This window comes from Brassica napus, chromosome C3 (genome assembly GCF_020379485.1).
Source record: "Brassica napus cultivar Da-Ae chromosome C3, Da-Ae, whole genome shotgun sequence".
Classification (NCBI taxonomy): domain Eukaryota; kingdom Viridiplantae; phylum Streptophyta; class Magnoliopsida; order Brassicales; family Brassicaceae; genus Brassica; species Brassica napus.
The window spans coordinates 52,865,613-52,937,701 of record NC_063446.1 but is presented as its reverse complement, the minus strand read 5'-3'; the positions used below and the strand labels follow the sequence as shown (position 1 = coordinate 52,937,701).

Genomic DNA, 72,089 nt, shown 5'->3' with positions numbered 1-72,089 from the left:
GAACTACAGCCGATAAGTCTATGCAATGTGGGTTACAAGATTATATCGAAGGTTCTGTGTCAAAGACTGAAAATTTGTCTTCCCCGATTAATTTCGGAGACACAATCGGCTTTTGTGCCAGGAAGGTTAATATCAGATAATATTCTTATAGCGAAAGAAATGTTTCATAGTCTGAGAACAAATAAGTCATGTCAAAATAAGTTTATGGCCATTAAAACGGAAATGAGCAAGGCGTATGATAGGATAGAGTGGAGTTTTATTGAGGCCCTTCTTAACAAAATGGGTTTTGATCCTCGCTGGATCCTCTAATGGTGGAATGTATTTCTTCGGTTCAATATAGGGTCCTCCTAAACGGCCAGCCGCTAGGCCTTATAATTTCCCAGCGAGGTATACGTCAAGGGGATCCATTGTCTCCTTATTTATTTATTATGTGTACATAGGCTTTAATTGTGTATATTAAAAAGGCGGAGAGGGTGAAACAATTAACCGGTATGAAGGTAACGAGAGTTTGTCCGGCAATCTCTCATTTGTTATTTGCCGACGATAGCCTTTTCCTTTGTAAGGCAAATAGAAAAGAATGTCAAACTATTCTCAGGATTTTAAAAGAGTACGATGCTGTTTCAGGGCAACAAATTAATTTTCAGAAATCCTCAATTCAATTTGGACACAGGATTGAAGAGTCCAGTCGGCAAGAGTTGAGAGATATTCTGGGTATTCAGAATTTAGGAGGAATGGGATCTTATCTAGGGTTACCCGAAAGCCTTGGGGGATCTAAGGTCCAAGTGTTTGGATTTGTTCAAGAACGCTTGAACAATAGGGTAAATGGATGGACTTTTAGATTTTTTACTAAAGGTGGGAAGGAGGTGATCATTAAGTCGGTGGTTACGGCTCTGCCAAATCATGTCATGTTTGTTTATCGATTACCAAAAGCTACAGTTCAAAAATTAACGAGTGCAGTAGCTCAATTTTGGTGGAGTCCAGGAGGGAGCACAAAAGGCATGCATTGGAAATCATGAGATAAGTTATGTCTCCCTAAAGATAATGGTGGTTTAGGTTTTAAGGATCCTATAGATTTTAACACGGCGATGCTTGGAAAGCAACTGTGGAGGCTGATTGAGAAGCCAAACACTTTTTTCTCGAGAGTCTTTAAAGGACGGTACTATAGGAATGCTTCACCCCTTGAACTGATCCGATCTTACTCCCCGTCATATGGCTGGAGAAGTATGATCTCTGCTAGATCTCTGGTTTGTAAAGGACTAATTAAAAGGGTGGGAACAGGTTCATCTATCTCGGTATGGAATGATCCTTGGATCCCAGCCACTCGCCCGAGACCAGCAAACAAAAATATTCACAACAGTTACCCGGATCTCACAGTGGATTCCCTCATTAATTTGGAATCCCGAACTTGGAATCTTGAGGCAATTAGGGCTTTGGTGGATCCTCATGATGCACAAATTATTGAAAGTATTCCATTAAGTAGACATCAGATGGAAGATAGGTATGAATGGCATTTCACTAATAATGGGAAATATTCAGTCAAATCAGGGTATCAAGTGGAACGGGTCTATCCTGATAAGGAAAAACCACCAGATTTTTATGGACCCACAGTGGATACGTTAAAAGCTTTCTGTTGGGATTTGCGGTGCCCGTCGAAGTTAAAGCATTTTCTATGGCAACTCCTTTCAGGTTGTATAGTGGTAATGAAGAATCTTTGGGGGAGATGAGTACAAGGAGCTATTTGTTGTGCTCGATGTGGAGACCCGTAGGAATCAATAAATCATGTGTTTTTTGAATGCCCTCCAGCACGTCAAGTGTGGGCATTATCTAAGATACCATCGAATCCGAACTATTTTCCTACTTGTTCGTTTTTTGGTAACATGGATCATCTCTTTTGGAGAGTTACTCCAAAGATGGATGACCACCAATTCGCATGGATATTATGGTATATATGGAAAAGTCAGAATAATAAAGTGTTTAGTAATCTGGATATTGATCCAAGGGAAACACTTAGATTAGCAGAACTGGAATCGACACTTTGGGCTGAAGCACAGGTAATCACTGATCAAAGAAGGGAGAGGCAAGTACAGACCAGACATACATTAGAAACTACAGGACGATGGTGTTTCATAGATGGTTCGTGGAAAGAGAAGGAACTATTTTCGGGACAAGGATGGTATAGTACCATGCCTGGTTTTGATGGTTTATTAGGAGCAAGGAATGTAAGGGCGTGTCTATCACCTCTTCACTCGGAGGTGGAGGCGTTGATTTGGGCAATGGAATGTATGAAGAACTTACGACAGTTTCAGGTTACGTTTGCAACGGATTGTTCCCAATTGGTGAAGATGGTTTCGGAACCAGAAGAATGGCCAGCATTTGAAAGCTACCTGGAAGATATCAAGCTTTTACGAAGAAGCTTCCTCAACTCAGACATCATCCATGTACCCCGAACGGAGAACCTAAGGGCGGATAGCTTGGCACGTAGTGCTAGGAAACAACCGTCTTTCGTCGTTCATATGGATGCGGAGTTGCCGATTTGGTTTACAGAGTCAATATGAGTCTGTGAATGTCTTGTTGTTAAAAAGAAAAAAAACTTAAAATTGTTGTCTAATTTGAAAAAATATATAGAGCTCAACATAACATACATGAACCGATCCAAATTATTGTACATGAAATCACATAGATAATTAAGATAAAACATAATGGAGCCTAATAGAACATTATTTTTTATAATATAAATTAAAATCACTTAAAACTTATAAGCAAACATGTAGTATTTTTTTATCTACGCATAAAAATATAATGGTACTTAATATTATTTCATTTATTTATCAAAAATATAACTTATAAAATTACTTAAATCATAAACAAAGAAAGTGAATATTTAACAATTACTATGATTTTATTATTTTGTAAATATTTGTTTCCGCGCATGAACATGGGAGAATTACCTAGTATACAAATAAAATAAAGTAAAAGATTAAATTTTCAGTTATATATTAATGTTCAAAGATATATATAGATATTATTGTAGATGGATAAAATGCAACCAAAATACATAGAACAATAGAAAATCTTTACACAGATTGACACAATAATTTATCATTTGAATTTTGTCCAAAAAATTCATTTATTCTATGATGTGTTCCACAAATCTCAATTAAAAAAATTGGTGTAAATCGTTACACCACTATATGAAGATTTAATAATAGATTCATTAGCTAATTTCATTCTCTGTTTGGGTTTTTAATTTTTGTAAACCCTGATGTCATTATGTAACAATGCCCATTGAGCGTAGTTTAATGAAGTCTCCCGTTGACAAAATAAATAAATAATAGATTCATTAGCTTAAAACTACTTTTTCTTGTGCTAAGGTAGGGGTTGGCGTTCGGACACCCATTCGGGTTTGATTCGGATCTATTCGGGTTTTGGGTTTTCGGGTTTTCGGGTTCAAAGATTTCAGCCCCATTCGGGTATTTCTAAATTTCGGTTCGGGTTCGGTTCGGGTTCGGATAACCCATTTAAATTATTTTAAAAATTTTAAAATTCATTATATACTTTAAATTTTTCAAAATCTATAAACAAAACAATATATTACATATAAATTTGAATAGCATATGTCAAAGTACTTAAAATTAACATATAAATTGGTTTGGTTTGAATATTTGGATTGAGAATATTTTAATTTTATTTGAAATATTATAACTATAAATCATATTTTACATTTGGGTTTGGGTTTAGGGATTGGAGTTTAGGGTTAAGTATTTAGGGATTGGAATAATGTTTATTATTTAGGGATTATTCTTATGGTTATAATACTATATACTATTCTCATATTTTAATTGTATTTAAAATATTCTAACTATATATTATATTTAACATTTTGGTTTGGATTTAGGGATTCAAGTTTAGGGTTTAGTATGTAGGGGTTGCAGTTGGGTTGGAGCTGGGATAATGTTTATTATTTAGGGGCTATGTTTATGGTTATAATACTACCATTTTGGCGAAATGGAATAGAAAATTTCGGGTGGGTTTAGTATTTAAAACTTGGGGTGGGGTTTAGTATTAAGGGGTTGTGGGTGGTGTTAAACATTATATATTATAGTTTTATATTTGGATTTGGGTTTAGGATTTAGTATTTAAAAGTTAGAGTTGGGTTTAGTATTTTTTGGTTGTGAGTGGAGTAAGAGTTTTATATAATTCAGTGATATAGAATACATTTTTTATTTTCTATGTTATCTATTCATTTTACTATTTATAGTGACTAATTATGTGTGGTAAATAATGTTGTTACGTTGGCTTTTTATGTGATGTGCTATTAAATAGTACACATTCACTTATGTCCATAACAAAATGCATTGACGTCATTCACTCTACCCATATATAACCTACTACTCACTACTACTAAGGATATAACCGGATCAAAGAGGTACTAAATGTTAATTTTTACATTACGTCAAAATCAGTGACATTTACTTAATTTCTTCTCCAAATATGGCTAGTTCACAAATAAGCCCTAAATAAGACCCTAGATCTATGATAAAAAGACCTTTAATTATAACTAAACTAATGGTTGGACCGAGCGCGGCAAAATTATATTTATTTAGTTTAATTTTTCATATATTTTTAAGTTTTTTTTATTTACTATTATAAATGTGTTATTTAGTTTTATTTGCATATATTCTGTTGTTTTTATTTATTTGATGAAAGCACTTCTTCATCGTATGTGTGACCATTGATTTTCACACAGTAGTTAAAACAACAAATATTGTATCCGGTTTATTTTATTATACATGTAATAATATGAAATATTGTAATGTTTTCGAATTTGTTTGTTTCCATTTTATTTAACTTGTACTCTTCTTCTTTTCTTTTCTAGTGGTTTTATAATGTCCATCTCATTTCTAATGTGTTATTATAAATATATGTGTAGTATGGGTGGGTTAGAAAGTTAGTGAGTAACATAAAAACATTTTAAAACTTGATGAGCACTTGAAAAAGTGTTTAATTTACTCTTAGTTGAAAACAATGTTAACTTTTGCTATTTATATTTTCTATTCTTATTAGAAATGTTTGTCATACCTTTAAGAAACTTTTCATGTATATATAAACATATTCAATGTTTGTTCTACTTTTACTGTGATAATAAGTAAAATGAAGTATCTTAGAATATAAATTATGGATTATTTTGGGTCTTAAACATTTGTTTTTCAAATTTATTGGTACTTTCTATATACTTATACATATTCTTTTAAAATATGATCTATGCATCCATAGTATATATTTTCAAAATACTATTTGTATTATCAAATTTAATATATGTATATATGGTAATTTTAAAATTTATATATGTAAGAATATGTTGTGTACATCACGATGTCGTGCTGCACTTATGTAGCGTTCAAGATTGTTGCCGGAAATTAACTGATTCTTGATAATTAGCCTTTGTTCACAAAAATATACACTATATGTCAAAAGATAAACATATTTCTCCAGCTGATGTCGCAGAGAACTTGATGGCCATGAACCATAAAATTGACGTCGTTGGATCCTTGAAAAATATGATCGAAGCTCTGGAAGAAAAAAAAAACAGTCGGAGATGAAGACAAGAAGAGAAGCAACAAATTTCAGATTATATGGCGATGATCACTGATTACTGTATTTTAACTGATTACTATAGTATATATTCTACTAATTTTGAAATGTTTTTGTTAAAGGATCTTTTTGTTTACCAAAAAAATCATAAAAGATAGAATTCAATGGAACGGAGAGAGATCTCTTTGTGGTGGTTTTATAAACTACTAAGAGGTGTCCGCGCTTCGTGCGGAATATTGTTTATCGTTCTTGAATATGATTTTCTGATGATGTGATTAGGTGGTTGGTATTTATTTGTGAAGAGCATTATTTGATGTTTTATTATGTTATGTAGTAGTAGGTAATAAGTTAATATATTATGTGTTTGTCTTTTTAATAATGTATTGTTGTATGTATAATACTACTTGTTAGTGTCGAAGTGAGTTTCTGATGTAAAACATATTGACTTTCAAGACCTTTGTCTTTAGACATTTGTTGATTCTAAAATTAACGGCGTCAAAATTGTATTTTAATTTTTCACATTTTTTTCACATTACTTTTAGGTGTTTTTTGCACTATCCCCCATATTTTGACCTTGAGCCATCACCATCTATGTATTCCGTTTACCTCTCCGGTGTGCAGTGCTTCTCACCATCACTGGGAAAAGACTCACCTCCGTGTTCTTGTTTTTCCTCACCTTCTTTTTTTGTGAGATTATATGGTATTTGTTATAGATCAGACATATTACTTCCACGTTGCACAGTTGTTTCTTATAGCGTTGTATGTTATTTCGGTCAATATTGGTCCTCTTTTTCCTTAGGTTTTGGCTAAAGTTAAAAACTACATCTCGTTGGGTTGGGTCAGAGTTTAGTTGTCATTTATGTTGTTTTCCTCGTCGTTGGTTTTTCTCATTTTGCGTTTTCTCTCTAACTGTGAAAGTTTTATGTTTAGATTATGTATTGCACTCTAATTTCTTCTTATAAGTTTGGTCATTTTATATTTTTAATAGTTAAACAAATATATAATTTGTAAATTAAATAATAGAAAATAGTAAAAAATAATAAAATAACAAAAAATTATGTTATTTTTATTTTTGAATAAATTAAATATGTAAAATATATTTTTATTATTTTATTTATTTCTTTATTCATCTTGAATTTTACTGAACAATAAAATAAATTATCAAACTTCATACGTTAATAGTTAGTGCAAAAATGATTAGATAATTCATGATTAGAAAGTACTTGGCCAAATTGGATTAATCTAAAAAAAAGAAAGACCTAAAATGTAATAAAAAATACAAGGATGACATGTGTTGCAAAAGCCTCCTGCCACTTGTCAGAGGAAGGGAAAAAGACAACTTTATATATATAGATAGATGTGGGTTACAAATATGTAGCTTAGGTTTCAATATACACAAAGTTTACAAAAAGTTCCAAGCTACTATCTACAAAATGTATTTTTTGGAAATTGTATAAATTTAATTAAAACTAAATCAAGTTTAAAAACAACTATTAGTAAATTAACCAAAAATAACTAAAAAACGAATCAAATTTTTATAGAGTTTGCATGAATCTTGTTTATAAGAGATCATCATCAAGTTGTTTCCTATTTGCATATGTAACTCTAACAGCAAGTTAGTGTGAAAAGCGTCTCAAGCCAAGCGAATATTCAGATACACGGTCAAAAATCTCAAAAGTCCAAGGCCAAAGATAAAGGTGATAATCCAGATTCAAGGGTAGCACACCCATAAAGGAGAGCTATATGGCCACATCATGACTGCTCCTATGCAGCCACAAAACTTTTCCATGTCGTTTACCTCTTCTTCAAGTGGTTCTGCTCCTGTAAATTTGAATTCCTCTTCCAAAGACTACCAGTTCGTATCTACAGCTCCCATGGTTTACCAGAAAAAAACATCAGGCAAAAGACTCAAAGACAGGAGATGGAAGCTGTTCAGCTCATGTTGAGGACCCCATCAATGAATGGTATTTTTACAATCCATCCTGAGACCGCAACTTTGTTTCTAGTACTTGGACTCCTACTGTACCAATGATGGATGGAGACCCCTCAGTGTTTTCTCATCATCTTACACAGATCTGCGGCAAACTTGTCGGAGTTAAATGATGACTAGCTCATTCTCAGCCTCATTCTGTTACTGCCACATCATCCCAGTGGAATAACCTGCAGCCTCATTACTGAGGTCTTACAACAATTCCTCAAAGCTCAAGCAGTTTTTTTGGCAGCACCATCAGAACCACAACTGGAAATATCTGGTGGTAGCTCTTCTTCTTTAGTGACAGGGACTGCTCCACATGGAAAAGCAGAAAGACACCATAACATAGAATAAGAGTGTGGCATCGCCTCCAAGCCCATACAGTAAGACATTTTTCGGTAGCTTCTTCAGTTCCATATAATAAGAGTGTCTCATTCATGTCGTCCTAGCCCCTGCAGTAAAAAAGTTTGTAAATCCTTTTATAATGAGTTTGTCACTACGACTAACCAGTATATGGAAAAGACATACTTGAAGTCTGCCATTCCCATCACTGAGTGCACTCCTGCTTTAAGCACACAAATTGTTGTAGGGATGTTCCATGTGATTTCTATGCACCATTTCAATGTTTCTTTCTCTAAATCCTCTAGCTGGGACAAAATCACGTCATCAACATATTTTTGGTTTTCACGCCATTGCATCATACGAAAAAAGAAACATGATCGAGTCTTTGTTTTCAAGTGTTTGACTGGTTATAAGTGAATTGTACTCTACGTGTGAATTTTTTGAAATATGATCTAAATAGCGTACCAAAAATCTTCTGCGCATACAATTCTTTTCTGCCCTATGCGATAGATTTCATGATTGCTTCCTTTTTCATAGCCGGAGTCTACCATAAATCCTAAGTGTTTCAAGAACACAAAGAAGATATCATAACCATCACCATTTCTTCATAATCGATCAGAATTTAACTGCAAGCTTGAAGAAACATAGTACCATTAAGAAGATGCTTGAAGCTGCGGTTAGATTCAGACCAACTCCTCCAGCTTTCAAAGACATAAGCAGAACCTGTAGAAGCATACAAACTTTTGAGCTCTCTGTTCCAATAAAAAGCGTTTGAAGTTTTAATAGAAATGATTCATCAACTTACTATTTTCGGTTTGGTTTTATTGAAATCTTGTAAGACCTTTTCTCTCGCCTTCGGAGCCAGCTTTCCATCAAATCTAAGAAATTCAATTCCTATTCTTCTCAGCTAATTAAACTCAATTCCTGTGGAGCTCAGACAGAAGCAGTTGAGGATTCACCGTTACTGTAGAGAGGCTTACAAAGAGAAAAAAAAATATGAAAGCCGAAAGAGATTCAGAGAGAAGCTTGTTTGGGTTCATATATATAGTGCAATAATTTGGTTACACAGGAGGGACGCTGGACGGATTAGAAGGCGTTGGATGGGTTTTCTTGAATGCCACCATTAAAAACAATTAATTAATCACCGTAGTGGAGGCTGGGAGTAAAATCTACGGTCTATTTCAACTTTCAAGAACTCGAGACGATAGTGACGGAAGAGCGGAGGGTGTTTGTGATCGCAGCAGAGTTAAACCCTAGTAGAAAATATTTTCTAAAATAGCCCAACAAATAAGTAAAGATTAAGAGTCGAAGTAGAAACAAAACCCAAATAAAAAGAAATAAGTGAAATTGTTACACGGAAAAATAGAGAACACATGGCGGAAAACACCCCACCCTCTGTGGTGACGTAGACGCATGAGAAGGGAGAAAGGTCTCCTTTATTGTAACAGATTATTTTCAAAACAAGCTCTGGACATATGCACCTAGTGCAGATGTGAAGAGCCGCTTATGTATATATGTATATTGTGAAGTAAATTAATTTCTTTTTTTTCTAAGACGAAATATTTATTTGGAAGTTATAAGAACAAATAAAGTGGAGAAACAATTGACAAAAGAATATGCAGTAAAATAAAATAAAAAGTTCAATTTCTAGTAATATTTTAATGTTCAAAGATATTATTTCTGTAGATATAGATAAAATGCAACTTATATACATAGAACAGTTCAAAATCCTTATACAGAGTGGGTCAATAAGTTATCATTTGAATTTGTCCAAATAATTTCATTCGTTCCATGATGTGTTATACAGATCTTAATTAAAATATTTGGTGTTAATCGTTCCACACTACGTGAAGATTTAAGATCAGATTCATTGACTAAAAAACTAATTTTCCATGCGCTAAGGTTAATAAAAAAGAAAGTAACAAAAAAACATGATTCTATGGGCGAGGATATTAAGAAAGTTGTTATACGAATGAAAAATACTTTCTCAATCTTGCGTACGTACAATGAGATTATTTATACATATGGTTTAGTAAAAGGAAGCTAAACTAAGACTAACCAATGGTTAAGCAAAAGGAAACCTAACCAAAGAGCAATCTAATTTAACCAGGTATTGTAATACACCCTCCTCAAACCGAAGGCGAACTAGGTGAGAAAAGGTTTGAAATGGACAAGCGTCGAAGGATGGAATGAAATGGACCCGGGTGAAGTGGCTTTGCCAAGATATCAGCATGCTGATTGCTCGAGGTAACATGAAAGGATGCATGAAACCGTTCTTGATCTGATCACGTACGGTATGGCAATCAATCTCCACGTGTTTTGTGTGTTCATGGAACACGGGGTTGTTAGCAATATGTGTGGCAGATTTGTTGTCGCAGAACAGCTTAGCAGAGGTACATACAATGACCTTCAAGTCTTTGAGAAGCTGATGAAGCCACAAAAGTTCACATGTAACAAGAGCCATGCTTCGGTACTATGCTTCAGTACTATTTTTGCTGACTGTTTTCTGCTTCTTAGACTTCCAGTTGATTAGAGAAGTACCAAGATACACCCAAAAACCAGATATAGAACGTCTGGAATCAAGGCATGTCACCCAGTCTGCATCGGCAAATGCATTCAAACAGATATTAGAATCATCAGCGTAAAAGAGCCCTTGACCTGGATGGATTGGATTTGAGATATCGCAAGTTCCTATGTGCAGCTTGAAGATGCACATCCGTAGAACAAGAAAGGAACTGGCTCAAATAATTCACTGCAAACGTGATATCCGGTCTTTTGATTGTAAGATACAAGAGACGACCTATCAACTCTATGTACGGCTTTGCACAAGGAAACAACTTGCCAGTCTCCTTACTGAGATGAACTGGATGATCCATGGGAGTCGAGACGGGTTTACAAGCCAGCATACCAGTAGAGGTAAGAATTTCCAAGGCATACTTTCGTTAAGAAAGCGAAATCCCAGTAGCATATCGAGTAATCTCCAATCCCATAAAGAAACAAGGAGTACCCATGTCTTTGATCTCAAAATCTTTATGTAAAGCACTCTTCAGGACATCTTATTCTGCATCATTGTTGGAAGCAATGAGAATATCATCGACATGTACAAACAAAGCAGTGAAGGAAGAAGATGTCTTTCTGACAAATAACGTGTTATCAACCGGAGATTGAGTGAATCCAACAGCTAACACCACCGCAGAAAAACATTGATACCATTGTCTTGATACCTGTTTCAAGCCATTTAAAGACTTCTGCAATTTACACACTGGATTGAGAGGGAGGGGACCACCATCAGAAGGCGTATAACCGAGAGGCAAGCTCATATAAATCTCCTCATCGAGATCTCCTTGTAAGAAAGCATTAGTTACATCCATCTGTGTCAACTTTTAACCAAAGAAAGATGCCAAACTCAAAGTCAACTTGACACTAACAAACTTTGTGACATGGAAAAAAGTATCAATGTAGTCAATGCCCTCTTGTAGTGTGTATCCTTTGGCTACTAATCTGGCCTTGTTACGAAGGATAGTGCCAACAAGGTTGTACTTTATAGTAAACACCCATTTACAGCCTATAACATGATTCCCCCAGAGGTAAATAAACAATTATCCACGTCTCACTGTGCTCCAAAGAAACAATTTCCACACCCATAGCATCATTCCAAACCTTTTCTCTCACAGCTTCTTTAAAAGTATGCGGTTCAGTCTCAATTGTACAAGAGAGAACAAAAGATTTGTATGTTGGGTCAAGTTTAGAATAGGTGATAACAGAGGATAAAGGAAAATGAATAACAGAAGAAAACGTTTCTGAAATGTGTGATGTAAGAGGAGAGGGATTAAAGAGAAGATTACAATGATATTCAGAAAGCCAACCTGGTGCCTTAGCCTGACGTTTTGCTCGAGCATTGGGCAATGAAACTTGTCATGCATCCGGTGCAACAGTCTTTTGTTGTGATTGGGCACTAGTGAACGATTCAGAATGCGAGGAAAATGGATTATGCAACAAAGAATCAGATACAGAACTAGAATCTAATGCAACAGGAATAGACATATGTAAGATGGATGAAGTAAAAAGTCATTAATAGGAGTGGAAGAAGAATTAACAGTTACAAATGAGAATGTTGTTTCATGAAAAACCACATTTAGAGAAATGCTAATGATATTGGTATCCAAATCTAAAACCTTATATCCTTTATAACCAGCTGCATAGCCAAAAAACACACATGGGTTTTCTCGTTGAGTGAACTTAGTCCGATCTTTAGTATATGTGGAAACAAAGCATAAGCATCCAAAGGAACGTAAGAAAGGAAAATCAGGTTGTTTCTGAAATAAGACCTCATAGGGAGAAAACATGTTCAACAACAAAAATGGTGTTCGATTAATCAAAAATACTGCAGTAAGAACACACTAAGACCAGTACACAAGTAGAACATTAGACTGAAACAATAAATGTTTGTGCAACATTTAATAAATGCTGATGTTTTCTTTCAACTACAGAGTTTTGCTGAGGTATGTATGCACAAGAAAATTGATGAATTATACCTTATGAAGTAAAGAGATCTGTAAATGCCAATTCAGGCGCATTGTCACTACGAACTTTTTTAACAACCGTGTGATACTGTGTGTGAATGTGAGTAAGAAAATTAGGAAAAACAGTTTTAATATCACTCTTGTTTCGTAACATATAAATCCAAGTCACCCTTGTGCAGTCATCAACTATTGTAAGAAAATATTTAAAACTATCAATAGATTCAACTGAAAAAGGGTCTCAAATATCAATATGTATTAGATCAACGGTTTTTCAGACAAGATGTTATGAGATACAAATGATAAATTTCGTTGTTTAGCTAAAGACATATACTAGAAGGTGTAGAAGAAACTCTAGACGATGAAGGAATACCAGGAATATGATGTAACTTGGTAAAAGACGGATGTCCTAGGCGTTGATGCCATAGAAGTCCATCAACCAAGGATCCACATAAACAATTTTGTAAAGCATGTGTAAGAGGCTCCAGAATGTAATGACCATGCACAAGCAATCCTCTACTAACTGTCAAGTCCTGGATATGGTCCTTTATAAAACAGAAATCATGATACACATAAGTGGACAAATCACGATTTTGCAACAAAGAACTAACACTGAGCAAGTTAAACTTAAATGAGTCAACATGGAAAACATTATGAAGAACTAGCTTATCATAGATATGCACTGTTCCCGTGTGAGTTATAGGTACACTTGTGCCATTAGGTAAAGAGACTGTCACACCTGAAACATGACAAATTTCACTAAGAAATGCTAAGGCAGAACAAACATGACTTATAGCACCCGAATCAACAATCCAGCAACTAGGGGGTAAAATAGAGTAAAGGGAAGACAATCAATGGTGTTGAAAGGTGAGGATATGATTTTCAAAACGTAGGTTAGTGGAAGGAAATACAATCGAGACCTCACCAGCAATAGAAGTAGAAGCCATGAAGCCATATTCAGTGATCGTGCCTGGTGGAGCTGAAGGTGCATAAGGCTTATTAGAAACGCGTGTTTGAGCAATCAACTGTGTTAACAGACTTTGAATATGTTCTGCAGTAAACTGACCAATATCAAGTGAAGAGGAACTTGAGGTCATGACTGCATTTGCATTGACAGGAGGTCTAGTAGATTGAGACTGTTGAAACTGATTTTGTGATGGAAGCTGTGGTGTTTAAGTGTTCTGAGCTTGGCCACGAGTAGAAGAATTTGAAGACCTTTGATGTAGCTTATGATCCGGAGGGTAACCGTGAAGCTTGTAGCACTTCTGAACCGTATGACCAGTTCTCCCACAGTGAGTAAAATAGGCTTTGGAGAAAAGTGATTGCTTTGGAAAGCTACAGCATAGGCTGCATTATCTTGAGGAATATTGTAGGAAAGATAAGAAGGACCAGAGTTTTGGAAAGCCATGTCAACCCTCATAGATGGCTTGATGTTCTTGTGACTTTCTTCTTGAGCTACCATGTTGAACACATCTTCAGTATCTGGAATTGGCTGCAACATAAGAATGTGACGACGTGTAGACTTGTAGGCTTCATTCAAACCCATAAGAAACTTAGTAACTCGGCTCCTCTATTGCATCTTTTCCCACAGCAAAGCAACATTGCACTGCATCTTCCACATGTGCAAACCGGAATCTCCACATAGTTATTGTACTCATCCCACAAAGTAACAAGATCAATATAATATGTACTGATATACATTAATCCTTATTGAATTTTACTCAGTCGCTGCTGAGTCTCATAGACTCTTGGAGCATCATCATGTTTAAAACGAGCCAAAAATTCTTCCAAGTGGACTCAGCCGTCGACATGAACAATAAACTTTGTCCAATCTTCTTTGAAACAGAATTCATAAGCCAAGTTGCAACCATGTTGTTACATCGTGACCAAGATCCATAATCACGAGGATTAGAAGGAGGTTTCGGGATGGTACCATCTATAAACCCCAGCTTATTGCGAACATTCAATGCCATCCTCACCGAACAACGCCATGAATGATATTCCGATCCATAAGATAAGGGATCGGTAATAAGAATCAATCCAGCATGATCAGACGCACGAAGAAAGTGAGGATTCTCATACCGGTTGTTGCTGATTTGCGGAGCTCATTGGATCAAGGAGAGTTGAAATTGAAAATCAAGAATCAACATTCTGAAGCAACAATGAATTGAAACGAAGAGAAATCAGCAAGAAACAACTCACAAAGTACGATCCCCAGCTCAGAACGATTCCGCGAGCAACATAATCAAGAAAACTTAGGCGAGTCGCAACAAAAGTTCAATCAAATCGATAAGAAAACGAAGGCAGAGATCGGAAACACACTTGCGAATCGATACACTCATCGTTCGAGAAATCTGATGAAGAAAAATATCGAGAATCAATGGCGGAAGCTTAGTTTGTGCTCTGATACCATATTAAGAAGTTGTTATACGAATGAAAAATACTTTCTCAATCTTGCAATGTATGTAAAATGAGAGTATTTATACATATGGTTTAGTAAAAGAAAGCTAAACCAAGACTAACCAATGGTTAAGCAAAATGAAACCTAACGAAAGAGCAATCTAATTTAACCGGGTATTGTAATAGAGAAATAGTATGAAGACAAAATCAGATTCAGAAAAGATAGAAGAGTATGTTTTCACTAGATGTTCAATATGACGATACAAATTTGAGTACAAAGTTCTTTTAAATAGGAGAGAATTATAATGATCGGCTCCCAAAATATTTAGATTTCAAAATAAATATGATCAAAAGAGATTTTTTTTTATGGATGAAGTTATCTAATCTATTAATTTAGAGTCATATTTTTATCTACTATTAACAAGTCATAGTAGGACCACTTAAAGAATTAGTTAATATAACATATTTGATTATTTACATTAATAATAAACCAACTATATATTTGAATTTAATTTTTTTTAATCATAAAAATTTGTTGACAAAGAATCTAAATTTAATAAATTTAATTTTAATTATAAAAATATTTGATTGTTTAAAATGTTTATATACAAAAATATAATTGTATATAATAACCTTTAGTTCATATACTATTTAAAAATATGTTATTAGAAAACTATGAAATTTTAGCAATGGACAATTCTCTCAAATAGACCCTTTTAAGTTTTGTGTCACAAAATAGACCTCAAAAAACAAAATGACCAAAGTAGACTTTTTTATTTTGAAAATTTTAATATTTTTTATCTTTTTAAAATTTGAAATCATACCCCCAAAACCCCACCCCTTAAAATAAACCCTAAACCTTAAATCATAAACCATAAACCCTAAATTATAAACCATAAACCCAAAAACATACCCCTTAATAAAATATTTTGGTCATTTTGATCCTTAAGGGTTATATTTGTGACAAAAACTTTTTTATGTCTATCCTAGAGAATTTCTCTTTTGTAATTCATTTAAAATATTAATAACAAATCAAATTTTAATTATATTGTTTTTAGTTATAACAAAATCTTCTGAGAAAAATTAGAAAATACTACCAAAAAATTCAAATATTTTTCATAAAATAATGTATTAATGTAGTAACAAAAACAAATTCAAAATTCATGTAATATTCCAACTCAAAAAATAGTAGTGTAATTTTTCAAAGTTTTCTTGACAAAATAAAGAAATTTTAAAATTAAATATTCAAATTTAAAATGATAATATTTCAAATTTTACGAAAGAAAAAATCATAGAAAGAATATTTTTTTTGAAATGCACCACGGAAAAACAAATTATATATGTTGTAAAAATTAAAGCAATCTAATATTTTAAAATCTTAGTTAAATATAAATAAAAAACTTAATATCATAACATCCAACAATATCCTATATCAATAAAATTTACTAAAATAATATGTTAGATGCTACTATATATAAAATTTACTAAAATAATAGGGCTATATTATTAAAACAAAACAATGTTTTACATATAAATCCCATAAAATACTAAAATAATATATGTTAAAGTATATTTTTTAAACACAACATGTAAATATAAATGATCTTAAACATATGTATTTTCTATAATATAAATAAATAAAATTTTAAAATGTATTATAGCAAAATGTATAAATTAAAGAAATTACATATTTTGAAGTAGGTTATCTATTTGATTATTTCATATTGTTATTTTATTGTACCTAATTTAAAAATATATCAGTAAGTAATAAAAATTAATAACAAATTAAATGTATTAAACAAATCACTATATCTATATTAATAATGCCGAATAAGAAATACAAACAATAATATTATAGAGTTACACAATATATTTAAAACATTGCTAATAATATTAAATACATTTATAAAATAAAAAAATATCTGCACGGTCGTGCGGGTTAAAATCTACTTTCTATTAATGTTAAAAGTTGAAACACTTGTTCACGTAAAGGTTGGAGTGAAGATGATGAAGTTTGACTAAATGTTGGATGTTTCCATGAACACTAAAATGTCATTGGCTTGAGATGAGTGACGTCTTAGACATTTTAATTGGAACCAACCCAAAAATGACTAGTTCGGCTCGTATGACCTTTTTACTGGACGGTTCCCATTACTACTCGTGCGTGGTTCGTTTATTCCTACCCGAAAAAATGCATACCTTACAATACATCATAATATTAAAAAAAAAAAACTTACGACCATTACTCGAACATGGGTTGGATAGGCAAAAGATAAACTGTGTTACCATGAGACCACTTCAACTTACATGTTAGCTCTTACCACCAGGGCCGTGCCTGACATTTGGCAAACTAGAAGCCAGAAAAAAAATTGGCCCCTTAACAGCACTAGACAGCATTCGAACCATGGGCAGACAACTCAAATTGGAGCAACTTACACCATCTCTACGACTTAATCGTTGGAAAAATTGGCTCCAAAATATTTTTATCTTGATCGGCCCTCAAGCAAATGCTTGATGGGCTTGTATCCAGACCCGACCCTGCTTACCACTGAAGGTGAGTTTACAACTCAAACTCGGGTTAGATAGTCAAACATGCAACTACATTACCACTGGACCACTTTGATTTTCATGTAAACTCTTTCATATTGAATATAAGATTCAGTAGTTCCCCTTGGACTTGCAATCATCTTTAGATTTCTTGTTAAACTTCTGCTTTCTTTTAATTATATGCATAATGCATCAATCTCTGACCAAAAACATAACAACAAGAGAAAAACAGCAAAATTTACAGAATATCTAAAGAGTTCGGCTTTTATAATATTCTTTCGGTTCAGTTACTTCTAAGATTTTCCATTTTTAATCTACTTTTGAGCCCTACACCAGTTAGAGTCTATGATTAGCAGAGACGGTGAGATGCGGGGAAGTCGGCTGAACACATGAGTTTTTTCAACCATTTTGCTCCCACTACGATAAATATATTTATTGAGTTCTTTAAGATATACACACATCTGTATATATACCAATACAATGTACATGTAACTGAAAATGGATGAACGTGACTGAGCCGAGCCGTTTACTTTAAAGTCAATGTGCTATATACAAAGGCCGTTGACGTTCAATATTCCACTATATGCTAAGTCAAATAAGTTGAACCTAAACTCAATTCTTCTTTGGCATGTTACATACAAAAAAATAAGTGACCTGGTGTAAAGAAAAACTAAGTGACCAACATTGCCTTAAATAATTGCTCAATTAGTAAAAGATGTAGCATAAAAAGAAAAGCATAATATGTAAAAGACTAGTCAGTGTATTTTGAGATACAGTTCCTGAACTTTCGAATACAAAGGCATCTGTATATATATATATAAGAGTTTTCTTCCCTCCTATTAAGACAGATCAGCATCCACATCACTAAGTCGTTGATTGTGAATGCGACACCTGTCCCAATTTTAAAAAATCTGCATTCTCTTTGTTTTTGGGCTTCACGAGATATTGATTTTTAGGTTTCTTGTTTCCGCGATCTGGGCCACTGACTAGACAAAATTCAGGCCCGTTCTGCCTATCGGGATTCTAGGTTCGTCGTCTTTTGAAGACAATTCTCTATTTTTTTTTTGAAGACAATTCTCTGTGTATCAACAATGGCAATTATGAAACGAGGCGTGACTCGCCGCTTTGTTGGAACCCTAGACGTTGGAGTGTGTTTCATTTCGGTTCAGTCTCGATTCATTTCCTCTGAACCGTTACAAGTCGCATTGATGTATCGTCATTAACCAAGCTTTAACTCTTCATGCCCACTGCAACCGCAATCTTGCTTTCAAAGAATCTAATCCATCTTGGAGCCGGTGATTCTCGCCTATATAAAAAGGTGAGGCTTTAACCATTGATCATCATCTTCATAGTTTGTTCAGAATCTCGAAAGGCACTTTTTCAGTATAATGGTGATTTCATATGTGTTTCTCTCTGATTTGAAACTGATTGTTGTTCTTCCACCGTGGAGGTACGATTGCTCTAATTCCGGGAAGCAAAGTTCATTTCTTCAGACTCATTATCATCATTTTTAAAACCAGATTCAGACGTATAATCTCAGTTTTTTTTTGAATCGTTGGGTGTACATATTTATTTCACATTTTGCAACATATTTACAATTTCGTTAACTGATTATGTTTTCCTATTTACACGTTCTCAGGCGACTCTCATAGCAGCCACCGTGAATGTACACCATTTGGCCATTTTCAGACAGCGTCTCAAGGTTGGTTCACTGTTCTCCATCAGCCGACTTGAGGTGACTCTATACAACCAGAGCTTCATGCTGACAGATTCTCCTCTAATGATTCGGTTTAGTGGTTCCACCACATTCGATGAGTTAACCGAAACTCAAGAAGGCACGACTAGCATAATTAGAGATCATGAAATGGACTCAGTTTTCTCAATTTGAATAATGCTTGGACAAAATTTTCATTTTTGTGGATTTTATTTTATTTTTTAACTTCCCTTCGGCGTTATGCTGGGTTTTTTCGGACAGTGTTATATATAAAAGAGTTTTCTTCCCTCCTGTTGAGACACATCAGCATCCACATCCCTAAGTCGTTGATTGTGAGTGCGACACCTGTCTCAATTTTTCAAAATATGCATTCTCTTTGTTTTTGGGCTTCACGAGATATTGATTTTTAGGTTTCTTGTTTCTGCGATCTTGGTCACTGACTAGACAAAATTCAGGCCCGTTCTGCCTATCGGGATTCTAGGTTCGTCGTCTTTTGAAGACAATTATCTACTTTTTTTTGAAGACAATTCTCTGTGTATCAACAATGGCAATTATGAAACGAGGCGTGACTCGCCGCTTTGTTGGAACCCTAGACGTTGGAGTGTGTTTCATGTCGGTTCAGTCTCGATTCATTTCCTCTGAACCGTTACAAGTCGCATTGATTTATCGTCATTAACCAAGCTTTAACTCTTCATGCCCACTGCAACCGCAATCTCGCTTTCAAAGAATCTAATCCATCTTGGAGTCGGTGATTCTCGCCTATATAAAAAGGTGAGGCTTTAACCATTGATCATCATCTTCATAGTTTGTTCAGAATCTCGATCGAAAGGCACTTTTTCAGTATAATGGTGATTTCATCTGTGTTTCTCTCTGATTTGAAACTGATTGTTGTTCTTCCACCGTGGAGGTACGATTGCTCTGATTCTGGGAAGCAAAGTTCATTTCTTTATACTCATTATCGTCATTTTTAAAACCAGATTCAGACGTATAATCTCAGATTTTTTTTTGAATCGCTGGGTGTACATATTTATTTCACATTTTGCAACATATTTACAATTTCGTTTACTGATTATGTTTTCCTATTTACACGTTCTCAGGCGACTCTCATAGCAGCCACCGTGAATGTACACCATTTGGCCATTTTCAGACAGCGTCTCAAGGTTGGTTCACTGTTCTCCATTAGCCGATTTGAGGTGACTCTATACAACCAGAGCTTCATGCTGACAGATTCTCCTGTAATGATTCGGTTTAGTGGTTCCACCACATTCGAAGAGTTAACCGAAACTCAAAAAGGCACGACTAGCATAATTAGAGATCATGAAATGGACTCAGTTTTCTCAATTTGAATAATGCTTGGACAAAATTTTCATTTTTGTGGGTTTTATTTTATTTTTTAACTTCCCTTCGGCGTTATGCTGTGTTTTTTCGGACAGTGTTCAAAATTTCACTTAATTTTGAACTAATATATATTTATCACAATTACTTTGTTCTCTTATTTTTTGGTTTAGATTCAATCATCTATACATTTCAGTTCTCACACTGTTATGTTTCAGCTTTTTATTTATTTTGATTTGTCTTGCTATGCTCCCCTCTTCGCTTTCAATATTAATCTACTTTTTATAAGAGATGCCCATTTAAAAAGTGATTTTTTCACCACATATAATACTACTTGACGAACAAGTTAAACTACAAACACACAAACCATAAAAGTGATAAAAAATGCAGCCCAACAATCTATATTAATAAAACTGAAGTACCTTTTGGTACTATTTGGAAACTTAGATAGTAGATTAAATGAAAGTTGTTTGGAAACAAGGATAGCAGATTAAATATTTTTTTATTTACATATTTAGTCACTGTATTTATTTCTCATTTACAGATTCTGTCGTTTGGAAACTTGGATAGCAGATTAAATGAGAATTGTTTGGAAACACAGATAGCAGATTAAATATTTTGTTTTATTTACACATTTAGCCACTGCATTTCTTTCTTATTTATAAATCTACCACTTCACTTAAAATCAAAAATTTAAATTAATTAATTACAATGAATTGTTATTTCTTTTTGCTGAAAATAAAAACACAAACTGTAATATATAGTATATATTAATCTGCTACAATACAATTTTCAAGAAAACCAAATATCATAAAATTAATAGTAATTCATAAAAACCTACTGTAAAAAATTAAATCATTTTTAAATAAATAAACAAAAAATCAATAGGTTAATATATGAATATTACAATTACATCAAATTGCATCAAGTTATAAAATTATAAATATAATTTTACGTACAGATAAAAAATTATTATCAAACATCTATATTATAATATAATATATTCTACTCTAAATAGATTTTACAAAACAAAAAAATATAAATGGACATTTTATAAAAAAAATGGTTTATAAATATATGTTGAATGCAAGTTAAATCCAACACCCGCGCGGGGGCGCGCGTCAAGATCTAGTTTACTTTAAATAGAGTAATAAATTTAAGTACAATAAACTTTCTAAGCACAAAGATCAGTGTTGTCTTCAAGAAAGCTGAAACTGAAGATGGAGTCGACAATACTGGCTAAATACCTTGCATATGACAACATTGAAGCACATTATGAAAGGGATCATGCAATTTTTGTAGTACACCAACGGTAGCGATGGTCTCTCTACCACCTCTAGAGATTAGCGGATGGTTTGTACGACTCTACAACTTCAATTTATGATGTTATACTGTTACGCTTAGGTAATATGGAAGAAGGGACGAAGTATCTTGATGCTCAGAACTAGGAAACAAACAAGGAGAGGGCCGACACACCAATCGATTATCATAATCACATTCACAACCAATACATCAATCCATCACCTGCATTCATGTATTAACATTATTTTTCTTTACTCCCACATCGAAAATCTATCACTTTTTTTTTATAATGAGGGTGATACAATCATATATGGCTTTGGGTCTCCATTATGGTGAAGTCTTTGTTTGGAAAATAGTAATATCACCTTGATTTAAAACTCATCTCTGGTTTCTAAGTGATTGTATAGGATCCTCAGAGAAATTCTCTGTTGTAACTTGAATGATGAATCTTAATAATTAATCAACTCTCAATAACCACAAAATAAAAACACCAAGTTGTTTGCAGAGTTTTTGATTTCAGATTGAACGAATAACAAAAAACAAGATGAAAAAGTTGGTTGTTTACATGACACCAAAAAATACCACTGAAATTAGTACCTAAAACAAAAAACGAACCTTGAAATTTGGTTGTTTATATGACCTATCAATAAAAAAATATCTTATATAATTTCCAAACATATTGGGATGAGTCCTTAATGTTTTGATTTATATGTTTGCAAGCCATAACAACAAGTCTTTCTCCTCACTCAAGTTACAAAATGGGAATTATAAAACCGAAGTAGTAGCACATTAAGAAAGAAATTGCTAAAGTTAGAAGAAGTTTCTTTAAAAAAAAAAAAAAAAACTATCATTAGTATAACTAGAAAACGATGCTCAAATCAGTTTCTACAGTCAGCATCTGTTTTACACAAGAAATTGTCGGGTTTAAGATTGATTTTTAGGCTAGGTTTATTAGAAAACAAGTAATTCAACCTTCTTATATATATACAGAAATAATTATATTTAAGTGAGAGCACTATAACTGCAACTTAAAATCAAAGTTAAAACTAAAGGGATTTGCTGATATATGCTGAGTTAATTTTGATTTTGAGAACAAAAAGGTTAATTAAAAATGATTCAACAGAGTTCTAAAAAATTGTCAAAAATAATAATTGAGTGAATATACATAATATAGTTCAATAATATAAAAATTCCAATAATAATTGAGTGAATATACATAATTAACGAACTAAGGTTGAATATTTTACCATCAAAAATTTCAACTGAAAGAGGTAATGAAAAATAAATAAGAGCAATTACCCAATAATGATTCTCATATGATATAAAAAATCATTAAAAGAAAAAAAATATAAACAAAATACTTAATTAAAACATATAAAACTAGAGTAACACAACTGAGAAATCGTTGGGTGTGTAGAAATAAAACCATATCTTTTTTTTTTTTTTTGATCAAAAATAAAACCATATCTAATACCAGAACTTACAGTATAAACAATTAAACTTTCACATCAAACATTGTGCTACATAACTAACTGACATCCCACAGTGCAGAAAAACCACTAGAAACATAAATATTTTGTGATTATTTATTAATTTCATTATAGTCAATTTTCTAAAGATACACTATATATAAATAAATAAATTTTAAAATCATATTCTAAGAAATAATCAATAACTTTTATTTAGAAAATTGTAGTCGTTTATTTAGATAATATGGTTTACCTAATCTACAAATATAGTATGCATATAAAATAATCAATAATGTATATTTTTTATCACAGTAATTTGACTATTTTCCCACATTGTCTAAATAAGCAATTATAAACAAAAAAATATCAGTAAATTCAATAAATAAGTACAATTACATAGTTACCTACATCAAACGTAAAATAATGTTAATTTTAATTAGATGTATACAAGGATGAGATGTGAATGTGTTTTCATTAAAAACGACATAACAGAAAATAAAGGTAACATCTAAAATAATCAAGATCACAAATTCTAATAGACAACAACTAAAAACGAAATCGCATTAGAAAAATAAACAAACATCAAACGTTAAACAAAATAAATATAATAAGCTACAAATAACGTACTGAATATTGGATTAAGTTCTTATAAAAGGAAACAATATGAAGACCATTTTAAATCCTAACAACATATCAATACCACATCTCTTTAATATATAAACAATTATTGTAAACAAACAAAACATATCTTATCACGTATAATTTATGGTCACCTAAAATTTTTTAAAAGACAAAAATCATTATCATAAACATTTTTTGCAAATGCAAACCTAAAACACAAATCACAAAACCATATGAAAAAATAAAAACCTAGATCACAAGTAAAGTACAGTGAAACCTTTATAAATTAATAATGTTGGGACTACACCAAAACTATAATCTTTTTATTAATTTATAGAGATATTAATTTATCGATATACTAATTGAACCAAAAACTCAATTTGGGACTATAAAATTATATTATTTTATAGAAATTTTTAGTGTATATTAATTTATAGAGTATTAATTTAAAGAGGTTATACTATATATCTCGTCCATAGGGCGGACCGATCCTAGTAATATGTAAAAATAATGTATGTTAAATTAGTATTTTATCTCGGTGAACACCAGAATAAGATAAAACCAAAATCTTCTATTCTTTTTGGAAAGAAAGTAAATATTCCTTTACGTCATGATATCAAAACTGCTATCGGCATTTTCAATGAGGGAGGCATGGGTTTATACCTAGATCTTCCATGAAACTTGGTAATCCCAACTCGTTGGGCTTGAGGAATCATCTCTACCATGGACATATATATATCCTGAAATGCTCGTCTATAACCTGATACGTAGGGACACAAATGAGTGGGATGTTTCACTACTTCGTCAGTTATTCCAACTCAACGATGTAACCCATATTCTTGGGTTGAGGCCTAGTCAGACTCTCACACTTGATGCTTACGTCTGAAACTATACTAAATCAGGTGTTTATACAGTGAGGTCCAGGTACGAGTTGAGCATAGGTTCTCATTCGAGAAATTGATGAAAAAAATTGGAGACACCCTCTTAAAACGTCATACTTCATCGTTAGTTCACTTTTATTTTTATACTAGAAATGAACCCGTGTTACAAAAAAAAGAAGAAGAAATGAACCCGTGCGTTTCACAGGTTTTTTTAATGTTTTGATTTCACGATGAGAAACTTTTTAGTGAAATTGTATGATTTTTTTGCATATCTTGTGTGAAATTTATTTTAGGAAAAATAATTCGTTTTTCGCATAAGTTTTTGTTAGTACTTCTATTTCAAGAGTAAATACAAAGAATTTGAAAGTTGAATAAAGCCAATTAAATCGATGTAAACGTCATAGATTTTCTTAAGGTCTTTAATGTTTGTAACTTGCTATGTTGTTCTTCTTGTTCATAAATATTATAATGTTTTCATGGTAATTTGGTAATGTTTATGTTGTCATTGTAGGGTTTCGGAATTAATTTTCGTGTATTTGTTATCATTTATATATTTTGGTTTCATGGTTTATTCATCTTTAAAATATTTACAGTGGAGCTCTATATTTTTTTCTATATAAAATAGATAAATTCCATTATATCGATGAGTTTTCCCAATGTACGACTCTGTTATAGAGTTTCTACATTTCAAGCAAAAAAATGTAATGGAATGATATTTTCATCTCTATATTTAGAAACAAAAATACCATATATGTATATTTTCCCTTAAAAGTATAGGAACTTTATTATTTAATCATACATTGAATCAAATTCACCTTTATAGTATAGTTTCTCCACTTTAGAAGAAAATATAGAAAGGTGAATTGGAAATAATCTTAGTTGTTCACCAATAGAATATATTATGGATCAACATTTTTATCATGTAATTTAGAGGTAACGAAACTATTAATATTTTATGTTGTTTGATACTGCTTATATATGTGCATGATAAAGACTATGTTTCTGAATCTCATTTGTGTGAATAAACTGTTTATGAAAATAACTTGCAGTACCTATTGTAATAGACATGACGAAGACACAATCATAAAGAAGTTTTTGTAACTTCATTTTAAATATATGATATTCAATATCAGATATATGGATTGGAGTCTCGTTTTCTCTTCTTTTTTTCTTAGTGATTATTCAGTTTTCTCACTTTGGATCTACAATTATAGTAAAAAACTAGGGAAAATTGCCAAATATGACTCACAACTTGATTTCAAATGCAAAAGTAAACCCAAACTTGAATCAAATGCAAAAGTAACCTAAAAGGCTATTGAAATTATAACCAGCCCCTTGTGAACAAACAAAAAAACCAATTTTTTTTTTACGTTTCTAACCCCCGTACACTACAAGAAAACACAAGCTTAACGACGAAAATTAACGAGGAAAAGTAATCCTCGTAAAATTACGTCGAGTTTACGAGGAAATTACGTGGAAAAGTAAAATCAGCGTTATTTCCTCATAAATTAACGACGAAACCGTTTCGTCGTAAAGTCGGTGTAAAGTGACGTGGCTTTTACGAGGAAATACGCTTTCCTCGTAAATTCGACGTAAAATTAGTGTGTTCTTTACGAGGAAATAATTACGTGTACTTAGCGAGGAAATTATAGTTGTAACACGTTTTTTTTTCGGCCACCTAACTAATTTTCGTCGTAAATTCCTAGGAAAATTACACCTACCAGATTCGAAAGTTTCCTATAAATATGGACGTTTTAACATCATTTTAAACACACCAAAAAACAAAAACGTGAAAGAGAAAAAAATGGCGGGCTCCGGGAATATTTTCGAGTTGCGGAAGTGGATGTATATGCATAGAGATGCTAACGGGAGAGTGACGAAAGAATACCTTGCGGGGCTGGAGACATTTATGCATCAAGCAGATTCGACACCGCTCGCCCAAGAAAGTAGTAAGATGTTATGTCCTTGTCGGAAATGCAACAATTCGAAATTGGCAAACCGTGAAAATGTTTGGAAGCATTTAATAAATAGAGGTTTCACGCCAAATTACTGTATCTGGTTTCAACATGGGGAAGGTTATAATTATGACCAGAATGAAGCTCGTAGTAGTAATAGCAATTTCCAGGAAGAACCGGTTGATCATCATTTGCAAAATGAACATAGTTACCATCAGGAGGAGATGGTAGATTATGATAGGGTTCATGATATGGTAGCTGATGCATTTGTAGCTCATGATGAAGATGAAGAACCTAATATAGATGCAAAAAAGTTTTATGAAATGTTAAACGCGGCGAATCAGCCACTTTACAGTGGTTGTAGAGAACGTCTCTCTAAATTGTCGTTGGCTGCTAGAATGATGAATATTAAAACTGATCACAATCTACCTAAAAGTTGCATGAATGAATGGGCAGACTTGTTTAAAGAGTATTTTCCGGAAGACAATGTGTCTGCTGATTCTTATTATGAGATTCAGAAACTGGTTTATAGTCTTGGGTTGCCTTCAGAGATGATAGATGTTTGCATCGACAACTGCATGATCTACTGGGGAGATGATGAAAAGTTAGAAGAATATCGATTCTACAAGAAGCCACGATTCAAGCCGCAAGGACGGGGACGTAATAGGGTACCGTACCAAAGGATGTGGTACCTACCAATTACAGACAAATTGAAAAGATTGTACCAATTAGAGAAGACTGCTGGAAAGATGAGATGGCATGCCGAGCATACTCAGACGAATGGTGAGATGACTCATACATCAGATGCAAGAGCCTGGAAACATTTTAACAAAGTACATCCGGATTTCGCTAGCAATAGTCGGAATGTGTATCTTGGATTATGCACAGATGGATTTAGTCCATTCGGAATGTCAGGGAGACAATATTCATTGTGGCCAGTCTTTCTTACGCCATACAACCTGCCACCGGAGCTGTGCATGCAACATGAGTTGCTATTCTTGACCATATTAATACCTGGTCCGAACCATCCAAAAAGGTCTCTGGATGTTTTCCTACAACCACTGATAAAAGAGTTGAAGGATTTGTGGTCAATAGGGGTGAGGACGTATGACTGCTCAACGAAGACGAATTTTACGATGCGAGCGATGCTTTTGTGGACCATAAGTGACTTTCCTGCCTATGGGATGTTGTCTGGATGGACTACACATGGGAGATTAGCTTGTCCATATTGTAATGGAACGATAGATGCGTTTCAACTGAAGAATGGTAGGAAGACAAGTTGGTTCGATTGTCACCGTCGATTTCTTCCCATTGGCCATCCGTACCGAAGAAACAAGAATTTGTTTAGGCACAAAAGGGTTGTGAGAGACACTCCTCCTCCATATCTAACTGGAGAACAAATTGAAGCGCAAATCAACTACTACGGAGCTAGCGAAACAGTTCGTTGTGGTGGTAATTGGCATGTCCCTCGTAATATGCCTGATTCTTACGGTGTTCATCACAACTGGCACAAGAAGAGTATATTTTGAGAGTTGCCATATTGGAAGGATCTTCTTTTGCGCCACAACCTCGATGTGATGCATATAGAGAAGAATTTCTTTGAGAACATCATGAATATAATATTGAATGTCTCAGGGAAGACAAAAGACAACATAAAATCAAGGTTGGACTTGCCGGATATTTGCTCAAGAAGTGAGTTACATATAAAAAGCAATGGACAAGTTTCCGTTCCGATATTCAGATTGTCTGCAGAAAAAAGTCGGTGTTGTTCAAGTGGGTGGCATCAGAAGTGAAGTTCCCCGATGGGTATGTTTCAAATCTCTCTAGATGTGTTGAAAAAGGTCAAAAGTTCTCCGGGATGAAGAGTCATGATTGTCATGTCTTTATGCAACGATTACTGCCCTTTGCATTTGCGGAGCTACTTCCAACAAACGTACATGAAGCACTTGCAGGTAGTATATTATAGCGCAATAATTTTATAATGGTTTAGTTTGCAATAATATATAACTAATAATGTGTTTAATTATTTTTGGAATATAAAATAGGTATTGGAGCATTTTTTCAGGGATCTGAGCATACACACTCTTAAAGAACAAGTTGTAGAACAGCTTCAGGAGAACATTCTCATCTTATTGTGCAACTTGGAGAAGATATTTCCTCCGGAATTTTTTGACGTCATGGAGCGTCTAGCTGTCCACCTCCCATATGAGGCATTGCTTCGTGGACCTGTACATTACGGATGGATGTATCAGTATGAGCGAGCCATGAAATATTTGAAGAGAAAAGCAAAGAACCTCGCCAAAGTTGAAGGTTCTATAATTGCTGGAAGTTTGACGGAAGAAGTTTCTCACTTCACATCGTACTACTTTGCGTCAAAAGTACGTACCCGGAGAAGAGCTTCAAGAAGATATGATGATGGTGGTGTTGCGCCAACATATGCAGTTGATGGTGTTCCAGACATCTTTAGCCAGATTGGGCGACTCAGTGGGAAATCAAATGAGGTTTGGTGGTCGAGTGAACAAGACGCTCATAGTGCACACACCTATATTCTACTCAATTGCGAGGATCCATTGATGTGTTATTTTGAAAGGTAACATATATGGACACTTCTAAACACATATAAGTATATAATTGCAAAATATTAATTAATATAAAATGTGATTTTACAACCTATTTGTTTCTCAAGTCGAAGAAACATTTCCAGGTATATCCACAAGTGACGTAGACAAAAGGAAAGATCAACACTTTATTAAGTGGTTGAAGAATCAGGTATTAACTCAAACTCTTTTTCATACATGATCTGTATTTCAACGTTCTCTTTATTTTTGCAGGTTGATTATGACGACGATGCAGATTATCCTAAGTGGTTACACGAAGTAATTCAATCTCCACTTGTAAAGGTCATCACATCACAGATGTATTTCACACGAGGCTATACTTTTCACACATATGAGTATGGTAGACAGCGGGCAACCAGTAACTATGGATTATGTGTGAAAGGGAAAACATATTTCTACAGGATCTTGACGGAGATTATTGAAGTCGAATTCTCAGGGATATTGAAGCTGAAATGCGTCCTCTTCAAATGTGAATGGTTCGACCCCGTCGTCAACAAAGGTGTTCGGTTTAAAAAATTCGGTGTAGTTGATGTCAACGGTGGACAAAGGTACAACAAATTCGAGCCTTTCATCTTAACTTCACAAGCAGACCAAGTTAGCTTCCTTCCATTCCCTCGGATGAGAGATTCAGGTATAAATTGGTTAGCCGTGATCAAAGTTAAACCTCGAGGACGAATCATCAGTGGAGAAGAACCACCATTGCAAGAAGAACAGATAAATGAAGTCGAGGAACCTGAACAAGAAATTGATGACATCCTTCTCATTGATCCGTATAATCACGAGTACGAAGATCTTACCGACGATGCCACAGACGAAGCTGTTGAAGACGAGTTTAATGAAAATGATGATGTTTCTAGTGATGACGAGAATGTCGATGTATCCGATTGGTGTATTTGTTTTTATGTACGATAATGGGTATTTGTTTTAGAAATAAGATATATTGAGATTATAAGTTAAGGAATTGTGGTTTTAGAATTTGGGGTTTGGAATGGAAAGAATAGATTGAGGTTAAAGAATAGATTGAGGTTAAATGGAAGATGGGTTTGGGGTTTGGAATATATGAAGTAGAAGATAAGGAAGACGGGGTTTGGGGTTTTGAGTTTCGGATTTTAGGGATTTAAACATAATCCTCGTTATTTCCTCGTATGCTAACGAGGAACTTACGACGAATCCTAAAAATAAAGAACGCGGGACTCATTAATTCCACGTAAGCAGAAATCATCGTAAACAACTCGTACTTTAACGAGGAAATAACGACGAAATAAAAAAATAAAGAACGAGGTGCTCGATAATTCCACGTAAGAGGAAATCATCGTAAATACCTCGTAATCGGAAAACGCGGTGCTCGGTAATTCTACGTAAGAGGAAATTGTTAAATACCTCGTAATCGGAAAACACGGGCCTTGCTAATTCCTCGTAAAATAAAAACTAGAAAAAAAAGAGAAGAGAAGAAAGATATTGGAATCACATGTGGAAAGACCTACGTAAGTCTAGCCCACATGTGTTCCAATATCTTTCTTCTCCTCTCTTTTTTTTTCAAATCTTTCTATTTTGAGATAGTGTGTGATTTGTGATAGTGTGTGATTTGTGAGTTTGTGTGTGATTTGTGATAGTGTGTGATTTGTGAGTTTGTGTGTGATTTGAGAAGGAAACTTGTGGGTATTTATAGAAAAGCGGGCCTCTCTAATTCCTCGTAAAGGGATGCCTCGTTAATTCCATGTAATGCAGAATCGTCGTAAAGAACTCGTAATCTGAGAACGCGGGCTTCGCTATTTCCTCGTATAGTAAAACGCGGGCCTCGCTATTTCCTCGTATTGTAAAACGCGGGCCTTTGTAATTCCTCGTAACTTTACGAGGAAATTACGAGGACATGTAGTCTCTTATATATACTCCCGAGCGCTCACTCTTTATTTCGTCTCAAATTCCTCTCCACTTCCTCTCCACTTCCTCTCTATTTCGTAGCAATGGTAAGTCTCTCTAATTCCTCTCTAATTTGATTAGTTTAGGATAGATTAGGTGGTTAGTGTATGGAATTTAGATAGGTTTACGGATTTTATGTTAATTAGTGTTGATTAGGTGGTTAGTGTAGGGAATTTAGATATGTTTATAGAATTTGTTAATTACTGTTCATGTTAATTTTAAAAATTAATTTTTTTTTTCCAGACGATTCGAAAGAACAGACTTACTCCCCATTACAGAGAGATGTTCGGTGAGCCTGGTAGTCGTTTAGACCCGTCTTCTTCAGCTCCCGGTTCTTCTTCAGCTCCCGGTTCTTCGGGTCCGGAGACTGTCCCCGAGACTCAGTCATCTCAGAGAGTCTCTCGGTCGCCTTCTTCTAGTGCACCTCATGTGCCTCTTCCGATGGCTCCTCCGACGATGCCTCCTCCTGTGCCTCCTCTGATGGCTCCTCCGATGCCCGCCGAGATTCATCTCGATTTGATGGTGCCTCCGAGTGCTCCTTACTCGCAGTACACTGTCAAGGACCTTCTCTGTCAGCCAGGCAGAGAAGGTTTACTAGTCATAGAACCCGATCGACCGGACATAACTTTGTGGTATGTTACATTCATTTTTTATCAATTCTTTTTCAATTCTTTTATAACATTAATAAATAATTTATAGTTTAAATTTGTTTTTTCAGGTTTGGGGTTGATAATTGTCTTGCATCAGACGTAACCGACACGATCAAAGGTTACTTCTCCATGCCACATCCGAACTAGAGAAAGACGCCGATCTACGTCAGAAAGATGTGGTTCAAAATTTACGCTGTAAGTTACTTTTAATTAATTATGGGTCCGATTGGTAATGGCTGTAGCTTTAAAATTTTTGCTGTAGAAAAAAATCTGTAGACTTTTTGCTGTGGCTTTAAATTTTATTGCTGTAGAAATTTATGGAAAGCACTAAACAATTGCTTTGAATATTTGGCTCTGCAGAACACTTGCACAGCTGTACGTTCTTTCAAGAGCTGTGATTTCAAAAAAAAATTAAAGCTTGATTGCTCTGAATTTGATGCTGTATAAATAAATAGGGCCGTGGACACCTACAGCAACTACCAATCACCCTCTATATGTACTTTTATTTTTTCATGATTTATATATATTTTTTTAAACTAATTATTAATTTAATTTTTTTTTGCAGCAAAGATATCATTGGTCCATGGGGTCACTGAGAGGGTGAGGAAACAGTTTTACGCGAAGGCGAAAGTTCGCTTGTTGGACACGGTCTCCAACTGGAAGGGTGACTGGATCGTGAAGGGATATGAGCATGGCAAACCCGCTGAGCTCACCACGGATGTGTGGGATGGCCTCATCCGTTATTGGCGGGATCCTGAGTCCATCAGAATCGCCCAGTCTTGCTCTGCCCCCCGTAACATGGTAGATGAGCACGGCCACGGGCCGATGCTTCATTCTACGGGCCAAAAACCCCACGCCGGTGTCCGTTTGGAAATGGTAATTAAATATTTTATTTAACTAAATTTTTAATATATATATATTCTAACTTTCTTAAATGTTTTTAGGCCAAATAGACGGGACAACTTCCGTCTCTTATGCAACTTTACGAGAGGACCCACAAGAATAAGGCGGACCAATTTCTAGATGGTAAGTCCGAGCAAATCTTCAACGACTTGGTTGCTCAGGTTGACGACCGCCAGACCCAGCTGACCCAGCAGTCCACCGACGGATTACCCGTCACCTTATCCACACATGAAGTGGATAAGATTTACGAGGAGGTAAATTTTTTAAAATTTTAATCTTTTTTATTATTCATTTAATTTAACTTTAATTTTTTACTAACAATATTTATTTTTTTGTTTTTAAGGTGGTCCCTAAGAAAAAGGGACGTACGTTGGGGATTGGTTCCGTCAACAATGTTCTGAGAGCGACATCGTCTTATGCTCAGACACGGGAAGATGAAGTCAGCAGCTGCGTAGAGTGTCTGAGCAGCTGCGTAGAGAGTCCGCTCGGATGCGTAATGAGATGGACTCGACGCGATCTGCGTTCACAGCTCGTATGGGTGGACTCAAGGGCTTCTTGGACGTTGTAGCGGCCACAAATCCGGAATGAGAGTCCTTGTTAAAGAACTTGCGACGACAAAATCCCATTCCAGGCGAGTCATCATCCGACACACATCCCGAGGCGGATGTAGAGAGGAGGAGTGATGAATTCTACCGGGCGATGAACGACTCTTAGTTTTTTTTCGGTTGTTGAATTATAAATTCAAAACTTATTTATATATAAAATATTTTGGTATTGATTTATTTTAAAAAAAATTAATTTTATTAATAAATTAAATAATTTTAATTATTTTTTAAATTATATTTTTAAATTCTGTAAAATAAAATAAGAAAGTAAATTCGTAGCTAATTTACGACCTATTTGCGTGGAAACTTTACGAGGAAATGACGAGAAAAAGTAAACGAGTATTTTACGAGGAAACATTTTCGAGGATATTACGAGGAAAGATAAACGAGTACTTTACGAGGAAATACTCTCGTGGTTGTTACGTGTACTTTACGAGGAAAATCTTTCGAGATATTTACGTGTAGTTTACGAGGAACACGTTTCGAGGTATTTACGAGGAAATCTAGCGACCTCCGTACGTGGAATATTTACGTGGTCTTTACGACGAAATGATTACTTCGTCTTTATGACGAAATATTTTCCTCGCTAATTTACGACGAATTGGCGAGGAAATATGTGTTACGACGAACGAGTAACGACAAAACGTGTTTCCTCGCTAATTCCTCGTAAAGCCTCTTTTACGACGAACTCACGAGGAAAATCGCCCTCGTAAAACTTATGTTTTCTTGTAGTGGTAAGTCGTCTGTCCAGACGACTTACTGGAAAGTTGTCTAGTCTAGTTCTACTTAGAAATAATTTAAAAAAATTGTAAAAAATATTTTGAAAAGTGAAAAATTGAAATCATGTAATTAACATATGTTTTAAGAGGTATAAATTAAGAAATAACAAAAGTTGATTTTTTCAACATAGATAAGTGAAAGTAGTGAGTCATGATATTCTTTGGTTTAGGTTTTGCCAACATATGTTGTAGTATTGTATGTTTTCTTAGGGTTAGATTTTGGAATGCATAAATGTTTTTTTGAAAACTTTAAAATTTACCTAAGTGTGTTTATTTCTGTGTACAGTAAACACTACTTAAGTATAACTACGGCTTTATAACGTGGTTAGTTAGTTAATTTAGTCAATTTAGTTTAAGGGTTAAATTTAGGGTCTGGGACGACTTACTAGTAAGTCGTCTAATGTACAGTATTCAACAGACGACTTACTAGTAAGTCGTCCAAACCGGACCGAACCTTTAATTTTACAATGTACTTTTAAACCTAACCGGATTATTTACCGGACATATATAAGGTGTTTTTTTTTATTCACTATTTCGCGAAATTCAGAAAACCCTAACGATGTTTCTCTCAAAGGCGATTTCGAAGGCGATTTCCGTCGATTCTCTCTAATCCATCGTTCTCACCGCCGGTTATCTCTCCGCCGTTATCACCGTCATTCTCACCACCGTTCTCACAACCGCTTCCTCTATTTAAAATCTGAGAGGAAACCCTAGCGCGCATTCTGTCAAAGGCGTCTCGTTGAACTCCGCCGCCGGTAAGTTATATCTCTTACTGTCGAGTGATTGATTGAGGAAAAGATGAATATAAAACATTGTCTTTAAAATGTTCTACCGGAAGTCTTGGAAGACTTATAATTAAGTCGTCTGGAAAGTCTTCCAGCTGGAAAACTTGCCAGACGACTTAATTATAAGTCTTTGATTGTTTTGAGATGGTTGTCTTTGATTGTTTTGCAGGAAAAAAAAAATGGATATACCAGAACTCCCCCGTAGGATACATACATTAGGGGAAGAGCCCCCCCGCAATGAATAGCATTTCGTATCATACTTGTTGGACGTTGCATACTGCTTTAAAGAAAGCTCTTCATGATGACGAATATGAAGAGCTGAAGGAGTCGAAGTTGGGAGTTTTCATCAAGTTCCAAGAGCTGGAATTTGATTGGGCTTCAAGGCTGATTCACTACATGCTCGGTTTCCAGCTGGACATAAAGAAGAAGTATGAGCTGTGGAGTCTCGTTAGTCTTGAAGCCCTATTTTAAATGTGGCAAGTTGCGGTTGCGGGTGCGGAAGTTTGCTGATGCGCGTGGTTGCGGTTTCAAGCGTTATTAAGCGTTCTGTATGACTGGTACAATGTTTGAAAATTGTTGCGTTTGCGGGATATTTGTGACTGGTTGATTATAAGATATTGCAGCGGTTTAATATTAAATTACTCATATCAACATATTATAACATTAAGAAAATATAAAAAACATACTATTGTAATAAAATATAATAATTAACAATATAATATGATTAATAAAAATATTAGGTTTACTTATAAGAAAATCAAATTAGTTGAAAGTTGTAATTTTAATAAAATTTATTTTGAAGATTTATATTAAATTTTTTTAAAAAAATATTTTATTTCGTTTTATATATGTGTATATCTTTATATATGTGTGTATAGAAATGTTTAAAAATTCTAATAAATAGTTAGTTTAAAGTTTCTATAAAGCAAATTATGATATTGTTTGTGAATTTTAATTAATATATAAAATATGTATATATTTTTATTTATAATTTTTCCATTTTAAAATTTTACTTTTAAAATTTTAAAATATTTTTGAAAATAATTTTATATTTATTTTTCCACCCGCAATCGCAAACGCTAACTGGAACCATCTTTTGATTTTAAGAGGTTCGGAGCGGTTTGGAGCGATTTGTATCGGTTTGTATGATTGTTTCAAAACGCTGTCAACCGCTACCAACCGCAAAAGTTGTTTTTGCAGGTCGTAGCGGGAAAACCAGCCAGGTACTTAAAATCATAATTTTCTAAAACCAGCCAGGCAATTCTTTAGTTGGTTTTGACACCCTATCTTATTCCTTTCTTAAAATCATAATTTTCTAAGACTAAAATCCAGATCAGAACCGCTGTGGAAATATTATATGAGCTGGGTAATCTCAAAAAGTCAAGTCAACTAGATATGAACATACGTCATTTAATTATATATATTACGTCTGTGTGCATGTATCTAAGTTAATAATCTCGTTGATGATGGCGGCGCTTCTTCATCTCAGCACTCTCTTGTCACTCTTAGCCACAATCCTTTCAATCGCAGAAAGTACGTACAAACATAAAACTCCCCAACATTGATTATTTACTAGCTTTAACCCACTTCAGTTATTTTTAACTCACTTACATCGTTTTTTGGTTCTGTTCTATCATTAGGTATAAGCATTGACTGTGGATCAACGGGATCCTACGTTGACTCGAACAATGTAACATGGGTCGGAGATAAGGGTTTCGTCACGACCGGCGAGCCCATGAAGATTCCAGACGTCATTACGAAGCCGATAAACACCCTGCGGTACTTTCCAACTGGCCAAACCAACTGCTACACCAACATTCCGGTGACAAAACGCCAGAAAACACTCGTGAGGACAAAGTTTTACTACGAAAACTACGATGGTAACTTTTCCCCGCCATCTTTCGACTTGGTTTATGATGGGAAACACCGTGATTCTGTTGAAATCACTGAGTCTTTACTCAACAACGAGGAGACGTTCTATTACTCGGAGTTGATATTTGCTCCGGCGAATGAGAGTATTAGCGTATGCCTCATCCGTACGTCTCCATCCGACAACCCGTTTATATCGTCCATCGAGGTTTACAGCTTAGACGTCGGAATGTATGCCGATCTTGGTCCCAGTGAAGGTCTGATTACCCGACAAAGAACTACTTGCGGGGCCAAAGAGAGTATAAGGTACCAAAAAGGTTTGGGGTTTCATATATGCGTATTTAAAACATGGAGCTCTAATTAAAGTAAATAATTGTTTACATATAATAATCGTATTCTTAAAACATATAATTATTTCAAACAGGTAAAAATTTTAGTATCTAAATAAAGTAAATAATTGTTTACATTAAATAATTGTATTCTTAAAACATATAATTATTTCAGACAGGTAAAAAATCCAAAGTTGGTCCCAACTTGAAAGAGATATTGGCAAGGGCCGGAAACTTTTTAAAAATACCGATTTAACTATTGTATCTAACTTACGTGTTTGAACTTTTTAGCTACCCGTTAGATCCTTACGGTAGGCCATGGTACCCGTTAGGCGCCGATGATACACTGGCCGATCTAACGACCTCAGCCCCGTCGATAGACATCACAGGGGCGTCAAACAAGCCGCCAGAGGTTGTTATGTCGAAGGCATCGTCATCGCTTGGAGAAAGCATAAAACTCTCTAACTTGGCGCTCCCCTTAACCGGTCTACCGGTATATTTGGCTCTTTACTTCTCGGAGCCTCAGACTCTAGGTCGCACCCAAAAACGGTCATTCAACGTTTTCTTGGATGAGACCCAAGTTGGTTCCGGTCCCATCATTCCAGTTTTTGGGAAAGCAACTCAAGTTGTTTTGAGAGATGTAGTGGCCACGTCAGGGTCCCAAATAGTATTTCAGTCCACTGGTGACTCGGTTTTGCCACCCATCATTAACGGTGTGGAGCTGTTTTCGATAAGTAACAGCCGGAATGGTGGAGGTGGAGGTGGAGGCCGAAGCCAAAGCAGCGGTGGTAATAATGATTTTGGAGGTTAGTCTTTATTTTTAGTTTTAAGTGAAATAATAGTATAAAATATTGACCAATCTAACCATAAACCCCCGTCACCTTTTGCTTGAAACATATTAATATATTTCGTTTGATATAATGGTAAGTTTTTTTTTTTTGGTGCAAGTAAAATGGTAAGTTAGTAACCAATTAGGTTCGGGAGGAGTGGCAACATAACTACGAACGTTTTTAATCTTTGAATCCCCTTATTTATTTAATGTGACACTATTTTCTGATATGAAACATATGGACGTCAAAATGAGCTATAACTCATCAGTTAGCTTAACTCAGCTCAATTTTTAAGGTTCATTTAATAAATGAGTTTAATGAACGAGATTAAATTAGATCACGAATTATATGAACGATTTTTAATGAACATGAGCCAATTCATGAGCTTAGTCATTTTTATACTTAAAATTATATATATCTTATGTAAAAAAGATTATTTGTATATTATCATATTTATCCTCTAAAATTAAAATGTAAAACCAAATTTTTTTAAGATATATATAGAAAATGTATAAGAAAATTTTATAGACTCATCTTCTCATATATATCTTTAAATTTAGATGTAAAACAAAATATTCCTAAGAGATAATTTAAAAATTACTCGTAACTATCTTACTTAATTTTTTCATTTAAATTTTATAAAACATAGATAAGTAATATAGAAATCATACCTTTAATTTTATAAAACTTATTTTAATATTTTATTTCATGATAATTAATTTTTTATATTAGATTGCGAGCTACCTCGTTTATCTAATGATCTAAATGATATGAGTTCGAGTTTACATATTGAAGTTCATCTGATAAATGAACTAAGCTGAGGTAGCTCATGAAAGATCCGAACTTATTATTAGTTGAGCTGAGTTGAGCGAGTTAGCACATTTTGACACCACTAAACGTAATTCATACATGATCCACACTATTGATTAAAAAAAAACAATTGCGAGCAGAAATCATCCGCGTAGTTAAGGATTTTGCCCATTTTCATTCGGCAAATCACTCCTCGTTTTAATAATGGTATAGCTCATGTAGAGGCACCTACGGCAGGATCCGTCATCTTTTTTTACTATCTTTACACAAAACAACTAACTGGACACCCTTCTATGATGGCTATAGGTGGGGCAAAAAACAATGGAGGAAAGAAGAAGAAAAACAAATTACCACTCATTCTTGGAGTTGCGTTCGCCTCTGCGTTTGTAATTCTCTCATCAACGTTTGGAGCTATTTTCTTGAGAAAGCGTCAAAATGCTAAGCCACAGTCCAATACCACACCAACTACGTCCACAGGTATGTCTATATATATAGTTGATGACTAAGCGTTACGTTGATATTACTGGATTAAAAAAATTAGTACTGATGACAAGTAATCGTTACTATCTGTATATTTTCAAGAGAATGGGACAGGCACTGGAATGTCACCTCTAGTTGAACAGCAATTTGCTAGTGATACAGACCACTCTTATGTTGTTCAAGATGATCATCATTGACATTGGTTCCTAGTTGTCAAGAAGCTACATCCATGTGTTTTTTATTCTACTTTTAAAATGTATGATATTTTTTCTTTATAAAGAGTACTAGACCATGACCCGCGCAAAGCGCGGATTATTTTATGATGAAAATTTTCACTAATAACTTAATAAATATTTTGTTAATTTAAATTTTCTTTGCATTTAAATCAATGCTTTTAAATTCGACCCGAATCCGCAGTTATATCGGTTAATCTGGTGATTCGATAATTCGATTTAGGTTTTAAAAATATCTATATTTATAAAAATCATTATATCCGAGACTAACCAATTGAACTAATGGATGCCCGATATGTTAACATATCCAATTTGATTTAAATTACTATAGTTTCATAATTTGTCACCTTTTAATCCAAATTTTAAAGTTTATTGTTTTATAATCTTATTAAATTATGACGTGTCTACAAAATTTTGATAGATAAAATTAAAAATATAAAATAATTAACACCTATAAATGTCTTGATCATTTTACTCCATTTTATATAACTTAATTAATTTTATTATAATTGTTTTGTGTAATTTGTCGTGTTAATCATTTGTATTATAATCGTTTTAAATTTTTTGTTAACAATTAGTATTAAGCATTTTTCTGTAGATAACATATATTTTGAACATTGTTTCATAATTATTTTTGTTATTATAGTTATTGTACACTGTATAATTTTTATATATTTATGTTTTATGTAATGGATATTATTGAATTGTTATCTTACTTAAATAAATGATAGAACCATTATGTAGTAAATATAAATAAAATAATATGTTAATTTAATTGATTTATCATTGATTGAAATATTTTTGTAGTATTTAAACCTACAAAAGTAAGTTTTATTTATTTTCGTTTTTTTATAAATTTTTGAATATTTTTTTGAATATTTAATTTATTTAAATATTTGGTTATTAAAAAAATAAGTTCCAATATTTTATATTGTTTGGACATAAGATTAATTATAGTGTTGTTTGGGAAAATGGATAGTAGTATAAAGAAATGACTATATTGTTTGGAAACATTGATAGTAGTATAAGGAAAAGTCTATTAGTGATTTAATGTAGGTTTAACTATAAAGTAGGAAGATATATTTAATTTAAAAACTTATAAAATAAATGTTAGGTCCAACACAATGTTTCTGTTTTAATAATATAGATTATTCTGTTTAATTGTTATCCGACCAACAATTGTTATTAAACTCATGTTTTCATCACATTCTCTTTAAAGATATGTGCATTATCACTGATTTCACTGATCCAAGATAGTTTTCTAATATGTTCTATATACACGAATATGGACCATGAGAGTTCCAAACCGGATACATCATGATATTAAAATTAATTGTTATACATGGATGTTGTAGTACATATGGAAAAGAAGGAAGTAGGTAATGCATGCCGGAGTTGGTCAAACTTTTTTTTAATTTAAATATATATATATATATATAATATATATCATTAATTATTATAAGAAAGTTGGCAGTTACATCTTGTTAAAACATATAGTCATACACATTGCAAAAAGAAAGAGTTTGAAGCAACAAGTAAATAATTTGAAAACTTATTATAAACCCTGATGTAGTTCAAGCTAGGAAGCTGAACTATAAAGTCATCACAGAAGCTTTAGCCATAGCCCACGTCGACCACGCTTTCCATTTACGTGTCTTCCTCTACCCTTAGCTTTGTAGCTGGCTGCTATCTCAGTTGCCTTACATGCATATTGTAACAACCCACTTCCGAAGATTTTTAATTTCAAAAAAATGGATCAAGAGCGATTTTTCTACAAATGAATTATTTCTCTAAATGTGGAAACACTTGATTTCTTATATCGAGTTGAAACAAATGTGGTCTAAGCCTCTAAAGAAGTATTCGATTAGAGAGGAAAAATCAGAACATTGACTTTCTCTGAACGGGTGGTTATTGTCTTGCGTCTTGCTGGCTTGCTGCTCGCATTAGCGTCAAACCAACGAAGATTACAAAGCGGTCAAGTTGTTGTTGTTTATTTCTTTGTGTGTCAAATAAAACCTCAAATTGTGTGCAATAACTGTATCAGTGTCAAAAAGTCAAAACCGTGTTTGCTATATAGTATCGTAACTGGAAATTATTCGATACACTAATTAATTTGCAACTTGCTGATAAAAGAGACTAACTTGCCGGTCACTAAGTGATTAGAATTAAATAAATCGACAACCACGAAATGTTTATTTGGCCAGTCAAACAAACAGGGTAGAGGGAGCTCATGAAAACCCTAAAATTGATTACTAAAAGAAACAACAACAATGCATATTCCTGACACTGTAGCATGAGTTTGAAAAGGTCAAGATTAAAATGCACATAATGTAGGAATATCCTGTACTTGCCGGTTGTTGATAAAATTATTATTTCTCGGCTGGATAATAAAAATGTCAAAGCTATAAAATGTTTTCATGTTCGATTCCAACTTGGTTTTAAGATACTAATAGACAGCTAAATTCTGCAGATATGTCATATATAAAAAGATGCGTGCACAGATGTTGTATAGAGAGCATTAGTTGAAAAATTTGCTCCCACCATGGCTACTGATTCTCTTTTTCTTCTCTTTTTTCTTTCCATCATAACCCTCTCTCAAGCGAGTAAGTAAACTCTCTACTAACTTGTAATTAAACTCTTCGTTTAAATAGTTTTCAATCTTACATATTGTAAGTTCTTTCTTAGAACCCAACCAGGTTAGTTTAGTACACCAAAAAAGTCTTGGATTTAATCGTTAATCTGAACACCTTGGTCGGGATCAATCGACATGATTAAAGGGTCCTTTTCATGTTTTATTTTCGTCGACTTGTGTTTAGTCTTTTGTATATGATGCGGTTTCCTATAAACGTTTACGAAAGGCTTTTGTTATCATATGGTCACAAAGATCTATATAACGATTTCTTTTTTTTTTTTAAAGATCTATATAGCGACCGTGTGAAATTTTCCGAAACCTATCACACATTAAGCGTGAAACAAATGTCTTAGTCACGTTTTATAAATGATGATTTTTCAGAAAACTTCTTACTGCAGATTATTTTATGCTAGGTTCTAAATTCACTTTATCTACAACGGAAAAAAAAAATCATCATTTTTTTGAATTACACAATGTTTTTAGTTACGTTGTTATATCACATAGGGTGACCATCCCATGCTTGCGAAACATTTGAATGGACCCCCATTTTTGTGGGCCCTTTTTAAATTTTTTTTTTTTTTTTGTATATGCTAAATATATAAATGTTTAATGTAAAATAGAGAAAATGATTAAAAAATAAATTTTAAAAATTATAATTATATAAAAAAATTTATAATAGACTAAAATGTTCTTTTAAAATTTTAAGTAAACAAAAAATATTTTATCTTAAAAAATAATTTTAAATTAATTTTGTTTCACAAAAATTTCTTTTAAAAAATAAAAAAAAAACAAAATTTTGTTTTGGATAGGCCCTAGAATTTCAGGTCCGGCTCTGCATATAGCACTACATTATTTGCCGCAAAGTTAAATACATAAATCTATTTTTAGCTATATATGATTCACATCATCATCATCATGACACTATCATGATTCATGCAAGCATGATCAATTTCAGGTGTAAACATAGACTGTGGAACGTCATCATCGAGCCTAGACGCTAACAACATAAAATGGGTCGGGGACAAAGACTTCATCACATCCGGAGAATCGGCCACGGTTTCCTCCACAACCGTAGAGAAATCCCTCACCACACTCCGGTGCTTCCCAACCGGTGAATCCAACTGCTATAACATTCCGGTAACAAAAGGGGGAAGGGTTCTAGTGCGCACGATGTTTTACTATGGGAACTACGACGGGAAGGCTTCATCCCCAACCTTCAGTGTAGTGTTCGAAGGGAAACACCGAGGCACCGTATCGATATCTTCGGCATTCGAGCCTTACACTTTGGAACTGATATTTGCTCCAGCCAGCGGAGAGACAAGCGTATGTTTTGTGCGCACCTCTTCGTCATCAAACCCGTTTGTATCATCCATTGAAGTTGCTGACTTGGCCGATGGCATGTATGACGAGCTTGGTCCCGGTGAAGGTTTATTTTACCAACAACGAGTTGCGTATGGGACAACAGAAACTATAAGGTAATTAACATTATCCAACTACTTCTATAACTAACATAAATAGTGTTGAGTTTCAGGATCAATGAGTAAATTGGCATATATCCTCCAGTAATACCCTTTATTTTTCTAATTCTTAATGTAGACTTCTGAAAAATACCTTTCAATTATATTTTCTTTTAGTTTTGTGTTCATGGTTAAAAGTGTTCTATTTATTTACCAACAAAGTGTTTTATTTCAAATGAAATGATAGTAACTTCCGTTTTAATCACAAAATGTTTGTATATTGTAAATGTATATGGAAAAAGAAACCATTTGAAAAACAAATGTTGATAAGAAAACGAAAAAATTGAAAAAATAACTTTTAGCGTGAGATTTTTAGAGTCTCTTGTTGTGTGAGTGAAGAACAAACCCTTTAGGAAGAAATGAGTCTTGAATTGATGAAAGGGAGAATCTGATGAAATATAGTGTAAGTGATGTAGAAACAAGAGATTAAAGAGATTAGAGAGATTCAGAGTATTAGAGATTGAGAGATTAAGTAACCACGATTAGAGTTTCATAACCAAGAACACTTTATATTATGAAGGAGAAATGAAACTCCCCCTAACTCACTTAAGTTAGAATCTGTGTACAATGAGAGCTTTTATAGCCAAATACATAAGACAATAAACATTAAAGAAATAGGAAGAGGACAAAGAGATAAGGCTCCAGCAGCTCTTAAGAGATACGGTTCCAACAACTCTATTTTGAATTTTGAACTTTGAACTTTTGGACTTTAGTGAACAGTGCTGAATCCCTACAACACCAAAATGTTCAATGCAGGTTTCTCAAATTGCCCACTTTGATGAAGTATGAGATATGTCTTTTTCCTTAAACACTGTTCTTTTTCCTACAACATCAAAGTGCTCAATATAGCTTTCTTGAAGTGCTCACTTCAATGTTGTAGGTAAATCTATTTTCCATTTCTCTTTTGCTCTCTTTGTCTTTGATTCTTCCTTCTTCATTTTCTTCAAGTTAACACTCCCCCTCAAGTTTGACCATACGAGATCTTTGAGAAAGCTTGGAATCTTGAAGAATTCCCTCACTAAAAACCTCATCAACGAAAACCCTTTGGGACAAAACTTTGATGAAAGAAAACGAGTAGAGCCTCAAAGACCTAGGGATTGGACAGTGGGTCTTTGTGTCTTAGTATCAATGTTATGGACACAAAGACCTTGGATCATGGCCTCTTCACGTGATGCAATGTTGATTTTCAATTCATTGCACATCACCAACTCTTTTTGGATCTCATCTTGAAACCGGCTTGTGTCTTCCCTTCTCTCATGGCTTCTTTCCATCTCTATCAGGTAAGAACACGCCCTAGATCCTTCTCATTGAGTCTAAGTAAGGTACCTGATACATGATTCCACAAGTGTATCAGTTCATCAAGAGATAAACCTATCATGTATGTATAAAGAGATAAGATCATGTTTACTCCCTTGTTTAAATGGTGAGGAGTGTCTGCTCTGAACTAGCCAATTGAATCCCTGAACTTGCTGATCCTAACAGATCCTCCTCTTATCACACAAGCTCACTAACATTCCCCCTCAAGCTTGAGACCGAGTATATGGAAGGTCTAAGCTTGATAATGAGCGCTTGCTTGCTTCATGCTTGCTTTTTGGTGAGGAGTGTCAATTCTTCTTTAGTCTTGACACTTAAACCCCTCACTGAATATATCACTCAATCTTCTTGTTGAGTGACTTTCATCTTCCCTCAAACATGAGATTCTCTCGGATCATAGCTGCTCATCTACACTCCCCCTCAAGCTTGGGACTGAGTATAAACAAAGACCAAGCTTGATGGTGAGCACTTGGAAGCTTCTTGATCCGGCTAGTGAGGAGTGTAAATCTTCTTCAGCCTTGACACTTGAATTCCCCACTTAATACACCAATGAACCAGCCTTCAATCGACACCAACCCTAGTTTAATAGATTCCTCAGCCACTTCTTCAATCACCCCATATAAGAGGCAGTCTTGATGAGTGGCCTTCTTCTTCAAACAACCGGCTGGGAAACGGTATGAATAGATTGCAATGGCACTAAGGAACTGGTCATTGCGCATCCAAGAGGTCTTGATGGTAGCTCACTGAATCCCCTCCTCAAGATTGGATGAGTATGAGTCCGAGCTTGATGTGAGCTTCAATGAATTTTGAAACCGGGAGCACAACAGCTTAAGATTTGCGCTTAAGCCCTCGATTCACCACCTTGCCTTCAGCTTCAATCCCTTTACTTCTTTAGAAGCTTTCCATTCTTCTTTCAGTGTGCTAACTCCCTCTCTACACTCATGAATATACACATCTTGTGTAGACTCTGAAATGTAGGCAATATGGATACCAAAATCCACGGGTAGCTGTCACCAACTTTTCTTCTCTTCAATGTGTGTACTCTCCTCTCTATGCTCAGGAATATACGTTTTTTTATAGGTTCTGATGCATAGGCTGTGGCAACTCATCCACGAAGATACAGCATTAAAGAGAGCAACTCTCCAAGATTCAAGAATATACATCTTGTGTAGGCTCTGAACAACATGGGAAAAATTTTCCTCTTTGCCTTGGTTTGATGATGAAAAATTAACATCTCTTGTGAACCTGAAACATCACTCAAACTCCAGAAAAGATAAGACACGAGCATTGGGATCCTTGACTAATCATCAAGTTTGATCACCAATGTCACAAGCATTGCAATAGACATAATCAAGTCATGATTAAGTTCTAATCTTTGCAAGCAACTTTCTCTAAACACTAAGCATGATCTGATCATGATTCAATATAAAGCATTTAAGCAACCACACTGCCTTAACCACATCTTAGACTTAAGTCTAAATGTATCAACCCTAAAGGCAGCAACAAGATGAAAATATGCAATAACCTTAATCAGTTTTTAATTCATGAATGCAACATGATTAGACAAAGCAATCTATCATCCTAACAACCATTCATTTAGAACTGAGGCAAAGCAATATAATCATCAATCAACACCATACAACGCAATACCTTAATAAGATTCAATCAATGAATGCTAACAGGATTAAGATACATCTAACATCCTAACACAATCATTATAGAACCGGGGCAAGCATTTTATTTCTCAAACATCAAACAAGACTCTTAGAGCATCCTGGTATAGAACTAGACAATATAATATAGTATTTTATATCACAGTATCCACAGATTGAATCACAGCACAACAAATACAATCACAAGCTCATATCAAGAAGGTTTGGATTAGCTTACAACCAAGGACCCTGAGCTGGTTCCTTTAGCCTCTTTGGTAACATGCCACAAATCTAGTGAATAAGAGAGCTTGATCGTCACCTAGCACTTTCTCCTTGTGTTCATAATCTCCTCCTTGACACCACAACACAAAAGGTTCCACCTTTCTTCACAGCTCCAAGTCTCCAAGTTCAGGAACAAGATCAAAGCTTTCTTCTTGAAGGGTTTCAGCTTGGAACAGAATTGAGACACGCCTTTAATGGACTGGAGAGAGGAGGAACGACCAGGAGACACCACCATAGCTTCAAACACCTTCTTCTTGAAAAGAGAGAACCGGCTGGACATCTTCAATGGTTTGGATCTGTGATGGGGATAGACTTGTGATGTATATGCGGAAGCTGGAACCAAGTTCGAACCTGGCTCTGATAACATGTGAGATTTTTAGAGTCTCTTGTTGTGTGAGTGAAGAACAAACCCTTTAGGGTGAAATGAGTATTGAACTGATGAAAGGGAGAAACTGATGAAAGAGAGTGTAAGTGATTTAGAAACAAGAGATTAAAGATATTAAAGAGATTGAGAGTATAAGAGATTGAGAGATTAAGTAACCAATATTAGAGTTTCATAACCAAGAACACTTTAGATTATGAAGGAAAAGGGAAACTCCTCCTAGCTCACTTAAGTTAGAATTTGTGTACAATGAGGGCTTTTATAGCCAAATACATAAGACAATAAACACTAAAGAAATAGGAAGAGGACAAAGAGATAAGGCTCCAACAGCTCTAAAGAGATAAGGTTCCAACAGCTCTATTTTGATTTTTGAACTTTGAACTTTTGGATTGTAGTGAACAGTGCTCACGAATCTCTACAACACCAAAATGCTCAATGCAGGTTTCTCAAATCGCCCACTTTGATACCGTATGTGATATGTCTTTTTCCTCAAACACTATTCTTTTCCCTACAACATCAAAGTGCTCAATATAGCTTTCTTAAAGTGTTCACTTCGATGTTGTAGGTAAATATGTTTTCTATTTCTATTTTGCTCTCTTTGTCTTTGATTCTTCCTTCATTTTATTCAAGTTAACATTTAGTACCTAAACAAAACACATATACCCCAAATTAAAAGAACAATCAAGACCATAATCTCATTAACCATAAAATATGTAAAGTGGCTCGGATTAAACCTATACTTACAAGTTAATAGCTTCTTGGGTTTGTCTATATAAGAATAATGTTTTCATTTTCTTTTAGATCGGATCTTTACGGTAGGTTCTGGCTGCCTTCCGAGATAAACATATTGTTGAGATTTGAACTTTTGGAGATAAACATATTGTCTCTTATTCGTGAGATAAACATATTGTCTCTTATTCTGGCTGCCTTCCGAGATAAGGTTCCAACAGCTCTATTTTGAATTTTGAACTTTGAACTTTTGGATTGTAGTGAACAGTGCTCACGAATCTCTACAACACCAAAATGCTCAATGCAGGTTTCTCAAATCGCCCACTTTGATACCGTATGTGATATGTCTTTTTCCTCAAACACTATTCTTTTCCCTACAACATCAAAATGCTCAATATAGCTTTCTTAAAGTGTTCACTTCGATGTTGTAGGTAAATCTGTTTTCTATTTCTATTTTGCTCTCTTTGTCTTTGATTCTTCCTTCATTTTATTCAAGTTAACATTTAGTACCTAAACAAAACACATATACCCCAAATTAAAAGAACAATCAAGACCATAATCTCATTAACCATAAAATATCTAAAGTGGCTCGGATTAAACCTATACTTACAAGTTAATAGCTTCTTGGGTTTGTCTATATAAGAATAATTTTTTCATTTTCTTTTAGATCGGATCTTTACGGTAGGTTCTGGCTGCCTTCCGAGATAAACATATTGTTGACAGGAGTACCATCATCAGCTGCATCTATCGATACCTCTGATGCATCAAACAAGCCGCCTTAGTCCATTCTTCGTAACTCTTGGAATGGGAAAAGCTTAACACTATTCGACGCCACTCTTCCTACGGGAGGAGTTCCTGTTTACTTGGCTATGTATTTCTCGGAGCCACTCGAAATGAGTGTACGATCGTTCAACATTTTTTTGGCAGTAAGAAAGTTGGTACGGGTCCAATTGTGCCAGTGTATGGAAAAGCTACCCAAGTGGTAGTGAGAGACGTCATGGCCAGCTCGAGCTCCCAGCTAGTGTTCCAGTCCACAGCTAGTGCACTTTTACCTCCCATGATAAATGCGTTGGAGCTCTACGTGATAAGTTCTGGTACAAGTGGAGATGGAAGCGGTAATGGAAGTGGAAGCGGATCAGGAGCAGGTGGAGGTGGTGGGGAGGTGGAGGAGGCGGATCTGGGAGTGGCAGACCTGCAGGTTTTTTTTAATGAATTTTTCAGTGATTAGTCTTGGTTACGGAGTAAAATCTCAAATTATCAAAAATGCCTTATATATAGATTTAATATATAACTTTTTTTAACTTTTTCTTAAGGCTCTGGTGGGACTGGAAAAGGGGGAGGAAGCAATGAAGGGAGCTCAGGTTTGTAATTCGAGTTTTCTTTCCGTTCTAGCTTGCGATCTTGATGGGTTTTTTAGTTTGATGAAAGTAAGCCATATATACAGGAGATATCTTTATGCGTTTATAGATCATAAATGAAGAAATGCAAGTAAAAAGCAGTACATTCTGATATCGATGTAGGTGGGTCAACCAATGAAGAAAAGAAAAGTAAACTGCCAATTATAGTCGGTGTGGTATCTGCGGTAGTGTTTGTTATTATTGTATATGTTATCGTTGCTATTTTCTTGGCGAAACGTCGCAAAGGAAGGCTGCAAGGACTAACATTGCCAACGTCTACAGGTAGACATTGGTCTCTTGATACGTTTAGTATAATTTGTACTGAATACAAAGAGTTTGATCTCTTTGTTTTGATGATAGTTTCTCAAACAGGTACTGGACCATCCCCTCTATTTGGACAACAGACGGGGAATGAAGCGAACCAGTCTACAAATGAGGCAGACATGGGAGATATCGACGACCTGATTGGAGTGAACCAGTCGTATGTAACGCAACAACATTGAACTTCTGTTTGATATAAATATTTTTTACCTTCAATAGTTCAATTTTATGGCTTTCCAATGACTTTTCATTTTCCTTCTAAATTGTGAGATGTTTTTTGTTCTTTATGGTGTTTTTTTATAAAGTTGTTCTTTACGGTTAATCACATTCAATTATTTATGGGAAATTACTTTTTGTATGCAAAAAACACATTATAGTTCACTAACTAACCAAACAAAAATTATCCCCTATCATTTCTACAATATATACCATATTGACCTTTATATTTATTTCTTTACTTTTTTAGTTTTTGCTCATTTTTATTCCCTTCAATCTTATTTCCTAGATAGTCTTTAAAGTATATAAATACATCTATTTTCAAATTCAACTGCAAAAACTTAATCTTCTAATACATATAACATGACTTGAATTTTTTAAATCATATACTTTTTCAAAAAAATATAGAATTTATTTTTGTCATACTATATAGAACATACTCTTATTCTATACCATCCTTGATTTTTCTCAATAATAATATAACTTTTTGGAAAAATTGTCAAATATGATTCACAACTTGATTTCAAATGCAAAAGTAAACCCAAACTTGAATCAAATGCAAAAGTAACCTAAAAGGCTATTGAAATTACAACCAGCCCCTTGTGAACAAACAAAAAAAACCGAAATTTTTTTACGTTTCTAACCCCTGTAAGTCGTCTGTCCATATGACTTTCCAGAAAGTCGTCCTAGTATAATTCTACTTAGAAATAATTTAAAATTTTTGTAAAAAATATTTTGATAAGTGAAAAATTGAAATCATGTAATTAACATATGTTTTAAGAGATATAAATTAAGATATTACAAAAGTTAATTGTTTTAAATATAGATGAGTGAAAGTAGTGAGTCATGATATTGTATGGTTTAGGTTTTGCCAACATATGTTGTAGTATTGTATGTGTTCTTAGGGTTAGATTTTGGAATGAATAAATGTTTTTTTGAAAACTTTAAAATTTACCTAAGTTTGTTTATTTCTGTGTATATTAAAAACTCCTTAAGTATAACTACGGCTTTATAACGTGGTTAGTTAGTTAATTTAGTCAATTTAGTTTAGGGGTTAAATTTAGGGTCTGGGACGACTTACTAGTAAGTCGTCTGATGTACAATATTCAACAGACGACTTAAACCGGACCGAACCTTTAATTTTACAATGTACTTTTAAACCTAACCGGATTATTTACCGGACATACATAAGGTGTTTTTTTTATTCACTTTTTCGTGAAATTCAGAAAACCCTAACGCCGTTTCTCTCAAAGGCGATTTCGAAGGCGATTTCCGTCGATTCTCTCTAATCCATCGTTCTCACCGCCGGTTATCTCTCCGCCGTTATCACCGTCGTTCTCACCACCGTTCTCACAGCCGCTTCCTCTATTTAAGATCTGAGAGGAAACTCTAGCGCGCATTCTGTCAGAGGCATCTCGTTGAACTCCACCGCCGGTAAGTTATATCGCTTACTGTCGAGTGATTGATTGAGGAAAAGATGAACATAAAACGTTGTCTTTAAAATGTTCTACTGGAAGTCTTGGAAGACTTATAATTAAGTCGTCTGGAAAGTCTTCCAGCTGGAAGACTTTCCAGACGACTTAATTATAAGTCTTTCAGCTGGAAAACTTGCCAGACGACTTAATTATAAGTCTTTGATTGTTTTGAGATGGTTGTCTTTGATTGTTTTGCAGGCAAAAAAAAAATGGATATAACAGAACTCCCCGTTAGGATACATACATTAGAGGAAGAGTGTAGCATCCCCATCCCGCAGTCTGAACTGGATCAGTCCAAGGTTGGACTAATCAGACCGGATAGACATGTTGGACATTACATCTGGATAGTACTGGTCAGGTTAAGACGATACTATCTGTCCGAACTTGTCATCTGGATGGATTCAGATAAGGCAGCTGGACTTGTCATCTGAGATCAGTTAGTCAATGTGTGGACTGACTGGTATACGTTCTGGCGGGAACGGATACAGAGCTAAACATGAACTGATTAGCCAAGGAAAATGGCGCGAACGGTCACTGGCGGTTACCGGAATGGTTACTAAGCAGTTCCGGAACAGTTACCTGAACGGTTACCGAGAGCGGTTACTGAGCGGTTACCGGAGCGGATAATAAGCAGTTAGCGAAGCAGTCATAAGGCGGGTCTGAGTGGTTGCCGGACCACTTAACTGACGGAGACGGTTTATGGGTTCGGGAACTGCTAAGGTAGTTACGGAACCGAGAAAGAAACTGCTCGAGGGCAGTTTACGAATTAAATGGGTGCGGGAGCGGTTATGTCGGGAAGGAAAACCGCCCATCTGTTTCCCTTAAGTGGGATTTCGCGGATCAGAGAGAGGAACACGGTTCTGACACAGAAAACAGAGAAAGAAAGAGAGAAACCGGGACGAGAGAGAGAGAATTACCGAGACAGGCTGATTCTGATCGGAAAGAGAGATGGCTGGAAGGCTGATCGGAGTTTCAGTTAGCAGTCATACGTCTGTCTATTTCACTGTGACTCCGTCTGAATAGATCACGATCGGATCGCGACTGGGATACAGAGAAATGAACAGAGAGAGAAAACGGATAGAGAGAGAGAGACTGAGTTCGCGGAGAAGGACCGATCGGGTTCTAACCCAACCGTCGGAGAGCAATGGTGCTTGTGCGGCTTAGTCTGAGTCGTAAAAGGTGAGCCGCGTACTGAGCAATGGATTACGATGGTTCGAGGTGTATATACTGGTGGATACAACGGTTACTGTCCGTAGGACCGTGCGTAAGCCTCGAGAAAGGGACTATTGGCTTAGTCTCTGTGACTTGAGCCGTGTACTGGTTGTGCGTGTGGTGTGTTCTGGATGAATCGATTGGTATCAAGTCATCTACATCCTGTTGCGGACTGAGTGTTGGTTGGATCGAGAAGAGTCTTGATCTGTACGTGTGCTGGATGCTGGAGGATGGCTTTGGATCCGAGTATGTACTGACTGATTGAGATGCAATCATAGACTGGCCGGGAGCGCTAGCAAGGCTGGCGAACTGTCTGTTCTGGATGGCTGGTTGGATACCAAGCCGTCTCTCCTGTTTACTTGGTCATGTGGGGATGGTTGGCTGAGTGACTAAGGAACAAGGGGATTCAGTTAAGTATCTGATCGAACTGGCTGGATAAGACGGATGGGAGGCAGGATGACATCAAGGAAGGATGTATGGATGGATTATCAGATAACAAAGCACGGGGCAGTAAGGTACATGTTTTATTATGCTATGATTACTAGTAGACTGCTAAGTTGTCGGATTAGACTTAGGGAACCCTGTGTACTGAACTGAACCTCATAGAGGAAAACTGGATAAAAATCTAAGTTAAGAGAATAATTCGGATATGGCCAGTTTGGTCGAGGGAAGCGAACTGAGGACGAACCGCCGGTAAGGGAAACCGGGTCGGGGCTTCACAAGTGGTATCAGAGCGATTACGGTTCTAGGACAGATTTGGAAGGATTATTCAAGATTTGTCTAGACCGAACGGACATGGAAAATGCTAAGCGCGAGCATTGGAGAACTGATGAGAAACTTGATCTTGGGAGTGATCAAGTCGGACTTACACTTTGTATGGGCAAATGTAAGTTAGAAGTCTAACTGTAAAGAAACCGGAGATAAGATCATTGATGAATGATTGGATTGGTTGAATGAAGTCTGGGTTAAGATCATTTGGAGAATGATCGGATTGCTTAAGGTGTTCTGGATTACTCGAGAGAGTTATCCAATAAATTTTTCTAAGTGTTGGAAACAACTGAGAGGTTTATTTAAGTCAATGGATCCGGATTCTGAAGTGAAGAAGCGGGAAAGATTGACGAAGTGTATTCTGAAGCTTAAGGATAATAAGCTTGCTGGAGTTTGGATTGAATCAAGTGGCTCGAGGAAGCCAAGGATGCTTCGGAGAAGTCTAAGTAAGACAAGGAACTGTCAAGGACAATGATGTCGGATATGGAGCCAAGGAGCTGATGAGTTTAACTCTGTATGGACAAGACGTCCATAACTGAATTTGGAAAGAAGATTTCAGCGGAAAGGTTCAAGGCAGAATAGCCGAGTGGATGAGCTGAAGGTTGTGAACGGAAACAGAGTTGGATAGGTGGTCCGAGGATTGAGATGGAATCTCAATGAACTGGCTAATGTGATAGATGGATTGCTAAGAGATAACCTGAAAGAGTCAGGGAATCGGAAAATTGAATTGGACAAGTCGTCCATAGAAGATAAAGACTAATGGCTAAGGCACTGATGCTGGAATGTGAAGTACAGAGACTTACATTCGAATGGAACGTCTGTTGAGAATTCTTAGACGGATTCTAAGATTTTCAAGGTAATGGACAAGCTGGTCCGAGAAATTGAAACTGGAGGTTCCATGGAAGGATTCGGAAAAAAAAAAATCTGCGTAAGACTTACACCTAGCAAGTGGCAAGTGTAAGCAAGTCTGGATATAAAGAAATTGACAATGGAATTGTCAAGACTGACTAAGCTTGATTGTCTTAGTAGGTTTGTGCGGTCCGAGAGTTGAGATCATCGGAACAAGAGATTTGGAAGTCAGGTGTACTTGCCAAAGACTTGTTAAGTGATCAAGAAACTACTCGGAGGTACAAGATGCTATTGAAGATGAGTTGTGGTCAGAGTTTCAAAAGTAGTAAATGATCGGTTCCTACCAGGAGCGTCTAGATCAGACAATGTACTTAGGGGCTGTGATGCTTGCTAAGGCTTGCTGGATTTTTGATGATGGCTCGAAAATTTGGGACGATCATTTGAGTTTAGATTATTGATTCCTTTCATGCGAAAGTCTAGATCAGTCTAGGTGCTTATGGCTGAGATACTCATTAAGACTTAGCTGGATTGCTAGACGGTTGCTCGATGACTTGGAATGATAATGCTAGACTAGACTAAGTGTTTGATCAACTGGACAAGTGGGAATACTGAAACATTAGTGTTAGTGGTGATGATATGCCCCTAGAAACTGAATGGGTTTGCTAAGGCATAACTGTACTGATACTGTCTGTTCTGGCGTCTATGGAAACCGAGAGTTTCCAAGACGTGACTATCTGTCATCGCGTGTACATCCTGACGTCTGTCGGAACCGGAGAGTTGCCAAGACGTAACTATAATCGCGCCGGTGGGAACTAGAATAGTTCGCCATCGCGTGTCTGTACTGTAGTCTACGGAAACCCAATCTGATGTCTGTGGGAGATGTACCTTCCAAGACATAATTGTACTGTTACTGGAACTCAAGGAGTTCACTACTGTGGGTTTCCGATCGCGATGAAAGCATGGATGGGAACTAGTGAGAGTTTGCCATCACATGTCTGTAGGACGTCTGTGTGTTAGGTACGTATTGTATGAACTGATGTCGTTGGGAACTGTTGAGTTTCCAAGACATAACTGTAACTGAGTCAATGGGAACTAGATGAGTTTGCCATTTTGAAATTGTGAACCGGGAAGGACTGAGGGTCCGAAAGGAAAACTGTGCAAGGGATCAAGTGTAGGATCCGGTAAGAAATGTCTGTAAGGATCAAGAATGATCCAGAGGTGTCAATAAAGATCAGTAAAGATCTGAGAAAAGCTGATGTCGATCATAAGTGGTCGGGGACTAGTTAGGATCAGGGAGTGATCCGAGGGAAACAAATGTAAGGATCAAGATGAGATCCATGCGTTCTGAAAAGATTAAGTTCCTAGTATTCGGAGTTTGGCCATGCTAAGGAACATTGGAGTGCGAGAATCAAACAGTCAAGTCAGGATTGGACTGAGACTGGTTGGAATTGAGTTCCGGAGGGACTAAAGTTGAGTCAATAAGTGACTGTGATCGGGTAAGGTTTAAGCTGGAAAAACTTAACTAAGATAGTGAGTTAACACTTCGAGAATTGAGGTAAACTGGTCATCAATGTTGGGAGTCTAGCGTTCTTGCCAAAGTGTGTGTCCAAACACCAAGAGATTGCTCGGAAGTAAGGACTACTATGCTTAGTGAGTTGGTGCACTGAACCAAGTCTGTTGAGAAAAAGAAAAAGAAAAAAAAGTAAAGAGACCGGATCGAATAATTGATATCTGAAATCAAATCCAAGCGTGATTGTGATCGGGAAGTCTGGAACACAGTAATGGTCGAGTGACCGAAAACTTGAGCATTAAGTTAAGGCATGAGTGCCGTGTGTTGGGATTCATTCCAAGTGGTGGAGACTGTTCTGATTGGGTAGAACAAAGTTCTATTAACTGCTGAATCCGAGGTGAATTCATTCCAAGTGGGGGAGACTTGTAGCATCCCCATCCCGCAGTCTGAACTGGATCAGTCCAAGGACGGACTAATCAGACCGGATAGACATGTTGGACATTACATCTGGATAGTAGTGGTCAGGTTAACACGATACTATCTGTCCGAACTTGTCATCTGGATGGATTCAGATAAGGCAGCTGGACTTGTCATCTGAGATCAGTTAGTCAATGTGTGGACTGACTGGTATACATTCTGGCGGGAACGGATACAGAGCTAAACATGAACTGATTAGCCAAGGAAAATTGCACGAACGGTCACTGGCGGTTACCGGAACGGTTACTAAGCAGTTCCAGAACAGTTACCTGAACGGTTACCGAGAGCGGTTACTGAGCGGTTACCGGAGCGGTTAATAAGCAGTTAGCGAAGCAGTCATAAGGCGGGTCTGAGTGGTTGCCGGACCACTTAACTGACGGAGACGGTTTATGGGTTCGGGAACTGCTAAGGTAGTTACGGAACCGAGAAAGAAACTGCTCGAGGGCAGTTTACGAATTAAATGGGTGCGGGAGCGGTTATGTCGGGAAGGAAAACCGCCCATCTGTTTCCCTTAAGTGGGATTTCGCGGATCAGAGAGAGGAACATGGTTCTGACACAGAAAACAGAGAAAGAAAGAGAGAAACCGGGACGAGAGAGAGAGAATTACCGAGACAGGCTGATTCTGATCGGAAAGAGAGATGGCCGGAAGGCTGATCGGAGTTTCAGTTAGCAGTCATTCGTCTGTCTATTTCACTGTGACTCCGTCTAAACAGATCACGATCGGATCGTGACTGGGATACAGAGAAACGATCAGAGAGAGAAAACAGATCGAGAGAGAGACTGAGTTCGCAGAGAAGGACCGATCGGGTTCTAACCCAACCGTCAGAGAGCAATGGTGCTTGTGCGGCTTAGTCTGAGTCGTAAAGGGTGAGCCGCGTACTGAGCAATGGATTACGATGGTTCGAGGTGTATATACTGGTGGATACAACGGTTACTGTCCGCGGGACCGTGCGTAAGCCTCGAGAAAGGGACTATTGGCTTAGTCTGTGTGACTTGAGCCGTGTACTGGTTGTGCGTGTGGTGTGTTCTGGATGAATCGATTGGTATCAAGTCATCTACGTCCTGTTGCGGACTAAGTGTTGGTTGGATCGAGAAGAGTCGAGATCTGTACGTGTGCTGGATGCTGGAGGATGGCTTTGGAGCCGAGTATGTACTGACTGATTGAGATGCGATCATAGACTGGTCCGGGAGCGCTAGCAAGGCTGGCGAACTGTCTGTTCTGGATGGCTGGTTGGAGACCAAGCCGTCTCTCCTGTTTACTTGGTCATGTGGGGATGGTTGGCTGAGTGACTAAGGAACAAGGGGATTCAGTTAAGTATCTGATCGAACTGGCTGGATAAGACGGATGGGAGGCAGGATGACATCAAGGAAGGATGTATGGATGGATTATCAGATAACAAAGCATGGGGCAGTAAGGTACATGTTTTATTATGCTATGATTACTAGTAGACTGCTAAGTTGTCGGATTAGACTTAGGGAACCCTGTGTACTGAACTGAACCTCATAGAGGAAAACTGGATAAAAATCTAAGTTAAGAGAATAATTCGGATATGGCCAGTTTGGTCGAGGGAAGCGAACTGAGGACGAACTGCCGGTAAGGGAAACCGGGTCGGAGCTTCACAAAGAGCCCCCCGCAAGGAATAGCATTTCGTATCGTACTTGTTGGACGTTGCATACTGCTTTAAAAAAAAGCTCTTCATGATGACGAATATGAAGAGCTGAAGGAGTTAAAGTTGGGAGTTTTCATCAAGGTCCAAGAGCTGGGATTTGATTGGGCTTCAAGACTGGTTCACTACATGCTCGGTTTCCAGCTGGTATAAAGAAGAAGTATGAGCTGTGGAGTCTCGTTGGTCCACAACCTACGATGTTGTCACTGTTAGAGTTTGAAAACCTCACTAGTCTAAACTGCAAGTACATTGAGGACCTTGAGAGACCTCACTATGTTGTTACAAAGGAGTTGACTTCTTTATGGGGGATGTTGGGAGTTCGTGTCGAAGCTGGGCCATCTACTCAGGAGATAATAGCAGCATTTGAGAGATGCGAAGGGTGGTCTTGGGATGATCGCAAGCGGCTCGCGTACCTTGCCATCTTCACTGGATACATTGAAGGGAAAAAGTATTTAACCCCTACACGGGTTAGTCTGGCAAGGCTAGTGATGGAGCTATAACGGTTTGAGAATTATCCATGGGGGAGAGTCGCGTTTAAGGTGCTGATGGACTCTGTGAAGGGCAAAGATATTTTGGGTTGTTACACAATTAATGGGTTTGCGCAAGCTCTCCAGGTCTAGGTGTACACAGCTCTGCCGGAATTGGGTGCTAATTATGGCAATTCTCTCCCAAACAATCCGTCTCCACCGATACTGGCTTACAAGGGTCGCAAAGGACGCAGATTCTTTAAAGAGGTATATCCTCAGTCAGGTATTTACTTCAATCTGGACGACTTCGCAGAAAACTTATAATTAAGTCGTCTGATAAGTCTTCCAACTGGACGACTTAGTAGAAGACTTATAATTAAGTCGTCTGGAAAGTCTTCCAGCTGGATGACTTAGTAGAAGACTTATAATTAAGTCGTCTGAGAAGACTATCCAGACTACTTAATTATACGTCGTCTGGAAAGTCTACTAAGTCGTCCAGCTGGAATACTTTCCAGACGACATAATTATAAGTCGTCTGCAAAGTTTTTTCTTTCCATCTTTCTTAATCCGTCAAATATCTAAGTTCATATCTTCTATTTACTGCAGACTAGGGTGATCAACTTTATTCAGAAGGACATTAGTGAAATGTTTCCAAAATGGGAGTTTGATGCTGAGGACACGCCCGCAGAGAACATAATTAAACTCATGTTTGTGAAGAGACCGTGGAAGTGGACCATGGATTGCTGGGAAGTCACCGGTACTTGGGTCAATACAAAGCCGGCGGTTGTGAGTCCAACGAAGAAAAAGGTAGTGAAGGAAGACAGTCCAAGACCTCGGAAGAAAGCTCGTAAAGAGGCACCTGCAGAGGCTAGTGAAGAGACACCTGCAGAGGCTAGTGAAGAGGTTCATACAGTGGCTCGTTCAGAGGTGACTACGACTGTTGGTGGGTTGACCAAAGAGGATATTAAAACCATGTTCAAGGACATAGTTGATGCCATGAGGGAAGGGTTTGGTACGTGCCTTAAGGAGATCAAGTATCTGTCAGAAAGGGTGAAAGCTGTGGAGAAGAAGGTTGGTATCACCACAAAATGGAAAGGGACATCATCTTAAAACACTACCTCTCCACCTAAACCGACGCTCGAACCCGGGGTTAGTAACGAATCCTCTCCCAACAAGAGATTGACTACACAAAGTCTTAAGAATAAGAACTGAAAAGTTGCATTTGCTTTGTTTCTTATATGTCAGAACATGTGTGCTTTGTTTATAGTGTATGGCTTTTGTATATGTATTTTGTTTCATGTTTGAAGACACTCATTGGTTATTATTGTTTGAAATGGATCTTTGGTTATTATTGTATAAACCCTTCTTGTATATTGCAGAGTGAAATGTTAATGGGACGAACGCGGGAAGGAAGAGCTTGCCGGAGGATAAAGCTCCAAATGTGCCGGCAGATGCTAGTTCCTCGAAAGATAAAGCTCCAGAACCGAGCCTTGTTCTATTGGACAAAAATCAATCAAATGTTTCGGATTTACAGAAGGAGGATGTTAGATATCAGGAAAAGAGGGATGATGTTTTGGCACTTTACCGTGCAAAGAGTGAACGAACAAGGAAACTTGCTGCCTCACAGTAATCTCCTTATACGGCAAACAACACGGCCAAAGTGATCATTCCAAACAAAAAGCTTTATCCAGGCAATAATCCTTTTGCACCAATTGACAAGAACAAGTTGAGGGAGCTCGCTGATTGGTTGAAAACTTGTTCGTAAGTGTTTACTTTTCCCATAATAGCTTGCTTTAGTCTACAAAAACTGATTGCTTTTCAACATTTTGTGTTTGCAGTCATTATAGAACACCTCTCGATAAAAAAACACGTACAAGTAGAACTTGGTGCTATCACATCCTCCGGACCTCCTTAGAGTGACTGGAGGACTGTGTCAGTCTTCTGCTATGACTTAGATGACTTACTGATAAGTCTTCTTTGTAGACGACTTACCAATAAGTCGCCTGGTAAGTCGTCTACGTAGAAGACTTACCAGATGACTTACTAGTAAGTCGTCTGGTAAGCCGTCTACGTCAGATGACTTAATTAGTCTACGAATTACTTGTAAGCCGTCTGGTAAGTCTTCAACGTAGATGACTTACCAGTAATTCGTCTGATATCTTCTGACTTGTGCCATATTTTATATGCAGCATATTGATGCTTGGATATTAATGTGCTGAAGAAGAGGTACGACGCTAACCCACAACATATCAGGAGCGAGAGAATGTGCTTCCTTGATCATCTCTTTGCTCAGCAATGGAGATTCAACTACAAGGATTTTAAGGACTCGGAGCTCGATCAGAACGGTTTAGAAAGAAGACTCCCTGGTGGGGCTTGGAATTATTATGCAGGCACTATACCATCATTTTACCAATCGAACAAGGTTTGGGGGACGGATATTGATGATGTCTATGCGTCAGTGAACTACACCGACAGTCATTGGATTGCTATGTGGATATCGATCCCTAAGAGGCACATAGTCATCTGGGACAGCATTTGTTCCAGTATCTCCCCAGAAGAACTCGATGTGGTAATGGGGCCTTTTCTCTACATGGTCCCTTATCTGCTTGTTGAGTGCGCTTCCTCAGACGAACAACGTGCCCAATACAGCCTGGAGCCATTCACATATGAGAGACTGACCAATATACCTCAGGCCCGAGCTGGTGATTGTGGCGTGTACGCTCTAAAGTACATTGAATGTCATGCTCTTGGGATGCCATTTAGTAAAAAAACACTTTGCTAAGCACAACGGGAAGACTATGAGGGATAAGATAGCGGTGGATATATTTAAAGAGCTTCCTGACGCGCATGAGTTCGAAAACAAGGACAATGATTCCAACCTGGGTGCGTATGAGGGGTGATAAACAGGCTACGTTAGATTATTTTGTATGATAGATTAGGCTGATGTGTGTATTTGAACTTGATTATTTTGTAACCTATCTTCTGCGCAGAAGACTTACAGTTAAGTCGTCTGGAATGTTGGACGACTTAACTATAAGTAGTCTGGAAAGTCTTATGTGCAGTGACCTTTTGTAACCTTTCGGATAATATAAGACCTTCTTAAATTTGTTTGGTAGTGCAATTTGACAAAGAAGTTGACACAGATAAGTTCATAACACAAATTTTTAATACATAGACTAAACACTGGACGACTAATTTGAAGGTCTTCTGGAAGAATAAACACTGGACGACTAACTGGACGACCTTCTGAACGACTTACTTGAAGGTCTTCTGGAAGACTAAACACTGGATGACTAAACACTGGATGACTAACTTGAAGGTCTTCGGGAAGAAAAAACTCTGGACGACTAACTCTAAGGTCTTCTGGACGACTTACTTGAAGGTCTTCTGGAAGACTAAACACTGGACGACTAACTTGAAGGTCTTCTGGAAGAAAAAACCCTGGACGACTAACTGGATGACCTTCGGGATGACTTACTTGAAGGTCGTCCACGTCATTTCTTACATTGTGGTTTCGTATGGCCAGTTTCCTTGCATTTTGAGCATCTATAAACCATGTGTTGCTTCCAGGGTTTGCGTCCTCTCATCCTGGATAGCTCCAACCAAGATTGCCATCTTGATTTCTTCAGTCTTCCCGGACCACGCTTTACATCCGGAGGAAAGCATGTGCGTTCCTCAACTTGTTGTCCAACACAAGGATATATATTCTCTGAGTATCCTGCAAACAGAAAATCCTTTGAGTACACTGGACATACAAGTGTGGAGATATGCAAACCAGCAGATGTTCCAGCAGCTGTTCCAGCAGCTATAGCATGAGAACAAGGTATTTTCTCCACTGCATAGACACCACAATCACACTTTCCATGTTCCAAATCAACCACACAGTCCATTTTGCCACCTTTCACAAAGAATCGCCATCCATCAATTGGTTGTACCGTCATCGTATCCGCTATCTCCGATCGAACAGCAAGCAAGTATTCAACACCCGGACTATGTTGAGTTGGGAGACTCAAAGCATCTTCTCTCCTTTTCCAAAACCACTTTCCTAGCTTCTCCCTTATGAACTCCAACAGGAACTGAATCGGAAATCCTCTAGCTCGCTTCAGAGCAGAATTAATAGATTCGGCGATGTTTCTTGTCTTTATGTTGTACTTGTCCCCCTGACAATAAACCCTTGACCATAGGCTGACGTCGGCATTCTCCAAATATGTTGCAAGGTCCGGTTTTGCACTCCGTATCACAGCCATGTACCGGTCTAAATCTGAAACCGTATTATAAGCAGCACCTTTCACCGAGTACAAGAGATGTTTCCCTTTATACTTTTTGACAATGTTATCTTGAAGGTGATAATAACATATTCCTCGGGTTGCCCAAGGAAACACCTTATCACACGCACTTTTAATGGCCGTGTGCCGGTCGGTGACTATCACCAGAGGCTGCTCATCAGATACATAACTAGCCAATTTTGTGAAAAACCATTCCCAAGAAGGTTCATCTTCAAGATCTACGATCCGAAAAGCCAATGGAAATATCTGAAAATTCCCATCTTGTGCGGCTGCAATTAACATAACACCTCCATACTTCCCACTTAGGTGAGTCTCATCCACCACAATGACCATTCTCTGATACTTAAAACCTTTGATAGAAGCTCCAAAAGAGAGAAATAGATACTTAAATCTATTGATAGAATCAAGTTCTATAGCCGTGATAGAATCAGGATTTGCTAAGGAGAGTTGCTCGATATATGATGGCAGACGCGAATACCCATCTTCTGCTGATCCTCTCACCAATGTTTGTGATGAAGTGATGTAATCAAGCTTCATGCCAAACATGTTCTTCATTGCATCAGTGATATGTTGCGGATTCAACCCATCAATGATTCCAACACGATCAATGAAAAGCCTACCAACATACTTCGGAGTACAGTGTCTCCGCTGAGCGATTCGGTCTCGCACTGAGCATGTATGTTTTTCCACATACTTTGTTAACTGTTGGGTCAAAATCGGTCACGACGGAATCGATGTCCGAAAGTCCTTAGAGAAATCAAATCTCGGTCAAAACTTCAAAAGCCGAGAAAAAGAACAGCCGAAACGGATCGCCCAGCGAGCTCGGCCGCGACACGAGCCAGCTCGCCCGGCAAGCACGGCCGTGTTGCCAGTCGAGTCGCCGGCGAGCTCGGCCGTGACACGGGCCAGCTCGCCTAGCGAGCACGGCCGTGTTGCCGGTCGACTCGCCGGCGAGCTCGGCCGCGACACGGGCCAGCTCGCCCGGCGAGCACGACCGTGTTGCCGGTCGGCTCGCCGGAGAGCTCGATCGTGCCACGGATCGGCTCGCCCGGCGAGCGCGGCCAATTCTCCATGGACCATTCTGAACCCGGTCCCATCCCATAACCATGCATCTTCGTCCGAAGTTTCCGTAACTCAGTTTTCGGGTCCGTGGATACAACACCAATGTTCCGTCTAAAAAACATCGTCGAAAGTATTCGGGAAGTTGGGAAGGTTATGTCTCTCGAACAGTTTCCTATTCTTCGTAGTAGTGCAGGTTACGGTTAACTTAACACCAACTGCCTCGGCTATGCGAAGAAACAGGGTTCCGTTGGAAGAACCATGCCTATACCAACGGCTACTTCGCGAGTAAAATCGTAAAAACGCTTAAGTCTCGATACGGCCCAAAGAGGGTCCGAAATGCGGACAACGGCCCATCTTTGGTCCCAAAAAAAACTTGAACCCAAAAACTGGTATGACGGTTTATCGCATCCGCGGGAAGAGATAAATGTCAAATTTCTGAAGATAATCACAAAGAAGAAGGAAATATGGAAAAGCCCACTTTGCGAAAAATCCAGCCCGAGAAGAGGTAAACCGACCTAAGGAGGAGTATATAATGAGGACCTATGACGAAGAAAAGGGAGAGCATTCTAAGAGCAAACTTAATACTTAGAGCAATTTAGGCATTTTTCCGTTTTTACTATCGAGCTGCGACTCGACTAGGTTAGAACTTAGGTGGCTAGACTAGCGAACATACCGACAGCTCTCGTGGCCTAGGATCTTACCTGTTGTTCACGCTCAAACGCGAATTCGGAAATAAGACCTCTTTGTTCTCTTTTCGCTCTTTTACGATTTATTACTTTCGAATCTTTCATATTGATTGTGTTGTGCATGGCCCAGCAGATAACCGGGACCTTCAGGGAAGGCTAGGTTAACTTGGCTTTCCTCCGATTAACAAAACTCGACGGTGTAAATTTCGGTTCCCACATTAACCAAAACGTGTTTGTCCCATGTTTCACACTCGCTCTGATCTTCCATTCACAACCACTTACCGGACATGTTGTCACAAGGAGAGTTTTCGTTGACTTGTATATTTTGAAGGAGAACCTAAGCCTCACTGCTGTCAACCGCAGCTCTGAAAGCAGTGCATCCTTGCTAACAAAACTCTGGTTGACATAGATACTGTTACCATTCGATCTTCCTCCTTCAATCTTTTTGAAATCTTCAAAACACATATCATCATCTTCCTCATCCTTACCTTCGACCTTTCCATAAACACTGTAATCCTCACCATTCTCGTCCGCTTCGGCAACAATAGAGATATCAACATCCTCCTCCCCATCATCCTCCTCCCCATCATGATTTTCATCTTCAACCAAATCATCATCATCATCTTCAAAACATTCATCAGCTTCATCAGCTTCATCATCTTCTTTCCTGAACTCTGAAACCGTTTCCACCTTGCTACGGCTTGATACACAAAACCGTACTCCATACGTTTTGGTTATCTCGAGCAAGTTTCGAACTTGTCTATCACTTGTAACATGAATAGGAGGGGTGTCTGGAGCCAGCATCATTTCTGCTGGTAATGAGTAGATTATCTCCACATATTATGTGCTCATGTCCAGGTTATAATCTTCTTGAGCCATTGCAAGAAGTTCAGCATGTGTCGAACCTTCACTCAAAAAAAATATTCTCGCTCCTTTGACATTATCAACCAAAAAATCCCAACAGCAGTCTTTCATACACTGCATGTAACTGACGCAACATCTGCAAAAATTTAAAATAAAACACATTAGTAAACATAGATAAAATGAAAGTTTACTAAACATTGACGCAGACGACATACCAGCAAGTCGTCTGGACGAAATACCAGCAAGTCGTCTGGACGACATACCAGCAAGTCGTCTGGACGACTTACCAGTAAGTCGTCCAAACAGGTCATTTTTGCAATTGAATTTTAAATAGGACGACTTACAAGTAAGTCGTCCAGCTTTGTTTGTTAAAAAAAAACTCTAGACGACTTACCAGTAAGTCGTTTGGGATAAAACGGGTTAGTTTTCCATTTGACCGAATTGTGTCAGATATTTGACTTTTTCTGGACGACTTACCAGTAAGTCGTCTCTGGGTAAACAAAAATTTCAATATTTTGTTAAAGCTAGACGACTTATTTGTAAGTCTTCTCAGGTTAGTTTGCAATTCGAAAAAGAAACTTAAATATTTAACTTTACCCAGACGACTTACTTGAAAGTCGTCCAGGTAGACGACTTACGAGAATGTCGTCCGAGATAAGCAAGGTTTGACCAGAATCTAGGAAATAAATCTGGACGACTTTGCTTATCCTGGACGACTTTCAAGTAAGTCGGACGACTTTCAAATAAGTCGTCTTACTTGACGACTTCTGCGTAAGTCGTCTGGGAAAAGTTAAATATTTAAGTTTTATTTTCCAATTGCAAAAGTAACTTGAGACGACTTACAAATAAGTCGTCTAGCTTTAATAAAATATTGAAATTTTGTTTTCCCGGAGACGACTTACTGGTAAGTCGTCCAGGAAAAATCAAATATCTGACACAATTCGGTCAAATGCAAAATTAACATGTTTATCCTAGACGACTCACCAGTAAGTCGTCTAGGGTATTCTCTAGATTTTTTTTTAACAAACAAAGATGACGACTTACAAGTAAGTCGTCCGTTTGACCAGAAAACTTACCCGTAAGTCTTCTACAGCCAGACTACTTACGGGTAAGTCTTCTACGCGAACAGATCTGGAAAAAAATTCAATTTCATACCTTAAACTAGTGAGATGACTTCCTTAACACACAGAGTCTTCTCCAACCATCCAGAACCTCAAACGAAAGTAACCCACCAAGAATAATATGCTTGAATGGCTCTATCAACCATAAAAAAATTTGAATCAAAAGCTTGAGTTTTTTTGGATGAATATGGAGGCAAAGTGAAAGAGATGTTGGTTTTAGTTCATAACAAGTGAGAAAGAAAGAGTGTAAATGGATTTTAGGTGCATTAAGAGCTTCAAATTGGTTGTTCATTGTGGTTGGGGTATTGAGGGCAATGACAATCTTGTAAATACTTGAAGATGATGAGGTTGAGAGAGTAAAAAAACCATTTTCAAAAAAAAAAAATATTTAATGGTATTTTCGTAAATAATGTGAACATGTTGGTGAATAGATCAAAAAAAAAATAAAAAAGAAGGAGATGTAAGTTTTGTGTTTGACTTTGAGTTTTGAGTCAAATTTGCAAAAAGAAAGATACATATAACCCTAAATTATAATTTTCTGTATATAACAAATTAATTACATAATTATACATATATAAGATTTTTAATAAAAGAAAATAAAACTAAATATTTATCTTTACATCAAATAAGAGAAAATTCATTCATGTTTGTTCTTAATTACTATTTTAATTACTTGCTACTCACTTTATAGTAACAATAAAGACTTATTTTATTAAACTGGTTCAGTTTTAAATAATTTTCGGAATTCATTATTTCTTGATGATATATTTTGGTTATAACAACTTAACAAAAATGAATTATAAAAAAAATAGTAAAACCAAAAATGTAATAAGATGATGCATGAAACTTGATTTTGTTTTCCAAACACCTATAAATATCAGTTATGGCGATGATATAATAATAAATTTTAAAGAACAAACACTAAAAATTATGTCAAATAGGTGTTTGATTTTCATATGACCAAACACATAAAAAAAAAACATGACAACATATTAATTTTCATGATTATTTATGAAGAATGTGATAACAGTAAAATGCTACTAAAACAATGATACTGAAGACAAGTTTTATTAGTTCAGAGATCATTCATGTACCCCGGACGGAGAACCAAAAGGCGGATAGCCTAGCACGATGTGCAAAGAAACAATCGTCTTTCGTCGTTCACATGGATGCGGAACTACCAGTTTGGTTCGCAGAATTTATATGATTCTGTTTGTTGACGACAAAAAAAACAAAAAAAGCTACTAAAACAATTATAATATGAAGAATAGTAGTAACAAATAATTTGAAGTTATATTAAGTGAATGAAAAAGAGAGATGTCTATTGATATTAAAATAGAAAATAAAGAAAATCAAACATTCATATATCATAAATTTTAAAATATCACTTGAGTCTAAGTGTTTTGGTTTTTTTTTTTAAATTGTCGCTCGTTTCTTCTTACTTTTATTCTTCTAGTTCTTTGCGTTTGTCGTTTCCACAGTTCTTTTCTATAGAAGTTGCCAAAACAGAAAAAAAAAATCAAGTATTAAGTTACACATATAACAAATTTACCAAACATAATATATATTACATTTACTTTTATTTCTCTATGAATCTTTAAAACTTTGATATGAAAATTAAAATTTTCCTTTTTAATTTTATCTCAAATAAATCTGTTTCGTCCATAATTAAATGCACATTTTTGGAAATATCTTCCAATCCTTATTCATGTGAGTTAATTTTGAATTGTCGACATCTTATCTATTAAAAGAGAAGTCACGACCTTGACTCATGTATGATTTTTTTTAAAATAGACCTAATGGACATATTCCTAGAATATCATATAACATTTAATCTCTAACTAACTATTCTTACCATTATTAATATGGCTAACTAATCCACACAATATGAAAAGAGTACCCCTTTAATTACGGTTTACATAACCACCATAATTTATCTTTGAATGAAATTATCTTTTATATTTTGGTTAAGCACGTGATGTTGGCAATATGGTTTGATTAGAATTAACTTTTATATTTTGGTTTTGGTGTGACTATACTGGCGGTTAACCTGTTATACCAACATTAAACATATCTTAATCCTTACCCATTCTAATTTCCAAACCACCTACAAGTTGTGTGATCTAATTCAAAATTATTTTTTTCTTCATTATAAATTCATATCAGTCTTAAGTTTGATTCAAATTATCTTTTTTTTTTTGGTTTTGATGTGACTATACTGCCGGTTAACCAGTTAAACCAACATTATACATATCTTAATCCTTACCCATACTAGATTTCAAACCATCTATAAGTTTTGTGATAAAATTTGATTTTTTTTTCTTCTAAATAAACCTATACCAATCGGCAGTTTTGAAACAGCTACAAAATTTGTGATCAAATTCAAAAATATATTTTTCTTGAAAAGCAAGTATAATCATAAAATAAAATTAGTTGTAATATCTTGTAACTTGAAAAGCAAGTATATAGGCGCAAAATATCTCAATAGATACGATTTTTCAAGATTTCTTGCTTGAGAGTTACATCTTCTAATATTCTAACGATATATATCAAACATATTTGTTAGATTTCACTAATTGTTGTTGCCGTTAACTACTCAAAAAATCTACTACATTTTCCATAACAACTAATACATAATATCGTACTATTTAATGTCTATTAATTATAGATTTCACAGAATATACTCTCTACAATACCCTAACTATTTAACCATCTATAAATAACAACGCTAAGAATCATAGTTCGACATCACCTAAAATTGTTTTCAGCCATGTCAACAAATAAGAGTGTTTCTTTGCTGAAGGCCATCAAGCCCTACAATCAGGGATGGCACATTCAAGTGAAGTTGGTTCATTCGTGCAGACAGAAAACCAACTATGGAGGAGATACTCTTGAGTTGATCTTCGCTGATGAGACTGTGAGATGATTGGTGGTTATTTGTTTTCAGTAATCATATGCATCTGTGTACTAAGATTATTATCTATTTTTTGTTTCAGGGTGATAAAATCCACTGTACGTGCAAGAGGACTTACTTTCAATGTACACAACGTGACCTGCATCTTGGTGAATGGCATATGATAGATGTATTTTCGTTGTCAGAAGCAAAGAGACAGTATCGTACAACGAACCATACATACAAGATGTCCATCATTGAGGACACAAAAATATCAAAAAGTTCCCTTGTGTGTGATGATAAGTTCTTCAGTTTTGCCGGTTTTGAAGAGATTGGAAATGGAACCCTCAAAAGTCATTTTATAATTGGTTAGTATATCAATCAGATTTTATTTTATTATTTGGTTCTAAATAGTAATGTTTAGCATGTTATTTTTTCAGATGTCATTGGTCAAGTGACCAGTCTTCGTGACATCCAAACTGTCCAAGTTTCTGGCAAGGATAAGAAGAAAGTTGAATTCCGCTTAATGGACAGCAGGTGAGTTAATCTAACAAATTGATATCTATACTCTTTATATCATATTTAATTGCTTATGTATTCTATTTTATTGACTTATAATTTCAGTGGTGAAAGCATTGCCTGTTGTTTGTGCGGAAAACCTGTTGAACAGCTTGACGATCATCTCCAACAAACAAAAGATCCTAATATGGTGTGCTTGATCCGGTTTGCAAAAATTGGGTATTACAAAGGTTTGAACAACCATAACCGAAATCTTTGGATTTTATGTTAATTAAAATAACATACTTATCTAATGTATTTCTTCTTATCTCATGCTTAGGTTTTATAGGAGAAGTTCAAGTAACCAATGCATTTGATGCATCACTAATCCTTTTCAGAACCGCGGTGATTGATTAATCTTACTAGAATATCTTCCCCACCCGCGGACGTAGGCAGACGTTGATGAAAACACCTATGGTTAAGTTCCTTTGTCACTGATATCAGTCTTCATGTAACCTGTGTATTAATAGTCAAGCTCAATCGAGAATTGTTCAAATTCAGTGAGTAGAGTTTCACCAAGTGTTCAAAGTATACGATTTGATTCTAAACTCATCAGATCACATGCAAAAAAAAAATGAATTCAAAGAGAATTCACCGGAGTAATACAGTGAAAAAATGTATACCAGTTTAGAATTGTAAAAAGTGAACAAAATGTTTATATAAAAATAAATGGAAACAAACACCCGCGCGGTTGCGTGGATCGAAATCTAGTTGATTATATTAATATATATATATGAAAACCAAATTCACGGGTGTAAAACTGTTAAACCAATGTCTCCTGATTTTGTAGTTATCTTAAACCCATGTTTTTATTTGACCTTGCAAATAATTGTTTTTTAAATACTACAATTAAAATAAACTTATAGATTTGTAATTATTTTAAACCCATATTTTTATTTAGCCTTGTAAATAAGATTATTTAAAAAGAAATACTACAATTAAAATACAATTATTAAAAAATGTAAATATTTTAAACTGTATGAAAATTTATCTTAAATTAATATTTTTATTTTGTAATTATATTAAACCCACATTTAGGAAAATAAATACTACTATTAAATAATTATTTGTATGGAATTTTTCTTCGTTTACACTTTTTTAAAAAACTTAAAAAATATTAAAATTACTATTAAATAACTATTTAGATGATAATTGTTATTTAACACATGTCACAATCTTAAATATATAATCTCCATATATCACAATCATGTTAATTAAAAACTTTGAAGAACCAAACTTTATATAATAAAAATTTATGATTTAATTTAATTATTAATAAACTTATCTTAAATTTCTAATATTTTATTTACTAGATATATGAATTTTTTAACCGAATGTATATGCTTTAAGTGTCAACGCGCCAAACCTAAAAGGCAAAATGATATACCATGGATTTTACCCACTTTTAGTTAAGGTATATGAGTGTTTTAGAGTATATTATATGGGTTTGAAATATGTTTTAGAGTATTTTAATTTGTATTTCAAAGACCATTATATATTTCAAAGACCATTATATATTTTTTAACATTTGTTTTTAGTTGAGAAATACAAAATTGAGAAATTTAGAGTATATATAATGGTATCACCTCAACAGGTCTCTTCAAACCAGTTGCAGACAAGTGTCTTGGGGCTGCGGCGAGTGCTATGGAAAGGGCAGATTTTGTTATGGGATGGTGGTTTACGGTATACTATAATGACGTGTGGTGTTTCACGATTATTTTTGTTTAAAGCTTGGGTCTGGATGGGGCGTTTTGTTTGGTCCAGAAGAGACCTTATTATGGTGGTTTTTTGTTTATGGGTACACTTATCACTTGGAGTTTTTTTGTTTGGACTATGATGTTGGTAAGTTTAACGATTAAAGATGATGGACATATGATGATCCTCTTAATGTCTGGACAAGTGTGTTACCATTTTGTTAATATTGTTGCGGCTAAAAGGTCTGAAAGGTTTTGCAAGGAGAGTATGATCAATAAGGAATTTCTTTTGAATAGTGAAAATCAAGAATTTCCCATGGGTTTGCATATTATTTTGAAATTTGGATTAATGGTGATGTGGTGGATGGGTCTTCAGGGTTTCTTCAATTCCAATGTAGCCAGCTAGAGCTTTTTGTTTATTTATTAATAGGAGAGATCTAAGTTGGAATTGTCCAGGTATGGGGAGTAAGTGGACTATCAGCTATCTAAGGGAAATTTGGCATAAACTTAAACTGAATTTTTTGTTTTTATCTGAAGCGAAGCAAGATTCAGACTTCGTTCAAGGGTTCCAAACACATTTTGGATTTGATAATTTAG

At 35.9% G+C, this 72,089-nt stretch overlaps 2 protein-coding genes across 2 annotated transcripts; both read left to right on the top strand.

Annotated features, from left to right (window-relative positions):
- The first annotated feature begins 35,271 nt into the window (after positions 1-35,271).
- Positions 35,272-58,756, top strand: LOC106407668 (uncharacterized protein At1g24485-like). Its single transcript, XM_048750760.1, has 8 exons — positions 35,272-36,443; positions 36,551-37,085; positions 37,400-37,914; positions 38,084-38,095; positions 39,028-39,225; positions 39,331-42,064; positions 43,049-49,648; positions 49,727-58,756. Exons 1-6 carry the CDS (start codon positions 36,374-36,376, stop codon positions 39,423-39,425), a joined length of 1,425 nt encoding a protein of 474 aa, XP_048606717.1. The 5' UTR covers positions 35,272-36,373; the 3' UTR covers positions 39,426-42,064; positions 43,049-49,648; positions 49,727-58,756.
- On the top strand, positions 43,264-49,869 carry LOC106356432 (uncharacterized protein At1g24485-like). The gene is made up of 6 exons (XM_048749768.1): positions 43,264-43,568; positions 48,897-49,167; positions 49,283-49,330; positions 49,387-49,396; positions 49,490-49,648; positions 49,739-49,869. The coding sequence occupies exons 1-6, from the start codon at positions 43,264-43,266 to the stop codon at positions 49,867-49,869; spliced, it is 924 nt and encodes a 307-aa protein (XP_048605725.1).
- Positions 58,757-72,089: the final 13,333 nt, after the last annotated feature.

What these genes read in the sequence shown, in the direction of transcription:
- LOC106407668 (XM_048750760.1), top strand. Translation starts at nt 36,374, where the DNA reads ATGATGGCGGCGCTTCTTCATCTCAGCACTCTCTTGTCACTCTTAGCC. An exon ending in AATCCTTTCAATCGCAGAAA is followed by an intron (nt 36,444 to 36,550) that starts GTACGTACAAAC and finishes TTCTATCATTAG; the next exon opens with GTATAAGCATTGACTGTGGA. An exon ending in CACACCAACTACGTCCACAG is followed by an intron (nt 39,226 to 39,330) that starts GTATGTCTATAT and finishes TATATTTTCAAG; the next exon opens with AGAATGGGACAGGCACTGGA.
- LOC106356432 (XM_048749768.1), top strand. Translation starts at nt 43,264, where the DNA reads ATGTTTTACTATGGGAACTACGACGGGAAGGCTTCATCCCCAACCTTC. An exon ending in GGGACAACAGAAACTATAAG is followed by an intron (nt 43,569 to 48,896) that starts GTAATTAACATT and finishes TTTTTTTGGCAG; the next exon opens with TAAGAAAGTTGGTACGGGTC. An exon ending in TGGGAGTGGCAGACCTGCAG is followed by an intron (nt 49,168 to 49,282) that starts GTTTTTTTTAAT and finishes CTTTTTCTTAAG; the next exon opens with GCTCTGGTGGGACTGGAAAA.